At 37.4% G+C, this 72089-nt stretch overlaps 3 protein-coding genes across 3 annotated transcripts; 2 read left to right on the top strand and 1 right to left on the bottom strand.

The window, feature by feature from the left end:
- The first annotated feature begins 48146 nt into the window (after window positions 1–48146).
- On the top strand, window positions 48147–56748 carry guf1 (GTP binding elongation factor GUF1). Its single transcript, XM_066720609.1, has 17 exons — window positions 48147–48593; window positions 49793–49904; window positions 50317–50465; window positions 51032–51112; window positions 51580–51657; window positions 52041–52124; window positions 52225–52289; window positions 52521–52724; window positions 52916–53055; window positions 53162–53285; window positions 53428–53560; window positions 53719–53862; window positions 54286–54419; window positions 55385–55486; window positions 55864–55983; window positions 56165–56201; window positions 56307–56748. The coding sequence occupies exons 1-17, from the start codon at window positions 48417–48419 to the stop codon at window positions 56439–56441; spliced, it is 2019 nt and encodes a 672-aa protein (XP_066576706.1). The 5' UTR covers window positions 48147–48416; the 3' UTR covers window positions 56442–56748.
- Window positions 56749–58375: 1627 nt separating this feature from the next.
- On the bottom strand, window positions 58376–62764 carry gnpda2 (glucosamine-6-phosphate deaminase 2). Its single transcript, XM_066720610.1, has 7 exons — window positions 62682–62764; window positions 61842–61995; window positions 61405–61506; window positions 60855–61037; window positions 60185–60369; window positions 59815–59989; window positions 58376–59575 (listed from the first exon to the last, which is right to left on the bottom strand). Exons 2-7 carry the CDS (start codon window positions 61963–61965, stop codon window positions 59511–59513), a joined length of 834 nt encoding a protein of 277 aa, XP_066576707.1. The 5' UTR covers window positions 61966–61995; window positions 62682–62764; the 3' UTR covers window positions 58376–59510.
- A 945-nt stretch (window positions 62765–63709) lies between these two features.
- Window positions 63710–69091, top strand: LOC136766791 (protein YIPF5). Its single transcript, XM_066720608.1, has 6 exons — window positions 63710–63793; window positions 64832–64945; window positions 65445–65602; window positions 65953–66098; window positions 66953–67134; window positions 68513–69091. The coding sequence occupies exons 2-6, from the start codon at window positions 64833–64835 to the stop codon at window positions 68673–68675; spliced, it is 762 nt and encodes a 253-aa protein (XP_066576705.1). The 5' UTR covers window positions 63710–63793; window position 64832; the 3' UTR covers window positions 68676–69091.
- Window positions 69092–72089: the final 2998 nt, after the last annotated feature.

Below are 72089 nucleotides of genomic sequence, written 5' to 3'. Positions count from 1 at the left end.
ACACAATTGTTTCTTGTATGTTGGTTTGCAGCTCAATATACAGCACAACTACTTGAAAAACACTTGATAGTTCATCCTGTTGCAATGAGTGTTGTCTCCTAACCTTAAAACATGCAGTTTCATTAAGGATCTCTATTTGGACAAATTGTATTTTACTGCGGTCAGCCATGCAAAGGTCTGTTACAGCTACATTATTACTATTCAAAGCACAGATGTGTGCCTTTTAACAAATACAACAGAAAAACAATAATATTGGCTCCTCTATTGATTACAGAACACATGAATAATGTACAATGTTGCTTTAAAACAGGAGAAAAAGCAAAGAAAATAAATCCTGATCTTCTAAGTAGATTGAACACCAAAACCTCAAAACAATACATTAGTAAGTCTTAGAAACTGAAAGGCGAATAGAATATATTTTCAGAAAAGGTTTATTTCTTTCATCTTTATGGACTATATATGAAAAAGTAAAGGTGGATATGACAGGTCACCCACTTCTTTGGTATGTAAATGTTGGCCTTTTCTGGATGATTATGAAATTCAGAAAGAAATCATGAGCAAATAATAACACTATGAGTATATTTTATTAAGAAAAACCCTGAATTGTATAAAAGAGCAATACAACAAATACAATATGATTCTGCACTTATGCATATCTATTTTTTTCATTATTATTATTACATTTTGTCATTTGAATATCAGAGGCACTGTACTGCTAACAAATTACACTATGTTCTGTATACACCTTAATGGCCTGTCTGTATTTCATAATAAAACCCTGTTGTACAATTTACCAACAAAGCATCCTCTCGGCGAAGGTTTGTTAGTGTGGCACATAATCAACACAGTAGACAAAATAAAGAGTGCAAAGTTCTGCTGCCAAGTAAAATTAATAGTATAGGATGGTAAAATATTCAGATCCATTTTAATATATTTATACATATTCTGAAACCATTTGGAAATAAAATCCCTGACCTTTATTGAGAGAAACTTTCTTTACCTTTAGGTTTAACACAGACCGTCATAGTGAAAATAAAGTTATTTCACTCAGTAAATTCACAGAAACATCTGTTACGTTAAAAATACAGTTTTTATTTTGATTTGATTTGTTTTCTGCTCAGCACTAACTGAATGTTTGTGGCATGGTACATATGATAGAACGGAAAACTCAATTGATATCTCTGTAATCAATTATTTAGTTTAGGCTTCAAGTGAATTACTTTCCCTCTGCATTGCTTACATTGATGTCATTAGTGACTAAAGTATTAAGACAATTCTAGTCCTTAGAGTCCTCCTAATCTAATTCGTATACCTTTTCACTGAAACAAAGCCAATAACACAGCACCAAATTAAGAGAACCAGCACAAATTCACCAATAAAAGAAGTCACTAACTATAATGCAATTATAGATTTTCTGAACTCTGTCTGGTAATAGAGGGATAAACGTCTAAAAATCTCCAGACGTTTTTTATTATGTATAATTGATTATTTGTACCTGATCATGATTGCACTATTTGCACTGCTTCAGTTAAAGTTGGAAAGACTGTCACGTTTTTCACCTATCGATTTTCCAATGTAACTAAATTAATAAATTCCAGCTTGTAGTTGATGAATCTCTAAACTCTCTCAGCCAGACAAACATCAATTTAAACAGAGTTAAAAATTGAAAGGAGGCAATATTTTTGTTATGGAGAAAAACATTTATGTCTACCTTTATCTACGGGTATTTTTCTATCTTTAGTCCTTACATACGTATATGCAGCCTTTTTGTTTGGTCCAAGACAGTTTTAAAGGTTACACAATTTGTTCACATTAAAAAGCTTATGCTCAGCTACAATGTACATTATGTGACCCAAATGATTAGAATATCAAACAGATCCCAAAGTGCAGCTGTTGATAATGTATTAACAGTATTTATGTATGCCTACCCTTAGCAGTAATAGTGCTACAGTTTTGATAGAAGTCTGCAGGAACACTGTGCCATTCCTATCAGACAATAATCTAACGTTGGTATCTTCAGTCTATTTCGCATTTGCTTTGCCAGTTTGCCCCAGACTCATTCTGGTCTCTGAATAGGCAATACAATCTCTTTTTATGATCCATTGTGAGCTTTGTCACATTCCATCATTGTGTTGGTAAATGTATGGGCCCTCACCATTAAATCACATCAGTGTTGGCAGTACACTCCAAAATATCTTGATATGTATGGACAGTCATAGCGCCCTTGGAGAAACAAACAAACAAAAACATACTATATATACACATGACCACTGGTATAATGTGTCACTGGCAGAAAGAGGCTTGTTCTATTACTAATTGATATTGTTACTTATTTATTCTATTGCTTTACAGATGTCACTGATTGTATTAACATAAAATAATGCACCAATAAAATATACATGTTCTAATTACAGAAAAGTACTATTGTTATACTAGGTTTAAGTCAAGTTAGTTCCTAGGATTTCACAAAGAATGTGGCTTGAGGGATGTAGTTATACTTACAGAAGGTAAAAGGTAGCTACACTTAAGCCTAGTATAAATAACCGAAAAGCAGTCCTTTGAACACAAACGGTAACTGCACAGCGAACATGTGGAGAAAGGTCAAGTCACAACACATTTGCCCGATTTCAGCAGGTATGTACAAGGCTCCACACATCTTCTTTTGTATCATTACAGAAGGCCCACTTTTAATTCGTTTTCACCTCAAACCAAAGTATTGGATGAAAAGTGACTTATTGGACAGCATCTGCATTTTTAGTGTGATCAATCTTCAGGTCAATTTGAGTCTGACTATATATAAGTCTAAAATCAATACTCTAAGTCTGGTTAGATAGTTGTACAGAGGACGTGTCAGCCTAAATCCTAGGACAATTAAAAAGGAAAGGAAAGGCAGAAATGTAACAATTGTCCAGACATTTTTTTTTAAGTTGCTAGTAGACATGAAAGTTCTGCTTTTAATACAATCCTCAAACATGTCATTTTAAGTCTTTTGAAGAAAAAAGGCTTAGATTTACACATCTTTCCTGAAAGATTAACTGGTAAAGGTAAAGCCAACAGATACTGTATATAATATTAATTACTTTGACAATCCATCACTCAAAAGTAGAGCTGACAATTGATTATTATAATTATGATTATTAATAATTAATTTTGTATTAGATTATGCAATAGCATCAGGTAAATGTCAATGCTCCTATAACCACGGTTTAAATATGGTGACAAAAAAAATAAAATCCTAGTGGAAACGGGGTGCATTATGAATGAAAAACACTATAATATCTGATATAATATTAGATTGTTTGTTGAATATTATAGGAATTTTTCCCCCTCTGTAAACATTACACCAAGACAACAAATGTACCGCTGCTTTGCCACATATTTTACAAAATTAGATAATGCATCTATTGATAATACATTCTTACTGAATTTACTAACTGAACTCAGATTTCTGATTACAATACAAAATGCATAGTTATATATATTTTTTTTTCAGTTTGTATTGCATTAATGCAATTGTTTCTGTGTATTGGCATATATTAAAGGGACACTACTTCACTGAATTAGATTTATTTTAAGCACATATAGCTTGTTGGTACATTATAAAAGCAGAGTCTCGCAGTATTATTGGGGGAGCAGACGGCTATGTTTTCTCTCAGCCTGCTTGGATTGATAGCGAGTGCGCTGAATAAATGATGACCTGCTGGTGAAAATAAATTGCAGATCTTGTAAATTATAAGTACTTTAGATAAGTGAATATCGTTAACACTCGGTGAGGTGGAGTTGCCAGGGTTGATTAAAATAATAGGTCATTTCGAGAGGGTTACAGAAGTCTTTTTAGATTCTTGTTTTTTATATTGATGGATTTGTTAACGTCCTCACAGGGACGTCCAAGTGTAAAGAGAAAGTTGGAAAATGTAGAGCTATTAATCTGCATTAAAAAAATAATACAAACTATATACACTCACCTAAAGGAATATTAGGAACACCTGTTCAATGTCTCATTAATGCAACCAACCAATCACATGGCAGTTGCTTCAATGCATTTAGGGGTGTGGTCCTGGTCAAGACAATCTCCTGAACTCCAAACTGAATGTCTGAATGGGAAAGAAAGGTGATTTAAGCAATTTTGAGCGTGGCATGGTTGTTGGTGCCAGACGGGCCGGTCTGAGTATTTCACAATCTGCTCAGTTACTGGGATTTTCACGCACAACCGGGTACTACTCATCTCCACTACAAATAGGAAAAAGAGGCTACAATTTGCACAAGCTCACCAAAATTGGACAGTTGAAGACTGGAAAAATGTTGCCTGGTCTGATGAGTCTCGATTTCTGTTGAGACATTCAGATGGTAGAGTCAGAATTTGGCGTAAACAGAATGAGAACATGGATCCATCATGCCTTGTTACCACTGTGCAGGCTGGTGGTGGTGGTGTAATGGTGTGGGGGATGTTTTCTTGGCACACTTTAGGCCCCTTAGTGCCAATTGGGCATCGTTTAAATGCCACGGCCTACCTGAGCATTGTTTCTGACCATGTCCATCCCTTGTCCCATGTCCATGACCACCATGTACCCATCCTCTAATGGCTACTTCCAGCAGGATAATGCACCATGTCACAAAGGTTGAATCATTTCAAATTGGTTTCTTGAACATGACAATGAGTTCACTGTACTGAACTGGCCCCCACAGTCACCAGATCTCAACCCAATAGAGCATCTTTGGGATGTGGTGGAACGGGAGCTTCGTGCGCTGGATGTGCATCCCACAAATCTCCATCAACTGCAAGATGCTATCCTATCAATATGGGCCAACATTTATAAAGAATGCTTTCAGCACCTTGTTGAATCAATGCCACGTAGAATTAAGGCAGTTCTGAAGGTGAAAGGGGGTCAAACACAGTATTAGTATGGTGTTCCTAATAATCCTTTAGGTGAGTGTATATATATAGTAACAAACAGTGCTGTAGTGTATACTCTAATTCCAACCCCCCCACTGCCTGGGGGTGGGTACTGGTGTTTTTTTGATCAAAGTTATGTGGGCATATGCAATGTTCCCTTCAAATGACATGGGCATTATGGTGTATGCCTGCGTATGTCCTCGACTACAACACTGGTGACAAAGTAGTAGATATTACAAGTTTACTAACAATTATATTTATATACATTCTACTGTGATTGTTGGGACGTTTTGTTACCAAAAGGGGGTTACCAACTCAGAACCAGAACCCCCGAGCCAGACACTCCTCTCTGGCCTGGTGCTACTACTAATAAAAATAACTTAAACTTTAATATTTTGTCAATAATCAATAATCAACAAAATAATATATTAAAAAGTCAAATGCCAATAAACCCATAAAGCCATGTAGGTACACCCACATCATGTATGAGTAGGATACTTTACTATTTGTTCAATGTATGTGAGGATTTAAAAAATCTCTTTTAATATTTTGGAAGTCTTCACAGGATGCTAAGATAGATACTAAAGCAGTGAGAGAAGAGGATATAGAAATATGTCACTGTGTGGTGCCATATTTTGTTGTGGGAATCCCAGTACATATTCACTCTTTAGTAGTGCTTTTTTTGAAAATCACTGTTTCCATAGTGTAATCGGAGTAACCCTTGAATCGCACTCGAGTGATCTTCTGAGCAGGTCATTTGTAAAAGTGGGTTTCCAGGATGCATTATGAGGCCTCTAATCTGACTCCGGGTTGAAGTGCAGGCCGCACTACTCACTGATTGTGCCAGAACACAGCCAGTGAAATCATCAGCACTATTAGCATTGGCTCTGCAGCCGTAACTTGTCCTGCCACTCTTTAGCAGTTTCTTCTGGCTCGGTGCCTGACACAAAGGGTCTGTGTGAGCAAAACTAACACTTATATAGGTGCCTTGTCATGGCTGTCTATGTGAAGCTTGACTCTCAGTCAATTTGTAAAAAAATATTTACTTGACAATTATATTAATTTACTACAACATTTGGAGTTCATTCAAAATCCAAAGCACTTATGCAATGAATGTAGTTCTTGTTGCTTATGAGACATTTGTTTACTGATCTATGAACATACCTCATTGCATTTGTTATTTAATAATAGTTCTCCTAGCAGTGACCAGTACACTATGTTTTGTGTGACCAGCACACGATTGAAATCTACAATTTTGATCTGGAAGCTGTCAATCACCTCCGTATCTCACCATCAAAGAGAACATGAGGTAATAAATCCTGTGACAGCTTCCTCCTGAGAAGCCAAAAAAGCAGGCGATGTATTTATCCCATGTAGGATCCACCAGTGAGAAACGTACCAAGAAGGCCCTAGACCGTGGCTCACAGCTGGAAGTAAGCCAATCAGTGTTTGTATTATTTTTCCTTAAATGTTTTTATTTTTTATTTTGCGGCCCAACATGATTGTATTGCTCTGTGTGATCTCCAGGCTCTCTGAATCCCCAAAAACTGAGCAAAGTACTGAACTCCCTTCAAGACGCAAGGTCTGTGTTTCTTGCTGCTTGAATCTCAGAATGAACTCTGAGCCCAGACAGCAGCCCACCCTCAGCCATATAGACCGTATCATGAATTCCTCAAGTTGGCATTCTGGCTTAGTTTGAACATTTTTGAATATCAATTTGAATAATTAATTCCAATAGCTACTCACTCCATGCTAAAGACTGTTTGTCCTCCCTACACCAACAAAACATTCATCTTGCTCAGAGAACTGTCTCTGGACTCCCCCCGGAGACCGTGTACACTCTGAGGAAGTGTGGTTGCTTTACTGGAACATGCAAGTGACTCATTTTTTTGTGTAATCATCTTTCGAATTACCGTTCAAAAGATGGTGATTGAAAACATCCCCTTTGAAATTCAAAAATCTTGAAGATTTTGTAAACTAAAATAATTAAAAGCATGGTTCTTGGACTGTTTTATCCCTGTGTTTGGGAGCCCTTTCAACTTTTCCAAGCAATTTGGCTATTTTTGAACTCTAGGCTTTATACTTGGGTGAGATGAACTGGATATCTCGGTGTACCTTAACAGGTTACACATTTGGTTTAATCAAAGCATGTCTTAAATATACCATCAATAAAATTGCATTGACAAATCCAATGGAAAATGACAAATTAAAACTACATAGAGGGTAAAACTATTTCAATATAATCACATGATAACAAAATCTAAACCTGAGTATATCATGAGAAACTGCATTTACTGTGGTTGATTAACTACAAGATAGAGGACATCTACTGACCTGCCTAAAGCAAACATCAACTAGTGTTTCACCCTAAATAGCCACTCTCTCAAATTGATTTAGCAGGTATTTCTAATGATATTAAATGGGTTTTGGTGAACAGTTGAATCAATGAAATGTTACATTGAAATGATAGTTTATCAATTTTAGTTTCTTTATCTTTACCTGGGTTTCTATGGTTGTGAATACAATTTATATTAAGTTGTGTTTTTCTTAGACATAAAACAAATATTTCTTCCCAGGTTCAAACAATCACCTATGCTCCCACACATAGCAAAGTGGAACTGACAAAAGGAATGGTATCATCTGTGTAACACTGCATCTGCAAAAATGTATTGACACACTCACACATTCACAACTGTCCACATGGTAAGAAACTGTAAAATGTGTGCGAGATTAACTTCACAATTATAGTTTCAATAAACATGCTGTGAAGGTATCAGTGAAATAAACAAAAAAGATGTCCTTGGCCAGAAAGAGATATCGGCAAAGACTTCAAACACAAAGTCCTTGATCTCTAGGTTTATTTTTAAAGTTTTAGCAGTAAATACATTCATGTAAATTAATTTTAGAAGCAGGTATGAATGATAATTCTGAAATTATTTACATGTATTTTCAGTTTCTATAATGCAACTTCAATGCCTTAATGTAATAGTCATGTAGAATAAATGCATGTATTGTGAATAACAACTTATAAAAACATTAATGACATAGTTATTAACCACTGTATGTGTAACTGAACTATAAATGTATGTTGTAATATGTAAATACGCATTGAGAAAGCTGGGATTTAACATCAAAACCTCAGGTTTGTGGTCTGCAGACTATAATTTATTGGATCTCATGGTCAGGAATTCCATATATTTTTAACAGGTTGCATTTTGAATGCTCCTACTTTTGCATATATATATCCGTATATCAATACATTTTTTAAAGGTGGCTTATTAACTGCTATAGATGTAGCCTCATAATAAAATGTATCCCGGTATCTATTCACTACTCAATTATATGCAAAATGCACTAAGATATTGAGCACATATTAAAGGCAGCAGATTGATTGACACGTACAAAGCTTATATACAAGTTCTAATGTTTAATTCCACTTTCCATACTTTCCCACTTTATTCAGTCATAAATGTAATTGGCAGACATGTCATAAAGTATTGATGGCTAATAAAATTGTATTGTATTTTTATGTTAATTGTATAGAAATGTGAAAAATATGATTGCCACACTGATAATGAATGTAATTTGCTGCATTAACCTAATCAACCATAAAATAAAAGATTATTCCCAAATAGATACTGAATCCATGCACTGATGTCTGACATCTTTATTTTGCACCAGATATTACATTGTACACATAAATATTATAGTCACTGTGAATAACAAATGAATTGTGCACTGAAGCCCAAACAAAATCAAATGTAATCCTGTGTATTCACAATCCGTTATAAATGTTACAAGAGGGAAAAACAATGAATAATGCACAATGTCCAAACAATAATGCAAAGTGTCACATCTGTGCATAAAATAATAATAATAATAATCTTGCTGGAGAAGGCAGTGGTGTAGTCACTTGCAAAACAACTTTTAAAATGCACAGCCCAAGCATAAACATCTTGGCACAACTAGATTTTTATAGTTTGGGGATTGTCATACATGCTTTGCTTACAAATCTAAGGGTTTTTTTGTTTGGGGGGTGGGGTGTTATACATCAATAACATCGCTGCCACTGTTCACCCTAAATTCAATGTTACAAATGGTTTCTCTTTAGCTAAGACACTCTTGTACAATGGAAATTAGTCAAAGTACTAATATATAGTCCAAGATGTGTAATTCTGTCACCAGTGTGTGCAAAATTGAAAGTGTGAGTCTGTATAGTGGAATCTAAATGTTTCATTGAAATAACCCCAAATAGAATGCATTTGACTATAATAAGTCCATTACATTTCATAACATTCTCAAGCCTACAGATATACATCATCCTTTTTAATATGCTTTTTAACCTGCTGCTATAAATGATACAAAGACAGACCTTCAAGCCTTAAACCTATAGAGTTACTTTACAGTTCAAACTTGCACAAGATCTACTAGAAATAAATTAGGAACTTTTAGGCAGGCAGCCAGACAATTTCTAAATCTAAAAAGGGTTACTGAAGTGCTAATTCTCAGCTAAAGCACATGGAGGAGTTGTGATGTAGGTGGTAGAGAAAATGTTTTTGCTGCCTGAGGAATTAGTTTTGAAAATAATTTAGTTGCAGGCACCAATTTAGAAAGACGTGGGCTGGAGTTGAAAACATTTGTCATAGCTGAGGGGGTTCAGTGTGAAACACGTAACCACTACGCCACCTCAATTGAGGAGTGAGAGGGGAACTCGCAACCCCCTTCAAATTTTCTCCCCGGGCAGCTCGATCGGACCCCAAGACACAACAGCACGTGGCAAGTAATTTTAAACAGGTTTGGTTTGACACACACAGAGCAGGAAGGCTGTGCAAGACAAATGGCAAATAAACACAATCAGGGAAGATAAAGGCAATGAAGACACTACATAAAACTTAACTAAAATTCACCTTAAATAATGGGGGTGCAAAAAAAAAAAAAACCTTAACCTAAACAAAGAAATAATGGATCTAATAAAACACTAATCATTAGAAAACTAATCTTCCCATAATGTCTGCATTCAGAGTAAGCAGCAACAGATTCAGAGGCGCCTCACTCCGAGATGCTCAAATATAGCGAGATACTCGCAACCAGGGGTACTGTTAATTCACTTCCATCTGGTCAGGTAGCAGCCACCCCATGAACCACCTACAGATAAGCGAGATGCCTGCTCCAGGATGCAGTTTCTCTTCAGTGCCTCTAGGGCCGGTAGCAGTTTTGGGCCAGGCAGATGCTCGGACTGGCTCGGCACCGATTCCCCGGATTCTAGGAGATACAGGTCAGTTGTGGTCGTACAAAAACAGTCTGTGCAAAATAAGCAAATGAGTCTTCCCTTTTCCATTTCAGATTGTAAATCCTGGGACAGCCACCATAGAGGTGAAATAGTGCTATGTTTTACATCTATTATGGTCTTAATCACTTCTCCATACACAGAGAAACAAGGTACTTATCCATGCAGGGCAGGTCCGTCTTTCCCCCACAGCCTCTGAACATCACATCTCTGGTTCACTAACACTGTTATTCAACTCTCACGGTCTTCCTCCAATCCAGGTCCCCTGCGTCTGTTTACTTCACTGTCAGATTCGCTGCTCCTTCCTCCAGTGCATGCTTGTGGTTAAGGTGCTACATTGCATCTCTCCTCTCTGCTGCTTTTCTGTCTCTCCTCTCAAAGGAGCAGAACTCCCTGTTTTTATAGGCAGGACAATAGAGTCAGGGGTGCGGGTGATGGTAATTAAGGAGGAGATGCGGGGATGCGACCAGGCGGTGTATAATTGGCTAATAACTTAAATAAGCAATTAAGCATTTCAAAACAATAAAATACATAAACAATGTTATTAATAAGTTAAAATAACAAAGATAAGCAGTAAAATAAGGTAATTTAGTGCACAGAATAATGAATAGTAAAAAATAACCCAACAAATGATAATTTAATAAGTGATTAAGGCCAGTCACACCCTGCTTGTGACACTCTATGGAAGTGACAGCTAATACATCTCAAGTTAAATTCCGATTCCTCCATGCATTTTGTACAGCATATTCTGACAACAGCTTTATTCTTCAGATAAAATAGCATGTATTTTTGTGCTTAATGTTATGACCATTTTTATCCAGCATGTTTAACAAACAATTTAAGACAGATGATTAGACAGATAATAGAGGAGCATCTTAGTGAAAACGATATTCTTGGAGATAGTCAACATGGGTTTAGACGAGGCAGATCATGTCTTACTAATTTATTAGAATTTTTTGAACATGTAACTGCAGCTGTAGATCATGTGAAAGCATATGATATAATATACTTCGATTTTCAAAAAGCTTGATAAGGTTCCACACCAAAGACTGATCCTCAAATTGGAAGCTGCAGGCATTCAGGGTAATGTAAGTAGATGGATTATGAACTGGTTGATGTCTAGGAAACACAGGGTGTCGATTTGAGGTGTCACTTCTAACTGGAGTGAGGTTGTTAGTGGAGTTCCACAGGGATCAGTACTAGGGCCTGTGCTTTTTCTAATCTATATTAATGATCTGGACTCTGGGATAGTTAGCAAACTTGTCAAAATTGCAGATGATACTAAAATAGGTGGCTCAGCAGATACAATCTTGGCAGCACAGGCTATTCAAAGGGACTTAGATAATATTCAGTTGTGGGCCGACACCTGGCAGATGAAATTCAATGTGGACAAGTGCAAGGTATTACATGCAGGTAACACAAATGTCCACTATAATTACACTATGGGAGGAATAGAACTAGATGAAGTAACTAGATGAAGTAAAGGCAAACAGAATGTTAGGGTATATTGTCAAAAGTGTAGAATTTAAAACAAGGGCAGTGATGTTCAGACTGTACAATGCGCTAGTTAGAGCTCATCTGGATACTGTGTACAGTTCTGGGCTCCACACTTCAAGAAAGACATCGCTGCTCTAGCAACCAGACTTATTCCAGGTCATACTAGGGAATGTCCTACTGAGAGACTGAGGGAACTGAACCTTTTCACCCCGGAACAGAGGAGACTACGTGGGGACTTGATTCAAGTCTTCAAAATCATGAAGGGCATCAACCACATCAAACCAGAGGAGCTTTTCCAGATCAGCAGGGACACACGCACAAGGGGACACAAATGGAAACTGGGCTTCAAGGCATTCAAGACAGAAAACAGGAGACACTTCTTCACACAGAGAGGCGTCACAATCTGAACAAACTCCCCAGCGATGTGGCTGAAGAGACAATTTGGGAACATTTATAATGAGACTGGATAGGATCCTTGGATCACTTAGTTATTAATGGACACCAAACGAGGAGGATGGGTCGAATGGCCTCCTCTCACTTGTAAACTTTCATATGTTCTTAAGAAAATCCTAAGGGCAGGCCCAATTACTGACTCTACCATTTTATATTTTTTTCTGTTTGTTAAGGTTTCATTCATTATCTGCAGTAAATAAAGTGATTAATTCAATTGACTTTCACACATCATATTTTCAATTCGCCAGTCAATGACGTGACATTGAACGCACAAGAAATAAGAGAATTGAAATGACAGATCAAGAAATATTCTTATCAACCTAAAAATTCTACTTTCAGTATCATCATGCATATTTAACATTTATATTACTTTAGTTGTTTCATTATTAATAATATATAGGAAAGAAGTGTGTTCGAATTTATTTAAAGATCAATCCTTTCAGAAAATCAGTTCTGCATCATTCTCTTCCAGTGAATTCACCTGTCCAGTGGCAGTTGGAGATGTTACAATCTACTGAGTGTCATCAGATCTGTACTAGTGCTCTTCCATTTTCCACCAAATTTAAGATAGAGCTTGTGTGACAAGAGGAGATTACGCTCTAATGAGGGACAGTGCCCTGTCTAAATGCCAAATACAGTTAGGTCCATAAATATTTGGACAATGACACAATTGTCATAATTTTGGCTCTGTACGCCACCACAATGGATTTGAAAAGAAACAATCAAGATGTGCTTTAAGTGTAGACTTTCATCTTTAATTTGAGGGTAGTTACATTCAAATTGGGTGAACAGTGTAGGAATTACACCCATTTTTATATGTGGTCACCAGATGTTGGGTTTCTTCCCTGGTGATGCTCTGCCAGGCCTGCACTGCAGCTGTCTTTAGTTCCTGCTTGTTCTTGGGGCGTTTTGCCTTCAGTTTTGCCTTAGAAATCAAAACAAACCAATCAGAGAGATAGCAAAACATTAGCAGTTTATCTTTGGGGTACAGCCTTGCATAAATACTGTTTATTATTGGTGTTATGAAGATATATTTACTCATTAAAAATAATATATATTTATATATATATATATATATATATATATATATATATATAGAGAGAGAGAGAGAGTATCACAGATAACATTACATTTCTAGAAAATTAAAATATTAATCAGATATCTAGATAAGAAGAAGAAAAATTATAACATTACATGGATACTTTCAGGCTCAGTATATTGTGAGAAGCTGTCAGATGACAAAAGATACCTAAAACATGAAACAAAATAAAAATTGATAAACAAAACAAACCTTCCATTCTTGGTATCCTCGAACGTTAGATGACGTTATATAACATTTAAACAAACATTTACAAATAAATAATAATAATAAAAAAGCAGCTTTTCTGAGCATTTGTCCTGTATCTGAAATATATTTTTATGACCTGTAATAATACCCACAGTCCTCCCAGAGCGTATTTTAGCAGTCTGAGAAACCACTGAAGCATGAAGTGGAATAGCAATAAGCAGTGTGAAGTAACGCTGAAGAGGAGCAGCAGCCGCTGATGCAACAGTTTAATGACTCCTGGGTTGTGATGTCATGTGATGTCACAGCCCACTCCCCAGAGCCTGAAAAGGTCAGTTTATTTTGACCAATGCACATTTAATGACCCATGGACTATAAACCATCATACTATCCCCTTTGAAAGTGTATAGGTATAACAACATCAGTTCCACACATTCAATGTTGATTATCTGGGAATATCTCTAGATATGTAAAGCCCATGGAACTGTTTGTTAGACATTATTTTCTGACAGCATGTATTTGCTTTGAAAATAAGGCATTCTGTATTCTGTGCTTTGGCTGTCTGTCAACATTGTAATTAATAAGGAGGGGAACTCTCCCTAAAGCTGTTTGTTTCAAAGAAGGCTACCCTAACTTATTCCAGCACATCAAGTTACAAGGATTGCAATTACCGCAGGGTCATGCCTTGTTTGTCAATCATTTGTCATGATTTCTATTATGAAAAAATGTTATAAATTCAGGGAGACCTTTCTAAAGGTTACAGCAGTATGGTCTGGCATTGTCTCAGGTAGAGTCCAGGGGATGCAGATTTTTAATTTGCATGCACAGACAATAATGATAAATTATACTGATAACCATCACATCTGCTCAAAGGCATCCAAAGAAAATGTATTTATTATCATGTTGTTAATTTAAAGACATCTATTCTCTCACACAGACAAAGGCAATGGGGCCCATCTGTGAGAAAATGCAAATGCATCATAAGAATAGCATACAAAAAAATGAATGGAGTACATCATGCAAGACGTTTTGTTCAAGCCATGAGTGTGTGGTTTATTCAACTGGTTCAGTGTTGATTATCCAGGAAAAGTGGATCTTGTCTGTGATTATTGCTTTATAATCTAGCAACAGGCACAATGAATGACAGGAAAAAAAACCTGCAGATGGTCAGAGAGCAGTAGAGTATGGAGAAACGGGAAAAGCTTCTATACAAGGGTTTCCAGTCAATGTTAATAGAACACCGACAAGGACGAACAGAAAGCAAATAAACTAGATTTAGACTTAGGCTTAGATTTAGAACAACAGGAAACAGAACAGTATCTTGCAGCTAGTCATTAGGCAACACAGCTCCAAAAAGGTTTGGACCACTTCAAGACATCAAAGCAGTGAATCAGAGTCATCAAAACAAAGAAGAGGAACTGGTTGTCAGGATGCCTATTTTGAAAGCATAGCAACTACAGAGTCCATCCGAGCCTTGATTTTGAATGCTGCTTTCCAGTAACTAAGGTAGTTGTGGTGACCCTAGTACAACCCACAATTAACCATCCCCCTTTGGGTGTTTTCCTCGGCTATGAAGATAACTCCAAATTCAGATTTTATTTAAAAACCATGTGAGAATGCATGTTACAATGCAGACACTAATGTGAGAGTTCAATTTCCTATCATGAAGTTTGGGGAAGCTAGACTGGGAACAGAGGTGGTGAAATGAAGTAGAAATTGGTTGTGACTGGTTTCTAAGTCATGAATAAACTGAACCCATTAAAAACAAAATAATCTTGCTTTTATACAGTTGAAACCTGGCATTTAGCTGTTATTGAGGAAGGATAGACGTCATTGTCACTTCCCATTGTCATGCAGCTTTAATGAAATATTTCCACATTGTTTAAACATATTCATGCTGTGTAATATGCTACCACCTGCCTGTTTTGATTATTTCAGTTACAATGGCTTTCTTCTGCAATGCAGTTAGAGCCCCTTCAGCATAGATCTCTCATTGAGTAAATAAATGCCTGTAGAAACATTTCTTGGCCCAACAATCATGTTTTGTCACATGTTTGTCCAAGTATCTTTTATTCCTGGCTTTACTGAACAAAAGGACTGTTTCACTACAAGGTATAACGTTTTTCAGAGCTGCACCAGTGTTTTCAGACAGACAAAATGTCATTATATACTCTGAGCTGCTGTGTTAAACAGAAACAGATTGGATTGTGTAAAGGAACCATAGTACACATAAACATGTCAATGGAGAATGCTATAAAGGGCCCACAAATATAAGGTGGATGTGGTGTTTTAAATATTGTACCTAAAGCACCTAAAGCAGAAGCAGATTCTAAATATCATTTTTAATAGATAACAATGCAAACATTTTCAGAAAAAGCTTTTGTCACGAGCTGGGTATGATATTGGAATTACAATTTTTTTATATTTAAATAAAATTAACCACAAAACAGGTTAGTGAAATTCTGAAATTCAAGTTTTTTTTCCCTCTCTATGACATTCTTTTAAGAGAGTTTTTAACTCTTATACGTGACCATAAAGTGTTGCTTTGTACTACACACTTTTTAAGGGATAGCTGTGACTATTCTTTGTTTAGTCCCTCAAAACGTTCATTATGCTTCCCACGCCCTGCACCTTCAACTCCCGCACACACACACATCAATACAGGCTGCAACACATCTATTATGAATTAAAGCTCATAAAACTTGAAGAAGATTACTGTGGGTTTACCTTAATGGAAGATTTTCAAATAATCATTATATTCAGTGTGCACCATCTTCTGCCTATCAAATAGAATTATAAAATGAACACCCACGCAGCCATTATAGCGTTAACGAAGCATAAAAATAGCCAGCGTTTAACAGCCCACATGTACAGTGATATATGTAATATATTTCAGGTCACAAACATATCTGACATACTTGAATCACTTTATATTTGGATGTTTGTGCATGTAAATCCAGTTGTTCTTTTATACCTGTTTTACAGATTTAGAATTGTAATCTCTGAATACTCAATAAACCTTTCGTCTAGCCTTGATTTGGTAAAGCATGGTTAAAAATAAGAGACACAAACAATCCTTTTAAAATCCTGTTGAAGTTCTGTGAAAAAGTCCAATAGCTTCTGCATCTCTTATACAACTGCAGTGTCTTCTGAGGACAGCTATGGACTACAGAATGAGAAAACGAAAGCGATTTTCCTTTCGCATGAGGGGCTTTTGCTATAGTTAAAGAGTTACAAAGTAAACACACACTTTTCCAATTGTAAATCCTACTAAGTATGCGAGACTTCTGGAACCTATTCCATACAAATTATGCATGGCACTGTTCTTTGTAGACGGCTCCATGATGGGTTAGACGCTTTGTTGATCCATTATAGGCTAGGGTTCTGCATATGAAAGGCAGGTTAATGCAAAGTGCAAGCAAGCCCCTTTAGCATGGTTCAGCTGTCCTGGCAGCACTGTGTATAATGCAACATTATGTACAGATACGGTTTCAACATGGCCGGAACACGTTTTGAATGGTTCTCTGAGGAATGTCTGCTTAAAGAGAGACTTGACAAGCCCTACATACTCTGTGTTCATTAGTGGCGATGGTGTGAGCTTAACCTCGGCTCTCACCTCGATATATGTGCACAGCCAAGCTGACCTGACTCAGATTTCTGGATAAGCCTCAGATGTATTGATTTGCCTTTGATACTCTTACAGTGCTGAGGTAGGTTTTATGACTTGATCCCACCAGTGTACCCTATGAATTTCAAGTAAATTGACTTCATAAGAACAAGACTTTATAACAACAATATATATATTGTGATGCTGTGCTGGGCGATGCGGTGAGGCACTTTTCAAACACTTTTCAAGTTTGGGGTGCCATGTTCTGGGAATAATTTAAACTAAGAGCTCCTCTGGTGAAGGTGAAAGCAATAAGACGGCAACTCCCGATTCAATGAAGGTTCATAAACACAGAGTTTGAAATTAATGTAATAAAACCATTTTATTACATTAATTTGAAATTCGTTGTACTTATGAACCTTCATTGAATTGGGAGTTGCCGTCTTATTGCTTTCACCTTCACCAGAGGAGCTCTTATTCTGTATACACACACACACACAAACATGCATATAAATTAAAGATGAGACATGGACAGCACCATGACACATTCCACAAGAGTCAGGACCATGGGCAGCTGTCTTCAGATGCAATCAATCTAATCCTGCAAACAGATGGCCCTCATCTGCCTAGCCTCTATTTATCCACACCCTGTGATATCTTTCTTTGTCTTGGATTGTAGCAGAAGAGCAAGAGCAAGAGCGAACACCCAACACCCAACAAGGAACTAGGACTGGAACTGAGGATCCCAAATGGCAACTAGACTACACTTCTGAGTGAGAACCCGACCTGGAACGAACCCCTGCCTGAACTGACTACGAGACGGAAGATTCCCTTTTGTTGTATTGAGTATTGAACCAATAAAGACACTTGGGACTGTTTGAACATTATTCCTTTATGGTGTTTGTCTTGTGTACAACTCCCACCCTTTCCCAGGAGCCTGCCCTAAAGTGTTACTATATACACTCACCTAAAGGATTATTAGGAACACCTGTTCAATTTCTCATTAATGCAATTTTCTAATCAACCAATCACATGGCAGTTGCTTCAATGCATTTAGGGGTGTGGTCCTGGTCAAGACAATCTCCTGAACTCCAAACTGAATGTCTGAATGGGAAAGAAAGGTGATTTAAGCAATTTTGAGCGTGGCATGGTTGTTGGTGCCAGACGGGCCGGTCTGAGTATTTCACAATCTGCTCAGTTACTGGGATTTTCACGCACAACCATTTCTAGGGTTTACAAAGAATGGTGTGAAAAGGGAAAAACATCCAGTATGCGACAGTCCTGTGGGTGAAAATGCCTTGTTGATGCTAGAGGTCAGAGGAGAATGGGCCAACTGATTCAAGCTGATAGAAGAGCAACTTTGACTGAAATAACCACTCGTTACAACCGAGGTATGCAGCAAAGCATTTGTGAAGGCACAACATGTACAACCTTGAGGCGGATGGGCTACAACAGCAGAAGACCCCACCGGGTACCACTCATCTCCACTACAAATAGGAAAAAGAGGCTACAATTTGCACAAGCTCACCAAAATTGGACAGTTGAAGACTGGAAAAATGTTGCCTGGTCTGATGAGTCTCGATTTCTGTTGAGACATTCAGATGGTAGGGTCAGAATTTGGCGTAAACAGAATGAGAACATGGATCCATCATGCCTTGTTACCACTGTGCAGGCTGGTGGTGGTGGTGTAATGGTGTGGGGGATGTTTTCTTGGCACACTTTAGGCCCCTTAGTGCCAATTGGGCATCGTTTAAATGCCACGGCCTACCTGAGCATTGTTTCTGACCATGTCCATCCCTTTATGACCACCATGTACCCATCCTCTGATGGCTACTTCCAGCAGGATAATGCACCATGTCACAAAGGTCGAATCATTTCAAATTGGTTTCTTGAACATGACAATGCGTTCACTGTACTAAACTGGCCCCCACAGTCACCAGATCTCAACCCAATAGAGCATCTTTGGGATGTGGTGGAACGGGAGCTTCGTGCCCTGCATGTGCATCCCACAAATCTCCATCAACTGCAAGATGCTATCCTATCAATATGGGCCAACATTTCTATAGAATGCTTACAGCACCTTGTTGAATCAATGCCACATAGAATTAAGGCAGTTCTGAAGGCGAAAGGGGGTCAAACACAGTATTAGTATGGTGTTCCTAATAATCCTTTAGGTGAGTGTATATATATATATATATATATATATATATATAGATAGATAGATAGATAGATAGATAGATAGGTTTAGGTTTTAATAAGCACTTTATTTACAAGTTGAAATAAACAAAAACACTGTACAGCAATCCACTAAATCATTAACACAGCAACAACCCCAAACCCTCCCATCCCCCACCCCACCCACATTCCACCAACTACTACAAGCAAAAGTATAAAACCCGCAATCTTATACATAAAAGCACATATCACAGCAACCAACACAACATTTTCAAGAATAAAAATGCCCCCCCCCCCTCAGGTTGATAGAGATATAGGTTTTAGTTAAATTAGAACTTAATTCATAATTTCAGCATAACAATAACATTGTAGACCTATCCACTAAATCATTAGCACTGCAACAACCCCAAACCCTCCCATCCCCCACCCCACCCCACCCACATTCCACCAACTACTACAAGCAAACGTATAAAAACAGCAGTCTTATACATTAAAAGCACATAAAACAGCAAAACAACCATGAAATCATCATATAAACAACACTAAAACACCCCCCTCCACTTCACACAACACTTTGTTTACACACCACAGTAGCTCAAAGCTGTCCAAATCCTGCATAGCGCTGTAGAACTGAAAATCTACCCTGATTTTAGACACCACTAGATGTTTGAAAATATGCACAGGATCCTGAGCAATAAAACCATTGACTTTGTTCTTCCTGCTTTTTAAAATGGCAAACTTGGCCTGTCCAAAAATAAAATTGCTCAGCTGAAAAATGCTTTGCCTCGTCTTTCGGTATTTAAAACCAAAAATAAAACTTGCTTCAGTAAACGGCAAACCCAGACCCTCAATCAGCGTCTTCATTAGCATAAACAATGGCCTCAGTCTGGCACAGAAAAAAAAGCAGTGAAAAACAGTCTCCCTCTGAGAACAGAAAGGACAATTGTCCGTAACTCCAGGCTTAATGATGGTCAGAAAAGAGTTAATGGCAATGATGGAATGCAGGATCCTCCACTGCAGATCCCCCGACCTATTTTGCAGTGGAGGTTTGTACAAAGTACGCCAAGCCGGTTCAAACTCCTCCCCCACCCCTAACTGCTCTCGCCAGTGCGTATCAGGTAACTGCTGGAGCTGCTGCTGGTGACGAACCTTCACGCAGGCCTTGTACACCTGCTTCCCATCCACAGTAAATAGAGAAAGCTCAATAACATTCTCAACCTTCAGTAAATGACCCGGCTGACTGAATGCTGGGGACACTGTTAACAAGGGGAACTCAGAGTCAGGCTGTGGGGCCCTCCTTTGCCTAAGCATTCTCTCCACCAAAACCAGCCCCTCTGTTGGCAGAGCATTACGGACCTGATTTAGAAACCGCTCCACTACACGCACAGAGTTAACGCCCAGCTCTGCAGCCAAAAGCTCAGGCTCCTTCCACCTAAAATGACTCAAGTCCAACAAGTGCCCAACTTTCACCACTCCAGTCCTGACTAACACACTAGTGAAATGCAACCTCTCAACTAGCTGTGTTTGGAAAAAGGGATTCAGAATCAGGGGCTCCTCCAGTACACCATAGAAACTGAACCTCTCAGTATCTCTGCCGACAATTCTGAACAAGCTCCAGGCCTTCAGGAGACTGCAGTAGTACAGGGGCAACTGGGTCACCTTAAGGCAATGCATTTCTATGAGAAAAATACTCTTTCCAAAACCTAACTCCCCCACCTGTCGCAGGAAACCCAGAGCAAGCTGTGCCCAGGGCAGGTCCTCTGAAGAGTACAGCAGCCTCTGAAGTACCTTCAGACGAAAGGCCGCAGTCCTACTGGCAATGTCGATCAGACCCTGCCCCCCCTCTGCCAAAGGCAGATACAGCACACATTGTCTGATCCAGTGCAGCCCGTCCCAAAAAAAATGCAACAAAATGGACTGAAGCTGCTTATTCAAAACCTCAGGAGGTTCTAAAACAATAAACCTGTGCCATACACTTGAGGCAACCAGGTTATTAACTACAAGTGCCCTGCCCCTATAAGACAGTTGAGGAAGTAACCACCGCCATTGCTGCAACCTGGCTTTAAATTTCTCCACCAGCCCTTCCCAATTCTTCTGAGTGGTGGCGTCATCACCCAAAAACACTCCCAAGTACTGGAAACCTCCCCTGTCCCACCGCAGTCCTGCTGGCAGGTATGGCGTAGCACAGCCATTCCAGTCACCCACTAGCACTGCATTGCTTTTCGCCCAGTTGATTTTTGCATTGGAGAGCCTCTCATACTTTCTCTGGCATGCCTCAAGCTGCTCCACATCCCCGTCTCCAACCACAAGCACTGCTATGTCATCAGCATATGCAGTGACTTTGAAGGACATATCTGGACACTGAGGAAAAGTCACCCCTGTCAGTACTCTCCGTAACTCATTCACCAGGGGCTCTATAGCCAAGGAGTACAGCATGCCAGAGAGAGGGCAGCCTTGCCGAATGCCCCGCCGTACCGAAAATGGGGCACTTAAAATGCCATTTACCTGCAGTACACCAAATATATCACCATAAAGCAGCTGGATTTTCTCAATAAAGCCGACACTAAACCCAAAGGCATCCAGGACCTTCCACAAATACAAGTGATCTACTCTATCAAAAGCTTTCTCTTGATCCAACGACACGATACCAGCTTTAAAACCAAAAAGTTTAGAGGCTGCCATAATGTCCCGAATCAAAAAAACATTGTCAAAAATGGACCTGTTAGGTATACAGTACGTCTGATCTGGATGCACCACCTCGCTCATGACAGTCTTTAAGCGATTGGCTAGGGCTTTCGAGATGATCTTATAATCGGTACAGAGTAGCGACACAGGTCTCCAGTTCCTTATGCTGCAGAGGTTCCCTTTCTTGGGAAGCAGCGAGATCACAGCCCTTCGGCAACTCAGAGGCAGTTCTTTCCTTTGCAGACTCTCCTCCAACACCTCACACAGATCTGCCTTCAACAAGGACCAGAACAGTTTGTAGAACTCCACTGACAAGCCATCAATCCCAGGATCCTTGCCAGTGTTCAGGCCCTGCAAAGTGTCAGTGAGCTCCTCCTCACTCAGATGCAGATCGCCTGGCTCCCTCCTCTGAAACCTGCGGGAGGTCCTCAAGGAAGCGCTGGGAATCCGACGTCTCCTCCATGGCCTCTGCCATGAACAAGTCCCTGTAGAACTCCACAGCCAGCCTGCGAATGTCCCCAGGCTCGCGCAGCTCCTGTTCTGCTGAGGTCATCAAGCAGTGTATCAGCTTACTTTGTGCCCTCTTTTTCTCTAGCCCAAAAAAATAATGAGTGGGAGCATCCATCTCCGCACAACTCTGAAAAAGTGCCCTCACCAGGGCTCCCTGTACTTTCATTCCCAACAGATCCTACAATCCCCTCCTTTTCTTCTGCAGACTCTCAATCAGTCCAGCCGTTGGGCAGGAGTCTACGGCTCTCTGGAGCTCCAGAATCTCCACCTCTAAAACTTTCATGGCTTCAGTTAAGCCTTTGGTGACATTCATGGTGTACTGCTGACAAAAAGCCCGAATCTGTACTTTCCCCACATCCCACCATTGCCGTACAGAAGAGAAACCGGATTTCTGCACCCTCCACCTCTCCCAAAAGAAGGTAAATACTCTCCTAAAGTGCATGTCAGCACCCAGAACTGCATTGAAATGCCAATGGGAGCTACGTGGCTTTACTGATGGAAACATCACAGTTACTGTTACCAAACTGTGATCTGAAAAACCACTAGGGGTGATAAAACCAGCTTTTAAAATATTTACATTGTGCTGAAAGGTATAAAAGCGATCCAATCTAGCCAGAGAGACATCCTTCTCTGTGATCTTCATCCAAGAATACTGTCTGGTGTTGTTAAAAACTTTCCAAACATCAGCCAATTGAAAACGTTTAATAATCCTTAAAAGCTCTTTGCTGGACTGAGGATGAAGTTCTAAATGATTCCTATCCTTCAGAGGATCAACTGTACAATTAAAATCCCCCCCTATAACCACCGTCTCCTCAGGTGTGCACTCCAAAAGCAGTGTTTCCAACACTTGGAGGAAACACACTCTCTCTCTTCCCTCAGTGGGTGCATAAACGTTTATAAAATGAAAAGCGTGTTTTTCCACCACTGCCCGAACGCTCATCAAACGTCCTTTGACCACCTCGTTCAGAATGACAGTAGAGGGCAAAAACCCTCTACTAAACAAAACCGCCACCCCTGCACTGACATTAGTCCCATTACTAAAGATGAAGTCTCCTGCCCACTCCTTCTCCCAATCTACTTGATTCACACTGTCTATGTGGGTCTCCTGTAAGAAAGTAACACCCAGGCCTTTCTGAATGATATAAGAGAGAACCGTGACTCTCTTTACAGCATTCCTACCACCATTAATATTTAAGCTCCCAATATGTAAATTATTATACATTGATAAGAAAGAGGAAGAAGAAAACAAAAACAGAGATGCAAAAAAACAGGTGACTGCAATAAGAAAGCAAACACCAGTGTTACTATACATTGGAGTCTTTTTTCGTTTTCAACCCTTTACGGAGTTGGCTGGTGATATTCTTTAAACAAACAAACTCTTGCATACAGAACAGCTCTTGTCCAACAGCAGTGCTTTTCAGAGACCGCACCGAGCTCAGAAACAGACTTACATCAGGGAAATAGCCTTCAACACTAATCCGTCTCCTACCCTTTGTTTCATCAAGAAATTCCTTAATAAGCTGTGCGCTGTAACCGCCTCGGACTCTCTGTATGTCAGAGGCTTACGAGGCGATGGAGGAGTCGGTGAGACTGCCCTCCTCCTCACTGTCAGACACCGAGCCGTCACCCACTGCCGTCACAGCCTGCACACTCCACGGCGTACGGGGATCTGAGCCCGGCTGGGAACACACTGCCTCATCCGGCTCAGGAGCTTGACTCCGTTTTTTAGCAGAAGCACCGTCCACAGATTTGCGAGTGCGTTTCTTCCCAGGCACTTTAAAAACCCTGCCGTCCTGACCAGGATCCGTCCCCACTTCCATTCCCGTGTCCCACACACTGCTCAGTGTTGTCTTCACAGTCTCCATCTTTTCAGTCTGGTCACCAGCCCTCTCGCTGCTCACCCCCACTCCACTACCTGATGCCCCGTCCTGCTGCTGTATACTGCCATCCAGTCCAGTTAAACGGCTGTCATCCGTACTGTCTGATGCTCCACAAACATTAGCTGACACACCGCTAATACCTGGGACCACCACAGTCGGCACGGTACCGCCGCGGTCAGAAGTACTCTCACCGCCCACACTCTCCTGTACCTGGACCTCCAGACCCTCACTCTCTTCAACAGCCTCCCCCGCAGCCCCTCTTCTCGCCTCCTTTGCCTCCTCGGCTGTTCTGCTAGTAGGGCGGTCGGGCTGCTCACCACTCCCCAACCTGGCCTGCTTGGGCTGACCTCCCCGGTTCCCTGCCCCCGAGTTTCCCCGTCGACTGGGACCAGCACCCTCATCCTGATCCTTCTCAGGGCAATGCCTAACAGTGTGGCCTTCATTACTGCAGTTGAAGCACTTCATAGAATCAGATGTGACAAAGACAACATAATCATTGCCATCAACCTTGAACTTAAGCACAATGTTCAGATCCCCATTTATGTCATTCAAAATCATAAATACCTGCCTTCTGAATGAAACAACATGTTTCAACTGCTGTGACTTACACCCAAGCAGTATACGTTTCAAGCCCGACATTATCTGCACATGTCTCGACAGTTCCCTCTCTAATAGGTCGTTTGACAGAAAAGGAGGAACATTAGACAAAGTAACTCTTCTGGCCGGAGCTGCTAGGGGGGTAACATTGATCAAAACACCACCGATCACTATACCGGTCTCAACGATACGCGAGACTAACTCAATGCTGCTCAGAAACAGCACAACAGACCCGCTCATACGAGCTGCCGACTTTATATTTTCACAACCGACAACTTGCCCGATCGCCAGAACACACTCCTCCAGCGGCAAAAACTCATCAGAGGTCACTTTAACGCCATGCCGACGTGTTAAAGTCTCGAATGAAAAACTCAGATTCTCCCACCTCCCCGACCCAGCCCCAGACATCCCGATCGCTTCGCTGACTGCAGGAGTCAGCTCAGCATGGGGAAACTCTTCAGAAAAACCTTTTACAAAACTGTCAAAAACACATTCAGAAAGAAAGAAAGAAAGAAAGGAAAAAGTAAAGGAGAAAAACAACAAACAAACCTGGCAGCAGCAAACATGCACACCTGCACCTCCACACTCACTCCCAACAATCACAGCGGCAGACAGCAACAGTCGATAGTCGATAGATAGATAGATAGACAGATAGATATATCTCAAAAAGGAGAATATATACAAAGGTGCATTAGTAAATCTTAAACCATTCTTTGGCCTTCACTCAAAAATGGTCCAAGTGAAAAGCAAGACTAAAAGTCAAGGCTAGCACGCCTGTAAAAGTAAAATTGTGTTACCTCACCAAGGTAATGCACTTGGTCCTTCAGAGCAGTATTGTGACGTCTCACTTAGGGGTGTTACAAAACTACATAGCTACATTCAGTTTAGGATTGAGACACGTTTCTGATGGAAAGCAAGTTAATTCCCTTGATGATAAACTTATTCCGTTGAGCAGCTGTATCTTACCCAATTAAATGTAGTGTGATTACACAGCTCTCGGGACAGAAACACATTTGTAGACCTGCGACCAGTGATGACTGGTGAAGAACAGGAAGGTATTATATTTAGATCATTTGAATTCTATTCAGTGTTACTTTCCATATTTGTGTGCTTTGTTAGCCAGATAGCATTTTACTGTTTTCATTACCATTAAATCATTTTTCTGACTCCAGTCCTGTTATTATCAGCTAAATGTGTCTTTTTAATTCTTGAAGGGGCATTTTCATCTACTTTTGCAGAAATATAAGTTGGTGAACTGGAATGCCAAAACGGCATTCAGGATTTCTGCAGCCCTCTCTGGTCAAGTCTTATTGTACAGTGTATCTCTAGATTATTTTTTAAATCTCAATTTAGTCAGAAATCAAATCACCTCTCCTCAGGGGGAACTAGATACATCTTTAGCCCTGAAACAAAGAACAAGTTAAACTAAAAGCAGTAATCCACAATTAATGTGTCAAGGATGGATCCAAGGAATATAAATCTCCCAGCATACTAATTGCAAGAAAACCATCTCTCTCAGCTTCGGGGTTTCCCTTTTCCTTAGAGAAGCCTCTGCAGTCCTGCCTCATTTAAACCCAATGATTGGAGGAGCCCCTGGCAAGTACTGCAACTACTGTTTTATGACACTCTCTTCCAGGGTTGTGGAGAAACTGTTGATGCACTATTGCCACACCACTACAATGACTTCACTGCACAGAAAATGTGTGTGTATATATTGTTCCTCTCACTATAAATATTATGAAAGATTAATGTTGAAAATAATTGGACTCTTATGAGTTTGGATTGCACAGTTTGACACAAAAAACTGTGTTAGGACCAATGTGACAAATTACATTTTTATGTTCTTGCTGCAAATCCCCAACCCAAGGCCAAAATGCAAAAAGGTGTATTTCAATGTCATTATTCCTATTGTGTTCTGAGGCACATTGTTTTTCTTTTAGTTTGTGTGTTGTGTTTTATATACATATGTCCACATATCATGTTGTGTGATATCCATAGGTCTGTGAATGCAACCCAGCCATATTGCCGCCGTAAATCACATTTAGCAGCAGTAAACTGGTATTTTAGTGGCATCTGTAAAGAAAGGTTTTTAGTTGGCATTCTGCAAAGGCTATTACTTTTGCACTTTTGCACTAACTCCCATTTACCTAATTGTAAGTATAACATCATTTAAGAAATTCTGTTAATGTGTATTTAATCAATTATTAATTCAGATCTAAAATGACTTATTGAGTTGAAAAGTTATAATCTTATATTTAGAGAATGAATGAAGTTGGAACACTTTTGATATTGTGTAACATATAATTATTGTTTGTTCAGTAGATCAGAAACCTAAAATGAACCCAAGTAAATAAAGTGCAGTTGTATGTAGCAGGCCAGGATAGTATGGAAGAAATATCAGCTCTTTGTGTAAAGAAGTCTCTTCTATGTCCCAGATTTGAATGAACATATATCCCAAAGGTCAGTTCGTGGTCTGAAATAAAGCAGATTTTGTTTATCCTACAGCTGAGCTGAAAATGACAGATATGTGCCCAAGAGCTTAAAGAAAGTGATAAGACATTTTTAAAATCTGATTAAGTCTTTTATCCATTTACAAGTAAACTAATTTCACAGGATTCAATAAAATCTGTTGTTGTTGTTGTTGTTGTTGTTGTTGTTGTTGTTTTCAGCTGCTAGGAAATATACCTCATGCAGTTCTGAATATTAGTCATACAGTGTCATGCAGAGCTTTGAGACCTCTTGGTACTGTTAGTTTTAATGAAAAATAGAGTTGTTAATTTTCAGATGTAACGATGCCAGAAATTCAGGATCAGGTGTTAGTAGTGACATACCTGTACACCATTATAAGAGCAAGTAATAGGATAGACCCTTGGGCACACCTGACTGATGCTCTCAGGGGGAAACCTTAAGCAGATACTGTTTGATTGTGGTTCATATATATTAACCAGGTCAAGGCTCAACCTAGCCTAGTAACCTAGTAACCTAACCTAGTAATTTAGGATTACACATTCTCACGTCTGTTGTCATTTTATCATGGCTATAATATGAGGCTATTTGCTATTCTGTGAGAATTAGAGTTTTTTTGTCTTTATCACTATTAGTAAAGTTTAAAATCAATTACTGACCTCATTCAGACCAGAACACTACTAAATGGACACAGAGAGGGAAGTAAATTGTTGACATAGAAAAAGAAACATAGTGCCACTAATTATATCCGGCTAATAATAACCCTTATACTAATTATATGTCTCTTTTAATCAAATGTCTTGTGATACTCATTTAGTCAAGTGACAAGCAGCAGCACACAGGTTAATGTAGCCTGGCAACAATACATTTCAGCAGTGTAAACAAGAATAATCTGTGGCATTGCTAAAAATAAAGGATGATAAAGAGAAGGGAATGGAAACTTAAATGAATTCATAACAAACCCTATGTTTAAATATGAAAAATATACTCAAAAGTGATTTATTCTAAAACAGGAATAGTACTACAAGTATGAAATGTCAGAAAATACGGAAATAGAAAGTAGCACCCACTCTACACACATTTACTGCATTTAGATCGGGACTGGTGTTTATTTCTTGCCAGTCTACACGTTATGAAGCTGTAATTAACCATTATTAATCCATCTACACGTAACATAGTGGTATCTACAAATAGCATGGTGAGGTTTTTTTTTTCACACTGCTTAAACATAACCTGTTAAACACTTGGCATGATGCCTTTATTGCTAAAATATTCCCTTGTGTCAACCCACTTAAAACAATAAGAATTGGATGCTTTATTTCAAAAAGACAAAATCACTTTATTGATACCCGGAATGGAAATCTTTTTTCTTTTTCTTTTCCTGTGCAGTCATAAAAGGCTTATTCAAGCATCCAATATACAAGGATTATTCTGTCTCGGAGCTGCACTTAACTGTAGCCATCAGTTTTGGACTTGGTTATGAATGAAATAAATTGTTTGCCTCCTCTGACATGTCACTTGACTGAAAAAAACATACAGTTGAACCAGATAACATCCCCGACTTTAAAATAATTTTGTGCAGCTCACTCTATTTAATAGAAGACAAAAACGGAAAAGCAATTTTTATGTAAATCTGAAATACGCCAATTTTGTTTAGGAGCAGAACTGACTTGACACTGCAAGCCATAAAGGGCAATAACAAAACTAACTATTCATTGATTATTTTTAATGATGTTTTCCTCTTGGTTTTGTAGAAATATGACTGTGCCAGTAATATAGGTGTTAAGTCACAGGGCTTTGTCTTGGACACTGCGGCTCTGTATTACCAGGTTCCTACAGTGACACCAGATACACCAATAAAGGAGACAGTGATTTATATTCATGAATTTTTATACTGTGCCTGTGGATCTGTGTCAATCACATGCTCATCAGTGCAAATTACATTTCAAGGAGCAGCTAAGCATAGTAATACAATTTTTAGCTGGCTGTGGCATTATGGTTGGCAAGTCCCGGTATAAGCGTAAGCAGTTTCCAAGGCAAAAGCTTGCATTTTCACAATTTAAGCAATTTTCTGGTACTGCTGACAGAATACAAACCTCTGCCAAAGCCACAAACAAAATAGAGTAACTGGAATATTTAATATTTCTTTTCTGCTGAAAGAGGGGACATGAAACTAATATAACATATGTAATTGAAAATGTTTAGCCTACAAACTGGAAAGGCTTATATCGTTATCAAGCACCAAAGTTACAGAGGGACTGTGCTAGATCGATTATTCATATTTTAATGTTTAACATTTCAAGTAACAGTTCATATAATGTCTCTGAACAGACAGCCTTTTAAAAGCATAAAACAGAGTGAAGAGAAGTCTGACAGAGAAAGGATGAACCAGAAGGCTCAGCCCGGGGTGAGGAAATTCCCTGGAAAATGGAGCTAAAGCGGGACACCGGGACCCTGGATTAACCTTTTCTCTGGTTTTGCAGGAGGCTCTAGAAGCAGAGGGGTGAAGCAGAGAAGAGGCAGTCACTGCTCGGGAGTGACCTCGAAGGCCCAGTGACCTAGAAGGTGCCCAGGGATAAAGGTGATGGTTGAGGGGTTAGAGTTTCCATGTGTTTTAGACACCAACTCCCAAGTCACCCTTTTTAGCACAGATAAGCAGGGGGAGATGACAACGAGATCCCCTGGTTAAAACTTTGAGATGCCAATGGATTACAGATTCCCTATGTTGCCTTCGCAATTTTAGATTTCAAAATAGGAGGGATTCAGATTCCCCAAAAATGTGTAGTGGTGGTGACTGAAACGTGCAGAAGAAGGATGTATGTAAACAATTGTTTACTGAAGGGTCTGGCTCTGTCAGTTCAAAATTGTCAATTCACATTTTTATAATAATAATAATAATAATAGCCTTCTTCATTATTTGTGGTAGGATGTTCATTTGGCCCAAATAAAAACTGTGTTTGGAAAGCTGTCCCTCTGAGTGATGGATTGTGAAAATCACATTGTTTTGGACAATCCGTCAGTGCTTCTAAAATTGGTTTGAAATGAACTGGCTTTTTCTAAAGCTTATTCCTGTGAAGTTAAGAAGCTTGTAGTAGTTCCTGTGTGATTGGGAAGAATATATTTCAGCTGTGTGGCTTGACTGCCAACAAATAGATTATTAAACCTGACACAGGTGAAAAGGGATCATCTGTAAATATCAGAAAGGGAAAATGTAGAAATAATATTTAGCCTTTGTATTTTGCAATATAAAGTCTCCTGACCTACACTCTTAAGGCAATATTAGAAACACTAATTTTTCTTCATAGAACTGTAAGAGGTAAACAATAATGTCTAGTGTGCCAAAGCCACTATTATGTATAATGATAGACAAAATGATGGAACTACCTGGAATTTCTACACAAACCCTTACTAAAGTGTGTATATATGTTTTATTTGCATTATACCTTAGTTACTTTCAAGGAACTTTTATGCTTCATGGCTCTAAGAATGTATATCAGATATAACTACTATATATATATATTGTGATGGAGTGTACATTCCCAGAGGTGGAGTGGGAGGCTTGGGGACCCTGCTGGTGGAGGAAGGGCCACTCCATCTTGGGGAAGGAGGCTGAAGACGGGGCGGCCATCTTGGTAGGGCCTCTTCGGGCTATAATTGGTTATAATCTGATTGGACTAATGTGATAATTGAATACACTTGGGGAGAAGTATTTAAGCACGTGCGGGAAACAAAGAGGGGGTTGTGAAGAGAGGACATGGGGATAGACTAAGAATCAAAGACAAACACAGTGGAGTAAATCAAAGTTTTGTATTCTTTTACAGGGTAAACAGATCTATCTGTCCCTGGCCAGTTGTTTCTCATTTTGAAGTGTATTTAAGGGCCCAGAGATGGGCTAGGTTTTTGTTTGTTTATTGTTTTGTTTCTCAATAAAGACACGCCCCGGTATCCACAACTCTATCTGGTGGTGTAAATGTGCAGATTATTGACCCAACAGGGAACCTAGTCCTTCACAATATAGTTACCCATGTAAGGGTATTATTGCAGGAAAACTGTAATAAACATTTTACTTAATGTAGTACAGATATACTACTGGTAAATAACAAGAACATTACTATGGTAGTATTAATACATTGATTTGTTTGAAATTCCAAGGTTAAAGTGTAACTGTCATATCTTCACCCACACTTCCCTAGTTCGAAACCAGAGGTCGTCATCTCATGAATTCTGACCTTGTCTCAAACATTCCTCAACCCCATGTGCATTTGTTCAATCAACCCTCTTCTCCCATTCATTCTGCACTCCCCACAATTGTAGCCTGCCCCCCTCTGCTCAGCATATATACCCCTTTGTTACTTCCCTCCAGTGCTAAGTCTTGTTTACCTCCCTGTAGCATTTCTAAGCTTTCTATCCCAGTGATTGTGTTTCCAGTTTGACCTTCACTTTTCTTCTTTTGACCACTGCCTTTTGCATTACCTTCTTTGTGTTCTGCGCCCGATCATCGACCCCCAAGCCCGTCTTATCAACCTCGCCTTTCGGATCTCCTTGGACACTTTACCGGCTCTGACCCCTGCCCGTTTCCAGGTATTGATCACGCTCCGCTCTTGGGTTCCTCTTCCCTGGCACCTCACCATGACAGTAGCACACACAAATGCAGAAGTGAATTAATATTTGAATACCACAGGATTAAAACATCAATACCTCATGAACATCATCTGAACCCCAAACTTAAAACCTAACCCTAACCCTGTTATACATGAGATTAACATAAGAACTCGAATGAAGCGCACGACATATTCATGTGTTTATCCTGTGGTAATCTTATAATTAAATGAGGAATAACAGTATCAGTATATGTGTCAGATGATGTATACTCTTTCAGATAGAGTCTATCATATAAGCAACTTTATAATTTAAAACTTACCAAATAATGGCAGATGTCAAAAGCCAGCATGTATGCTTCAGGGTTTCAGGAAGGAAGCTTCCTGGATAGCTGAAAAACTACTAATTCACTGCAATTGTCTTCCCTGTGGCAACTCGAGTCATTATTGTCAAGTCATCTGAGTGTTAGTGTTTCTTACACCATATTCTCACTCCTAAATAGTAATTAGTCTCCACAGACAACATTAAGTGTTGCCGTTTCCACCACTGCCAGGAAAACAGTGAAGAGAGAGTTATTCTTTTCTCCTTTCCAACAACAGAGGAGACTGTGCAAGTAAACAAGCCATCATTCAAAAAAGGGGATACAATCAGTAATCTGCAGCGATCAATTTGATGCCAGTGTAATCCAACATTTGCATTACAAGAATCATGCCACTCGCCCACGCTGGTTTGTATGAATAGGCTAATGCACAGTAATGTATTTTACAGTGTGTGATTTCTGGGATCGAATGCCCTCCTTAAGTAAATAGTTGCTGTACCAAAAATCCAGTCTGAGGTTACTGTGCCACCTACAAAAAAAGCATAATGTATGATCTGCTGTGTTGGGCTCATACCAGAACTAATGCTTAGGATTTGTCTTGTCTGCAGTATCATCTACATGCTTTGTCACAAACCCCAAATGAGATGTTGATGTATGAACAGACCACCATTTCAGACATAGAACTTTGCAGATCTTTCAAAGTCCCTGTTGCCTTCACAGTGGCATCTCTAACCAGTTTCCTGCTTGCCTGACTGAGACCTGATCTAGACCTAGTGGTCTTCACAGTATTCAGTCACTTTGAATTTTTGTGTAACTTTCTCTTTATCTGCGCTTCTCTACCACTGTTTCCCTGCCTTGTTTAGGAAACGTATTGGTCTTCATGGTTAGTTTGTCACATCACTATGTGAGTTATGGCTTGAAATGTAATATTGAATTGAGGAAACTTACAGAAACAGATTAATTTACTCTGAAGTGGAGTTAAACCAAATTGATTACACAGAGACAGAGACCATAACACCAATTGTGTAACCTTTCAAACTAATAATTTGCACCTGAACTGATGTAGAGCTGCCATAGCAAAGGGGTTGAATACTTATGCAATTGTGAATCTTAAAATTTTCTTTGAAAATCAAACTTGTGTAGATTGTGTAGATTCTAAATATAAAATCCTATTTCAAATATTCAAACTTTGCAAACAGAGATGGCAATAAAATGTGGAAACTTCGCAGGGGGGTGAATACTTTTGCGAGGCGCGTAATTTAGGTTAAAGCACATGGCGAATTCAGGATGATGTTTACAGGTCAAGATGCTTACATCTGTATATGCCATATTCTTCCTTCTAAACATCTTGTTTTTATTTTCTGTTTGGTTATTATTATTATTATTATTATTATTATTATTATTATTATTATTATTATTATTATTATTATTATTGTGTGTAAGGGGTTGGGCAGATAATTTGGGGATCTGAGTGTTAATGAGTGTTAGCTCTGTTGGACCCAGTAGTGGGGAGCAGTGATTGAGGAGAGGGGATAACGGGGCCTAGGGGATAAATTGGGGTGCCCCGGTCCCCGCTGGCAGATTAGATTCAGATGCAGTTCATGTGCTTCAACAAGAGATTGACCCTTATATAAAAAGAAAAGTATTTTTATTTCTATTACCTTGGGTTTCCTTCCATGATACCCTTCCTCAGAAAATATGCTTAAAGCATGATTCTAGTGCACAAATGCATCAATACCAGACTGTCAATCTGCAATCTTTGAGGTCTGGTGAGTGTCCAGGGTTTTGTTCCAATTCAAGATCTCAATTATTTCCATTGATCTGATTATTGACTGAACTAAAAATACAATAAATTCCAGATTCTTGGAAAAAGTAAATTACCAAAAATAAATCACGGGTTTGTTATTCTTTGTTTAACCAACTATGAAATGTAAATTTTGAAAAATAAATAAATCCATACAAACTGCATATATATATCAAGAAATATAAATCGAAATAAGATTTGAAGAACAAACAACTTTAAACTGAAGTTCAGAACTGCATCAAAACGTCATATGAACCACGGCGAGCGCATACCAAATATATAACACTTAGCGGTGGTTTTCTATTACCCAGAGGCTTCTTTCTTTACCCAATAGGCAGCTGCCATCAAGTGGCAGGTCTGGAATTTGCAGTTGGCTGTTGGCTGTCGGGTTCGAGATTGAATCTCTGCCCGATTGCAAGATGTTGTCTCCATGGCAACCAACCATAATGTTTGTTTTGGTGCTGATAGAAAGGACACATTATATCTATAATTCATCAGGACTGCGTTTCTGAAACTAGCTTATCATTTTGTACTGATTATTTTGTTTTGAGGTATTCATTTCTGTTTTCAAATTATATATATATATATATATATATATATATTTAAAATAATCTGATTCAATAAATGTATTTATTGAATTACACTGTTAAGACCTTAGAATAAAGCACAACTCAGCTCTGTTTAATGTATTACAAGAGATGATGTTGGATGGAATTGCCAGCATGGTTTGACTTTCAGAGACCTGGCCTAAGGACTTTCATACAGTTTGAGGTTTTAAACCAATAAGTGTTTATCTACTGTGACAGATTCATTGGAAAAGGGGGAGAGTTTAAAAAGGATTGATTGCCACAGACTGGTATTGGTGTTCAGTCTTTATATATATATGTATATATTGTTTGGTATCGCTCAACACTTCTAAAATATAAGCACGGTGCATTTATGATGAAACTGATTAATGCATGCTCACAAATGTAAATGGTGTGTAACATACATACATAAAAAATATAAATGTAAAATATTACTTGAATTACTTTTATATGATCTTAAATCATCTGTCATTTTTTGTGATATATCATCCATGGACAATTAAACTGCATCTTTGTTTCAACTCAAGAAATCTTTAAATAGAAAAACCTACTCCTATCACCATAGAAACAGTTTCTCTTTATAACCTTTCTATTTATAACAATTATAAACAACAATATTATTATTATTATTATTATTATTATTATTATTATTATTATTATTATTATAAATAATAATATAAACAAATACACATTTGTATACACATATCTTATTTATATGATATATATTGTATATATATATATTTAAAAATATGTGTGTGTATGTGTTTATTTATATAATGTTGATATCGATAGCCACATGTGCAACTGACAAGTCAACTGCAGTGCACTTTTCCATCTCATTAATAGTTGTTTCTTCAATTTACTGGGCAGGCACAGGTTTGGAACACAAATGGAAATACAAAATTGCACAAAGTGTTTCAAATTTCCCCATTAGGGGAAATGCATCCAATTCCATTTGGCAGTAGACCGAGGCTTGTGGTTAGAAGGGCGGAGATCGAATGTTGGTTGTTCTCTATTGCTTAATCCCATGTCAGCCACCTCTATTGTGACACAGTAGGTTATTTATTCTGATCTTAAACCGATACAGAGAAATAAAAACATATATAAATACAGGAACATGTTCTTCATACTAGTCATTTCACTGCTAGCTCCTTTTTATTATGATTTTTATTATTAAAAAAATCACATAGGTGGTTGTGCCAAAATCCTGCAGTGGATTGGACTGGCACGTCTGACAATTGAATATCCCTGGCATACATCGCAAGGCACTTCCCATCCTCACCTCTCACTTTCAGGCTTTTAAAAGGGAATGCTGTGTTTTGATTCATGGTAACACGTGTATGGATATGACTGAATAATGACTTGATTTTAATTCCCACATATATAATTGTAAAGGCTCTCTGTCCAAGCATGATCAAGGATTGCCCTCAATGCAAAGCAATTGCACTCAGACCCACTGGGAATGCAGTCGTCACATATATAACATTACCAATACAGCAATGTCTGAACTGTGGATTTTACCCTGCAGTCCAGAAAGCAGAGACTTATCACTACAGCTGAATATTGTGGCTGTCTGAGATATATAGGATCGAGGCCTATGTAAAGACCGACATAGGATACTGGTTTTCTTTCAATGTGCTTTGTAAAAAAAAGGTTTGGAAATTACAAACTGAAAGTGTGTGATAAAGATCAAAAACACAGTAGGAATAATTTTGCAGACAGTAGTGACTAAAATGCAAATTAAAGATGCTGTCAAAAGATACTGTACAAGCTTAAAAAGTTATTCTGATTCTCAAATCTTGTTTAAAAGAATCTGTTCTGGGTCTGAATACAAAAGACACTTAGAATAAGGATATATTGATTTTAGATTACTCATTCTGAATCTTTTAAATAAACAATACAATCCCCAAATCTTCCTTTAAATTACTATATACAAAAAGTACATTTTACAACTGCCAAACAATTTATATAATAACAATAATCAAGTTTCTGTAACAATAAACAGTACTTTTCAAATGTTATTAGTATAGTATTTTGAAATGGACTATACATATGTAAAATGTAAAAATATATTTGTGTAACTTTTTTTAAGAAAGCATGTTACATTTGTAATTCAAAAGGGTTCATAAAAAAATAAAATAAACGTAAGATATACTAAGTAGCTTGCTTACCATAACATAGCAACTGTTATGAAAATTACAATGGTAATTTATGATTTAATGGTATGGGTTTTGTGACAGTGTGAGGTTAGCCAGTATTTGATGGAATTGCAGATGGACATAAATAAGGAATAAAAGTGATTTAATGAAGACAAGGGAGAGAAATATTTATAGTGGGAGCTACAATATGGTCAGAGACACTTTGCCAGACATAAAATGGCACGAGCTTTCCTTTAGGACTGATTGCTTCCCCAAGACTTTTACCCATGAGCTATAGTTTGTTAAAGTGTGATCTTTTTTCATAAATCTCTAATGGCTTGCCATATATACCTTCTCAAGGCACATTTGATTCATGAAATGATGAGAAAGACCAGCCTGTGAAATCCTAGCTCAGCAAAGACTTTATTTTGATTTAAAAAGCTGAGTTTGTAAATTTTTCCCAGGGACAAACACTTATTATTTAAGCAATAAGGACACATTGTTCTGGATTTTTTTGTCTGTAAATTCTTTACCTGGAAGAGATGAAGGCCAAAGCCATAACTGATAGCTTTTAACTTTACAGGAGCAATTATAAATCTGACCGTGGTGTGATTTTCACTTTTGGTATGAAAACAATAAGAATACTTTCTTCTACTCATAAATGTAACCACTCTGCTGTACAGGTTTGTAGTTGTCTATTAGCAGGTGTGTCAACATTTTGATTTAACCCGGCCTCAGATCTGTAATGTAAATATTTGCCTTCCAGTCCGATAATAAAGTATCAATATTGTTAATACTGTGTTATTATTGGCAGGTAAATTATTAATGTGGAGAGGGATATTGCATGTAAAGCAAATCCTACTATTTTGTTGTACTGCTGCACTCAACTGGCCCATTTTATACAGACCTTTAAAGGCTAGTGATGGAGATGACCCCCCGTGTTTAATATCTGGTGTTAACTCCAAGGTTAGACACCCGAAGGCGATCCTAAGTGTATTAACGTTTCTTAATGGATTATATGAACCATGAACATTTGCCAAACCCTTCCTCTGGAATGTATTGTAACTGAGTGAAATATGATGTGTCAGTAAATGTACTAGTTTATTAAGAATGCTATAATATTTTATATTGTCAAGAGAACTGAAAGCAACCTTAGAACACATCTGTAAATTGCAGTGCATGTTTTCTTTGTTCTTGTTTTTTTACTAAAACCTCCCATTAAGATGTATGGAACTATGAAATAATAAAATAATGTGTTCCACTAAAAGCAAGGTAGTATCCAACACACTTTCTTTCTTTTATTATATGTACAATTTTATTTCAAAGCAATCTTGGAAAACTTAACTGAACCAATTTTAATACCTATTACTGGCATAATATTTATGAAAATATATACTTAAATGTTATTATTTATTTATTTATTGATTTCATAGCAGATGCTCTTATCCAGGGGAGTAAATTGTGGAAATATTGTGAAACACTGTGTGTATATATATATATATATATATATATATACACTCACCTAAAGGATTATTAGGAACACCATACTAATACTGTGTTTGACCCCCTTTCGCCTTCAGAACTGCCTTAATTCTACGTGGCATTGATTCAACAAGGTGCTGAAAGCATTCTTTAGAAATGTTGGTCCATATTGATAGGATAGCATCTTGCAGTTGATGGAGATTTGTGGGATGCACATCCAGGGCACGAAGCTCCCATTCCACCACATCCCAAAGATGCTCTATTGGGTTGAGATCTGGTGACTGTGGGGGCCAGTTTAGTACAGTGAACTCATTGTCATGTTCAAGAAACCAATTTGAAATGATTCGACCTTTGTGACATGGTGCATTATCCTGCTGGAAGTAGCCATCAGAGGATGGGTACATGGTGGTCATAAAGGGATGGACATGGTCAGAAACAATGCTCAGGTAGGCCGTGGCATTTAAACGATGCCCGATTGGCACTAAGGGGCCTAAAGTGTGCCAAGAAAACATCCCCCACACCATTACACCACCACCACCAGCCTGCACAGTGGTAACAAGGCATGATGGATCCATGTTCTCATTCTGTTTACGCCAAATTCTGACTACGCCATCTGAATGTCTCAAGAGAAATCGAGACTCATCAGACCAGGCAACATTTTTCCAGTCTTCAACTGTCCAATTTTGGTGAGCTTGTGCAAATTGTAGCCTCTTTTTCCTATTTGTAGTGGAGATGAGTGGTACCCGGTGGGGTCTTCTGCTGTTGTAGCCCATCCGCCTCAAGGTTGTACGTGTTGTGGCTTCACAAATGCTTTGCTGCATACCTCGGTTGTAACGAGTGGTTATTTCAGTCAAAGTTGCTCTTCTATCAGCTTGAATCAGTCGGCCCATTCTCCTCTGACCTCTAGCATCAACAAGGCATTTTCGCCCACAGGACTGCCGCATACTGGATGTTTTTCCCTTTTCACACCATTCTTTGTAAACCCTAGAAATGGTTGTGCGTGAAAATCCCAGTAACTGAGCAGATTGTGAAATACTCAGACCGGCCCGTCTGGCACCAACAACCATGCCACGCTCAAAATTGCTTAAATCACCTTTCTTTCCCATTCAGACATTCAGTTTGGAGTTCAGGAGATTGTCTTGACCAGGACCACACCCCTAAATGCATTGAAGCAACTGGTTGGTTAGATAATTGCATTAATGAGAAATTGAACAGGTGTTCCTAATAATCCTTTAGGTGAGTGTATATATATATGTATATATATATATATATATAGGTCACCAGAAGTAGGGCATATTTAACATAGAATGTGAGTATGAGACAAGAATAGAAAGTGGATGTAACTGTAGGATTTAAAATAGACATGCACTGAGTGCTGTGTGAGTTAGGTGACAAACTTTCCAGATGACAAAACATGCTCAGGGTAGCACTTAGATTGTTACACAACACGCTCTGCAGTGGCAAGGGATGCAAGTAACGACAGACAGAAGTGTATGAAAGAATAGGAACAGGGCTTTTCGGTAACATTGGCTGTAGTGACCACACAGCGTCAAAGCAAAGGTGAAAGATGGCAGATGCCTTTACCCAGGGTGACTTACAGTTTTCTCAAGAAACACTTCCAAAGCATTTCAAAGTGCAGTAAATACACTAAGTGCAAAATACAATAATCACATATCCTAGTGCAAAACAGCTGCAGAGTTTTATACCTGGTGTATGCCAAGGGGTAGGGTAATCATACGTACAAACTTATAAAAAGTGCTAAAATACATTTGCAATCAGGAGCAAAAGGGAGCATATCATTTAAATCAGATGATACATAAAGGTGCTGAAATGTCCAGATCATGGCTGCGGTATTAGAGGTACAGTTGAAACTGGTATGCCTTGAGTAGATATCTCAGTGGGTTGGTCATTACACCACTTAGGGCTGAGGTGGAGAAGCTTCAGTGAGTCTTCTGAAGACAGGAAGACCAGAGTGGTCAGGAGGGAGCGTAAGGAGAGATGAGAGTTTAGAGGTAACCAGGTGCAGTCTGGTCCAGACAATGGGAGGTGAAAACCAGAGTCCTGAACTGGATGTGAGCTGAGATGGGATCCAGTGGAGGGAGCAGAGTAGTCAAGTAGCATGTGTGAATTGAGGCAGAGAGAACACCAGATGAGCAGCCAAGTTCTGGATGAGCTGGAGCAGAAAAGAAGAGAAGATCAGATTTGATTAAGTTTAAGATGATCCAAGAGGAGAGAGCATACAGATAGGTAAAGACATGAGAGAGGATCAGAAGAATGAAAATTAAGGAAGCTATGGGCATCATCTGCATACAAATGGTACGAGAACCCATTGGGTGCGATGAGGGGCCCAGAGAGCGGGTGTAGAGAACTGGTGTCAGAAATGCTCCAAATATAATTATTTACTCTCCACTAGTTAGTTACATATTTGTAAGGTTTATTACTAGGATTACAGAGAGCTTATTTAGTGCTTTGTTGTTGTTATTGTTTATAGTATATAGAAATGTAGACTTTGAAGTTATTGCATAAAAATCCAATTAAATAATTATACATTTGGTGTAATAACAACTTGTAATACAATGGTAATAACACATCACTCATGAATGTTATTGTTTGCAGTTAATTTCAGTCCATTTAAAGTAATGAGACTATAAATATCAACAAGAGTGACTCATCTAAAAATACAGGGGATTTGTTATAGATAGACATATCATATCAGATGTCTATGTGCAGCAATACAATGCTGTACTAACTTTATTCTAAACAAAGGAATGTATTCCATTACAGCTGTGGGAAAGAAGTTCCTCCATTTGCTGAAGATTGTAAATAATAATAATAAAATGCATTTGTAATACATACATAATACAATGCTAGCAAATATCCAAGTACTTAAGTTGTTGATGTCTCCAGTGAGTTTTTAAATGTTCATTCCTTTCCATTAACAAATTCGCTTAATGCAGTCATGGCATTTTGAAGAGACTTGTCAAGTATACAGCCAGCGGAGCTTTCGTATTGATATATTTTAGTTCATCCCAACGATCAGGGTTATCACATGATCTACTCAAAGAGGAATCGCACTGCTTCTGTCCAAAATGCTGATTTCTTTTGGAATTGGTACTGTTTCGCCAGCATTTTGTACTTCTGTAACATCTAAACCTTCACATTCATCTGTCGGTGTGGGTGATGTTTCTTGCTCATCTTTAGAAATTTGAGATTGCTTTGGAAGGCTATAAAATGAACTTATGATGGTTTGTAGTTTTCATCATTTCATTATACTAAGTAGCAACTGTAGGTATATTCAGTTAATTTTGTGCAGGCAGTGGAGTGACCTGAAAACTGTTTCTGGGGGACGGTAATGATTAAATATAGGTCACTTGCACAAACTTTCAAGATGTAAACAGCGTAAAAATATTTCCAGCAAGGGAGTTTTTTCCCTCCCTTTGTCATTAAACAACAAAAAGGGTAAATTAATGATTACTTCATGGGCTATGGTGATGGCAAATACAAGATGGGTGCAACAATAAAAACATATTATGCATTGTGTTTATGTGTTATTGTTTTATTATCAGTATGCTATACCATCCTTTTCTTTTAACAGTATGCACACCAGCACATACCACCCCATTTCAACTGCTGTCAGGTACTACTTTTGAAAATAAAGTAATGGCAAGTCATAAATTAGTTATAGAATGAATTTGAACTGATTAGAAGACTCATATAACAACTGAAATACCAGAGAAAATCTTGTGATTGTCTTCATCAATTACCCTCTTTTTAATAATCAAATCTTCAAAATTAACCGTCAATAAAGGTTTCTCTCCAACAAATTGATTAAGAATTACATTTTTAAATATGAACAACGGTAACCATTTTCTTTTACTGTTATGCCAGGACTGAATAAAAGCTTAGCAAAACTGAAGAAAAGCCCCAGGCGAAGTCTTATTTAGAAGTAAAATACTCACCAAAGCAAGATGTTTATGTATGTGTAACTGTTCTTTCCTGTATCTAAGATTCCAGTCAGGTGTCTGAGCTTTTCAAAATGCGGGTAAAAAAAAGTTCACTTTAAAGCAAACAGTTGTAGGAAAAATAAATATTCAAGCAAGGAAGGAGCCAAAAGACCATTCTTTCAAAGCACTGCCAAATCCAGCCTGCCATGTAAGTGGATTGAGATACAGGAGCCAGATAAAGTCAAAGTAATTACAATACCTTCAGTGTTTAGTTCATGTAAAAACGTTTTCTTTCCTTGCTTCAGGTATGAAAAAAGAGATGTGATCAGATCGCATTTGTCTAGTTCTCAGAAAGCTGTGAAAGAAATAGTGCTGGACTAACACTTGTCAGCCACTGAAAGCAAAACACTGCAGATTTCTCCCTGAGGTCCACAAAACAGAAAAAAAGCACACCAAACCACTGTACTCTGTTTTGACATGGATTTGCATTAAGCTATTCCTTTATGTGCCCTGGGCTGATTTGTGTTATTTTTGTACCTATGTGACAAAATAATTTGTTAAATGATTTTGAAAACATTTTAATCTGTACTGTTTGCACCTTTAAGCTGAAATCCAGGTTGTTTCTTCTTCTGAGTAACGAATATGCCGGAGTACATTGGGCAATTGATGTATGTTTGGGACAGTGAGTGTAGTAGGACAGAACACTGCTGATTTGATCAATTTAATGTATAATAGATGTGTATTAATTAAAGAAGAGGTACAGTGTTTTTAATTGTTTGCTAAAGGATAACATTTTGCAATAAATAATATTTCCATTCACTATGATCAATTATATGGGGGACTTAGTGCCCTCTAATTTCTGCCTTACACTACATTTAGACAAAGCCAGTTTGGCCTAATTAAATATAAGGGCAAGATCTCCAATGCATTTTGTCCTGGGTTGATCCAGCACAGAATATTATTATGACCTGTGTAGCCAGAGGCAAGTGGATACAAGTGTCCACAGTATATCTGGGATCATGAATAAAAAGAACAACAACCAGCAAGCATAGTATGTTATTTAGATGTTTATCCTACAGTACAAACGGCAACTTGGAAATACCAAAATCAATGGATAGTTTTCTCCAAAAGTGAATATTAGTTAAACTATTACTGGAATAATCTTCTATGTCTTTGGAGACAGTTTGCAACATGGGTGACCAGGTGAAATATAGGGATTTTAAGAGTGTACATATGTAGTAGTCCATCATCCAAAACTTCACATGTAGGTGGTCTTAAAGTATTTTTTATAAGATTGTCAGGATGTTTCTCAAGGCATGTTTGCTCACTTACTTAATTCAGACATCTACATTTTGTTGATTAAACACATTAGGCAAATGTTAGGTGTTGACTATCTTGTCCTTAATAACCCAAAATCAATATTTCACATAACAGTGCCAGATCACTACAATATACTTATGTGCATCCATTAAATATTGTATTTTGCTGTCTAATGTTTCCAAGGCATTTTGAATTATGGTTTACTGCTTTCCTATTGAATAATGGGCCACAAAGTAAAACCATGAACATTTATGGTATGACATTCACTTTATTGCATCAAAATAGATCACTGGCCAAAGCAATTAGGCACTTTGTGATTTTTATATGAATGTTCACCATTGCATGGAATCTCCATAAAGATAAACATGAATCTAACTTGGCAGATAACTAACAGCAAATATGTTTTTGGACATTATTGTTTCCATTGAGAAAAGTAGACGTTCAAGGTATACACATCATGTGGCCGATGTATGATGAAACCGTAATTCACATAAAGTGACAATTCACAAAGTAAACATTTTGTCATGCTATGTACTAAGAGAAAATATGCTAATGAAGAGAACCACAGATATAATGATTTGTGGTTCGTGAGCTTTGTAACAGTTTGATGGTAGGTGATTTATGGTGAGTCTCTGGAGTGTGTAACCTACTGCACTACTCTGGGCTGTGTGCTTATGAGCTGAAACAAAAACAGTAATCCAGTCTGACTCATCAGGGCCACTACCTACCACTAGCAGTGAAGGGGAAGGCAGGAAAATAAAACTGTTATTTTGATTATGTTGGGAAATCTTGTTTAGGGGGTTTAACAGCGTAAACAGCTGTAGACAGACAACAAAGACAGAAAGCACCGTTTACAGTCTCTAATATTGCATCTCTCCATATAAGTACTGCACTTTTTTATATATCCTCTTGTATCTGTCCATAATGCTGGTCTTAAGGCACTTAAAAACACTGGCTTTGCAACTCTTTTATTATTATTATTATTATTATTATTATTATTATTATTATTATTATTATTATTATTATTATTTCTTGGCAGACGCCCTTATCCAAGGCGACTTAATATAAGCTTTAACAATTGTTTTAAAGACAATGCAGGTAAAACACAGTTAACAATTATGTCATATTAAACATATATAATGCTGGCATATAACTATAGAAATACAATATTTCATGAGAGGTAAGTTTAGTATTGTCCAGGGTTCTTCCAATTAAAATTTAATGGAAATGTATCTGTTCACAAAGCTTAGTCAAGAGAGACACCATGTGGATTTTAAAAGAACTACAGTCTTGAGGTAATTTGATTTACATTCTGCTATAATTGATTAATCTTCAGCAAGAAAACAATTTCCCCCTTTTGCAGCAGGGTTATATTTTTACAGGTTATCAAAACACATACTGTGCATATTTACCTTTATGGAAATGCTACCTTACATGTTGAATGTGTTAAATCCAATAATTCACCAACATTGTACCACAAAATGAATAGCAATAGAAAACATAAACATTGAAGGAAGGGGAATGAAATGAGAGCATCATCCTTGTATCTAGAATTACTGAGATTTTTTTAAACACTGTTTGACATTTGACATATAGTATGCTGTAATAATGTGATTGATGTTTTCCTTTCAGACATGATATTGAGGAGAAAAATAACCAAATCTTTGTACAATCATGAACCCACTGAAGGATTTCAACAATGTAAAAGCCCAGCTTCATCAATTGAGTTTTGAAATGAGTACCAATAAAGAATGCATTTTGTCACTGCTAAAGTTACTGAGATCACTGTAATGTGAAAATAAATGTATTCTACAGTATATTTATACAAAATAACTCACACATTTATGCTCTTGGCAATTGTAAGCAAATTTCCAATTTATTTCCCATTTCCATGTATTAAATTGACTATGGAGAGAGAAGTATCCCTACAGTTTGTCCACAGGGACAATAAGGACATAATTCATATATCCAGTGATTAATCATTAGGGATCATAGAGAAAGAAAAAAGTATGGCCAAATCATAAGCATAGGTGACTGAATTATTGTTAATGTTTACACTTCAACAGATTAATTAGTTTCACTACTCTTATTGATAACTGCATTACTTCATAATGTTCTTAATAATGGGTGTCATACCATTTTTCAAAATCTTAATTTAAACATTTGTTAGTTAACACCAAATACAAGAGTATTGCTCAGTATCTTTATTCAAACTGATGGAATGAGCCCTTGAACATGTTTAATCCTTTATCATTATTGTGTTCCTTGGTAAAAGAAATGACCCATTATATAATGCAGTGTCAGCTTATTGATACAAAGAGAAATAATGTGTGGCAGCACAGGATATCATCTTGAAAGGCATCATTTATCTTCATTTAAATAATTTTAAACAAGTTCAACTTGAAGAACAACTAAATCTTTGTACAATGAATGCCCTTTCACTGTAGAATAAAAAGGGCAATCTCCAAGCAGTGGAATGGAAGTGGAAATGTAATTACGGTATAGACACACACACACACACACACACACACACACACGCACACACACACACACACACACACACACACAATGCTAAAAATAAATTGAGTTTAAGCTTGGCTCCTTAATGTATTAAAAAAACAATGCATCATCAGAGTGACAAAGCCACTTTTTAATTACTGTGCAGCATCAGAGGACAATAATAGAATCAGCAACGTTATATAAAATACTTACTCTACTTCAAATTGTATATGCTAAAATGTATCAAGGAATGTCACCCATTTATAAAACCAGATACATCAAGAAAATTCAAGCTACAATGAATCTGTAACTGTGGCATGTACTGTATATTACTTAAAAACAGAAGAAAATAGCTGGGGTACAAAGTGTAGCCTAAATATATTGTAATATATTAAGAAATGTACCAAAAATAATTAAATATAGACTGCAGAATATATTCTTACACTTCAAATCTACTTGATGCACATCTAAAAATGTTAAACTGAATAGAAACTCCCCAGCATATTAAATCCCCCCAGTTTCTGTGCTATCAATGACATTGCCCTGGCTGTCCATCTGAATTAATTGAGGTTTTGAGCTCTATGCTGGTCATTCTTTTTTAATATTCATATTAATGATGTTTCTCTAGATAAAAAAGAAAGTGAGTGTCTGTCTGTCTGTGAGTGTGTGTGCGTGTGTGATGAGCCATCTCATTTAATTATTTATCACACATCTAGGATGTTATATCATTATATGTTATACTGAGACTAACCACAAGAGTACACTCTTTCACCTCTTAGAATTTATGACAGGTCTGTTCTGGGTCAACAACAACACAAACATCTTTCTAAAGAATTTATACTTGTTGTCCTTAATTGATTTCCACACTACATTTGTTTTGGAGGACTATATAATTCCTTATGTTCCAACTGGACTGAATAAACTTGAAATGGGACCAAGCATACAATTAATCATATCAGAACAGAGAAAAAAAAGTATGAAGACTGTGTGGTCAGTTTTTGAAATGTGTCAAATTGTTATGTAAATAAAAGGTTATGTATCAGGACAATGGTAATGTAAAGTTGTTATTTACAGTTCTTAGATTGTTTTTTCACCCCTATTGCAGGTAGAATTGACTTTTGTTTCATACTTTGCTTCTACTAATAATTGTGTTGTTACAATAGCAGTCATTTTCAATCCTAATGTCACAGCATCTATGTAAAGAAAATACTCTCAAAGTTGAAGTGCAAACCAGACAGATTAATGCAAATGGGAGGGGTATTGCAAGGTCAATAAAAAAACACCAGCTTTTCATTTTTTCATACTTAACTTGATAAGGTTGCATGATGCCGCAGGGCATGCATAAACTCTTTGCCTGTATTGAAGGTTTGCAAACATGGCAGGACTTGTATAAAACAGATGCATTCTGGTGGATCACCTACTGTGCTTTCCCTAAGGGCAGTGACACAGCAAATCAGCTCACACTGCAAACAAAATGTTCAGAAAAAACACTCAAGGTAGAAGAACAATCAGCTGTTTAACCAGTTAAGGACCAAGGTCTCTTTTGAACTGCTGCTAGAGCAGTGACATGCTAATACGATTTTTTATTTTAGTGTTGTTAAACTTAAAGCATGTGGATATAGCCTATGCATTTAAATGTTTTACCATGTGATATTTTTCTTAAACTGGATAGTTATGTATACAACATTTTGTATGTATCTAATAAAATATGTATATAGCTATTATTATTATTATTATTATTATTATTATTATTATTATTAAATAAACCAGCATGCCTAGTACTTGTATAGAAGTAATGTCAGAACCAGCATTTCTCAGTATTTAGATTGTTTCCTATATTTTACAATGTCTTTGCAGATTCGAAAATGAAGGTGTTGGATCTCGTAGCCACGTAGAAACACGCAAAATGTTTCGAGGTATTAATTATTCAATATATTGGTAAAACTACATTTCCCATGATGCCCGGCGCCAGCATATAACCATATTCAAAACATATTTAAATTGACAGAATTGTTTCATCAGCTGTAAAGTATATTACAATCCACTGTGTAGTATTGTATTCATTTCTTAAATTAGTAAACGATCTTTTATTTTGATTCCGTGTTACAAACTATGACCTATAACCTAAAATGGCGGCGCCCATGAACTGGTATTGCTCCACTTGTCTGTGAAGAACAGAGGCTTAAAATAATACTTTTACACAGACAGTTTTATTTATATTGATATATTGACATGAAACCGTCTTACCCTTTCGAAATACCCGGCATTATGACATTGTATTGCATTGTATTGTCTCCATTATCCGATTGCCATACAGTACAGCTAATACTGAACACAGCAGCTACAGTGACTGCAGTGCTCAGGTCCCAGACTCAGTAGTCGACCACAATGCAGCTCTGCGTAGTGAACTCTGCTGTCAGACGCCTTCTGGATGTCAGGATATTAAAAGTAATACGAAGAAAACAAGGCTACAGCGCCTGCACTGTGGTGCGACACCGCTGGATGAGACATGTGCCCTCTGTCAGCCTGTACTGCTGCAAGCGGATCAGTTCCCAAAGCCAAAAGGTACCTGAACATTTTGTACAAATGTAGACGTGTTGTGAAACGTAAAGTGAGAAACAGGGGAAGTAATACAAGTACGACGCTGGAGCCAAGGGTCGTGGGTGCAGTCCCAGGTGGGGGGCACTGTTGTTGTACCCTTGAGCAAAGGTACTGTACCTGGATGGCTCCAGTATAGACTCAGCAGTAGGAAATAATGTAAAAATGATGCAAAATATTGTAACAATTGTAAGTTACACCGATCAGCCATAACATTATGACCACTGACAGGTGAAGTGAGTAACACTGATAATCTCGTTATCATGGCACCTGTCAGTGGGTGGGATATATTAGGCAGCAAGTGAACATTTTGTCCTCAAAGTTGATGTGTTAGAAGCAGGAAAAATGGGCAGCGTAAGGATCTGAGCGACTTTGACAAGGGCCAAATTGTGATGGCTAGACGACTGGGTCAGAGCATCTCCAAAACTGCAGCTCTTGTGGGGTGATCCCGGTCTGCAGTGGTCAGTACCTATCAAAAGTGGTACAAAGAAGGAAAAGCGCTGAACCGGCGACAGGGTCATGGGCAGCCAAGGCTCATTGATGCACGTGGGGAGCGAAGGCTGGCCCTTGTGGTCCGATCCAACAGACGAGCTACTGTAGCTCAAATTGCTGAAAAAGTGAATGCTGGTTCTGATAGAAAGGTGTCAGAACACACAGTGCATCGCAGTTTGTTGCGTATGGGGCTGCGTAGCCGCAGACCAGTCAGGGTGCCCATGCTGACCCCTGTCCACTGCCGAAAGCGCCTACAATGGGCACATGAGCATCAGAACTGGACCACGGAGCAATGGAAGAAGGTGGCCTGGTCTGTTCACAAGTTCATAGTGTTGACTTGGCCTCCAAATTCTCCAGATCTCAATCCAGTCGAGCATCTGTGGGATGTGCTGGACAAACAAGTCCGATCCATGGAGGCCCCACCTCGCAACTTACAGGACTTAAAGGATCTGCTGCTAACGTCTTGGTGCCAGATACCACAGCACACCTTCAGAGGTCTAGTGGAGTCCATGCCTCGACGGGTCAGGGCTGTTTTGGCGGCAAAAGGGGGACCTACACAATATTAGGCAGGTGGTCATAATGTTATGGCTGATCGGTGTAAGGTTAAGGGTATGTGCTAATAAATATAATAATAATACATTTTGTGACATGTGTCTATTGTGTTTGTTTTACAGGATGCTATTGACATGTCTAAATTTCCTGTGGAAAACATAAGAAATTTCAGTATTATTGCCCATATTGATCATGGGAAAAGTACCCTCGCAGATAGACTTCTGGAATTAACAGGTACTGTATCTGTATTAGCTTTACTATATTACAAATCTCAGACTCTGTGCAGATATGATGTTGAGTCACAGTTTTACTGTAATTGTGGTGTAAAATGTAATTTACAAGTCTTTGGAACAGAAGCAATCATTTGTAAAACCTACAAAGTTTGCGTGTTCCTGTGTTTATCTCAGGGAATAAAGAAATGACTGTCTTTGTAAGAGAAAAACAGTACTTCTCTGACATATCCAATGGCACAAGTTTTTAAGACAATTCTCAAATAGGAGGGTAGTGGTGTATATTCTCAAATGTTCTGAATATTAAGACAGACTGTTATTCGGTAGTTACTTGATTCCCTGAATGTGTTGTGATTATTGTTGCTTGTTTCACACATTTGATTAATCCCATAATTGTTGAATCTGTTATTTCATAGGAGCAATTGCTAAATCAGGAGGCAATAAGCAAGTGCTGGACAAGCTGCAGGTGGAGCGAGAGAGAGGGATCACAGTGAAAGCACAGACCGCCTCCCTGTTCTACTCTCATGAAGGACAAACCTATCTGCTCAATCTTATAGATACACCTGTGAGTTTTAAAGCTTCAGCGTGTTATTACAATACATTACATGCATTACTACACATTTGTAATGTCTTAACACTTAATTTATTTGGTTTACCCCGTTACAATAACTGATATCTAACATTATACTTGACAGAAGCCTATTAATCAACAGTCTTGGTTTAATAGTGTTATAAATTATTCCTTATTTAATAAGTTATATCAATGGAAATCATACCATGTCTGTGTATTAATCTCCTGATACACTATTGCAGTGTTAATCAGGAAATCTTAAGACAATGGGGAAAAAAGATTGTAACCATTTGGTTAAGCCAAAATTGTTTGTTACCCAGGACTAGTTTAATTCTTTATGGCATGCACAGTGTTGGCATTCATACAAAATGTGAGAAAACTTCCCTTTTTATATTATTTTTCATTTTTTCCCCCCAATAGAGTACAATAAGGTTTCGTGGCATATGTCTGCTGTAATTCATAAGCATTTTAGCTTTTGCAAATTAAATTGTCAGGTCATAATGAGTTGTTCAATCCCTTTTGAGAGCTATTGTAATTGTATTTTGTTCTTGTTTGTTTAGGGCCACGTTGATTTTAGCTATGAGGTTTCCAGGTCAATTTCGGCTTGTCAAGGTGTTCTCCTAGTAGTGGATGCGAATCAGGTATTTCCCTTGTGTGTCTGCTTTTAATAACATCACTTAAAGGTCTTATGAGGAATTGAAAGAAATTTAGAAACTGATTACTGGGATTTCCTCATATGTCAATATCCCTATTTTTGTTCTTTCCTTTTTATATTCTGGAGTTTAGCATTCATGTTTTTCCAATCCTTGTGCCAATCGTGAAGCTGACATATATTCTGCAAGGGGGAGCATTTTACACATTTATAAATACTGTAATCAGTGTTGAGCACAGACTCTTCATACATGTGATGAAGCTGAGATCATAAAATCATAATGTCCTCATGTCAACTCTGCAGTGTTAATATTCCATGAAACGTGCATTGACATATAATTGTGTGCTGTATGTGTCTGTGTGTGCATGTAGCTCATGAAGGATGTAGTAAACATGATTCTTCTATATGCCCGGCGTAGAAGATCAAGTGATGAAATCTGTTGGTCCTGTTTTCAAGGGGATTCAGGCACAGACGGTGGCTAACTTTTTTCTGGCCTTTGAAGCCCAGCTGACCATCATTCCAGTGATAAACAAGGTAACAGTGATTACTGATCATTACAAAGGACCAGTGACTACAAAATCAGTAAACCGTACCACTCGGTTATAATATGAACAGTTTAAAATGGTCAGTCATTTGCCAGATCTGATGAACAAGTGTGAAAAACAAATGAATAAGGACATCAGATGTCATCCACCCTACCCACAAAAACATTCAGTTGTTTTATAGTGTTTGGGGGTCCGTCTTTTCCTCACAATACGGCAGGAATAGACTTTCCATCTTTCAGTTTGACATGGTTCATCCTCGTTCTTTCCCGGGGTGCTCTGGTATATTTCGATCAGGTGGCATGGTTTTAAAAAGTGATATTATGGGTATGATTGTAATGTGAGTCTCATTTTTTCCTTCTTGGCTTGTTTTAGATTGATTTGAAAAATGCAGACCCCGAGAGAGTCGAGAGGCAGATTGAAAAAGTATTTGATATTCCGAAAGAAGACTGTATAAAGGTATAAAAAACCTTATTTTATATTTAATTATGTTTAATTCTAGTCTGAATTGAATCCTCCCTGTCCTCAAATTCATTTTGTCATTCTTTCTTGATTTCAGATATCTGCCAAACTGGGGACAAATGTTGATCAAGTTCTCAAGGAGGTGGTGAAGAGAATCCCACCGTAAGTCGACTCTTTCCAGGATTTTCCTACACTTTTGTAGAAGCATGGTGAAAGGATATGTCTTGTACTAATTCTGGCGATACATTTTGAGATGAATTAATCAATTGTGATCATCTTTTCTATGTGTGCTAAATAGTAGGTCAATATGTGAACGCTGTACTTGTTCCAGCATGTGAATTATGAATGTTTATGTTTAATGTCTGCTTTTCTTTTGTGTTTGTGTGTGTTTAGGCCAACATTTAGTGTGAAGGACCCATTTAGGGCTCTGGTGTTTGACTCCAATTTTGACCACTATAGAGGCGTCATCGCCAATATCGCCCTGTTCGGAGGGCAGGTGCGTAAAGGAGACCGCATTGTTTCAGCACACTTGGGGAAAGCATATGAAGTCAACGAGCTTGGACTCCTCCGGCCTGAAGAACACCCGACAGAGAAGCTGTAAGACATTCAGAGTCCTCACTGTTGGAAGTGATGATAATTCAACAATCGTTTATTTATATTTTGGGATTTTTACGTGATGTTGAATCTCCGTATGTTAATGAAGTCAACAATTGGTTGTTTCAATAAAGTCAGTGTTTGAAAGACGACACTTTTTCACATCCTACCTGACCGATATCATTGCTCTTCAGGTATGCGGGGCAGGTGGGCTATGTAATCGCCGGCATGAAGGAAGTGAAGGAGGCTCAGATCGGAGACACTCTGTTCTTGCACAAACATCCCGTTGAACCCCTACCAGGATTTAAACCGGCCAAGCCAATGGTTTTTGCTGGTACCTCTAAAGACTATCACTATTTGAGTCAATAGTTTGTTTTCTAATTGAGTAAGAGTGTTTCGCAAGCACCGCTCTCATGTTGGGGCTCGGTTGGTGTCTGTAGGGATGTACCCGGTGGACCAGTCGGACTACAGCAGCCTGCGCAGTGCCGTGGAGAAGCTGACCCTGAACGACTCCAGTGTGACGGTGCACCGGGACAGCAGCCCCGCCCTGGGCGCCGGCTGGAGGTGAGCCCGGCCGAGGAAGTCCGCATCCCCCACTCGTTTTATACCATCTCTGTCCCTGTATACAAGGACATTTTCAAAGGAGAGGACCTTTAAATACACTCCTAATGGAATGGAAATTGTGTCCTGCGTGTTGTCTGTCCAGGCTGGGATTCCTGGGTCTTCTCCACATGGAAGTGTTTAACCAGCGGTTGGAGCAGGAGTACAATGCCAGTGTCATCGTAACGGCCCCAACGGTTCCGTACAAGGCGGTGCTGTCATCGGCTAAACTCATAAAGGTTTGTGCGGTGATGTTTTCGATTCAATCTAACAAACCATTTATCGACTTCACGATTGAATGTATATATTTTAAGCAGTATTTGTATAAACTATGAAGAATCCCCTTTAAAACACCAGACACAGTTTGGGTAGCTCATGATGATTGTTGTATTTGCAGGAATATGGTGCAGAAGAGATTACCATTGTCAACCCAGCTCAGTTTCCTGACAAGTCCCAAGTTTCTGAGTATTTGGAGCCCATGGTTTGTGGGACTATAATTACCCCTGATGACTACGTCGGCAAGATTATGACTTTGTGTCTGGTATGCTTGTATATGTTTCATCTTGCCTTGATCTAATAACACTGAAAACCTCAAATGTCTTCGTTCAGAGAGAAGAATGTGTTGTGCAGTGCGTACGCTCTTATAAGTGAAGGTGCAATTGCAGTATAAATGATACATTAAGTTACGTGTTGGTTTGCATGCAGTGGGAAATGGTGACTGATGAGTGACAGAACAGAATCTCATGCAGGAATACAACCTGAGTACAAACAGTATAGCAGGTGTAGGTATTATTAGAAATTAATCTTACCAAAACAGTTTGTGTATGATTTCCAAAACACTATATGTTATTCTTTGGGTTAAATACTGTGTGAATTCATATGTATCAGCTTGGAACACCTTTGGAATGAACTTAATAGAATCACAGACTGATTCATGTTTATAATTATTTATTTGATCTTACAGAATCGTAGAGCTGTGCAGAAAAACACAATTTACATTGACGAGCACCGAGTTATGCTGAAATATCTCTTTCCTCTCAATGAAATCGTGATTGACTTCTATGACAACCTAAAGTCCCTCTCTTCTGGATATGCCAGGTAGGACCGCAGACGTTTGCTTCTAGAGACCTGCTGACCAACATAATGAACTTCTATTTAATTGAATTGTTCTCCATGTAAAAATATGTATTTCCCACTTAATTATTTAATAGTTGTAACTATTTAAGTAGCAAATACAATTATATATCAACTTTTATACTGTTTAGAACAGGAACATCCAAACAAATTCATATACTTGCATGTGAATCTCTGTTTATGTGCAAATTAAACTAAAAGAATAAATAATACAAGATCTACATATGTATAACTACACCCCCCCCACACACACTATCTCACGTACACTTAGTCCTACCTGTTCATCATGATAATTCTTCGATTACATAATTTTAGATCGATTTTTGAGAGACACTTGCATGAAAGCAAAAGTCATCCTCCGATAACTGAATTGAATTTCCTCTGGGAAAAATATAAATATTAAACATCTAATATCTTGAAGCAGGTCTCAAGAGGACAGTCCTAGACAGTTGTTTTTCTGTAATTGGTCAAAACGTCCTCCGCTTTGTGAAACGGGACTGAGCAGCCCATTTGGTTTGCTATCCGTCACAGGATAGCAGGGTCTCGGAGACGGTCCCAAAATAAATCGTAATCAATGGTGTCAAAAGAGTCAAGAACAAAGGCGATCACATTTGTCTAGGATCTGGTGACAAGAAATCACTGAGCAAATCTATTTTAGAGCTATAAAAAAAATTGGCCAAATTGACAAGTAATGGAGAAGCTTTTAATTTCTTGTGGGATATTTAGGAAAGTCAGATTTCAGTGGAGAACACGCCTATCAAAATAGCTTTTATTCTTCACAGTTTCGGATGACAGTATACACTAATGAAGGTTGTTTTATATCCGCTATCTTAAATAGAAATGGAAGCATATTTTTAGCTTTACTATACCTGTTCCTCGTTATTCTTTCAGCTGAGGTGTTTATCTGTTTTGTTTTGTCTTCTGTTTAGCTTTGACTATGAAGATGCCGGGTACCAATCAGCAGCCTTAATAAAGCTGGACTTCTTGTTAAATGGGAAGCCTGTGGAGGAACTTACCACTATTGCTCACAAGTGCGTATTTTCCGCCATACGGCCCTGGCTGCTGTTAACTCTCTGTGATTTGCTTTAGGCATGGATATATATATGTTATTTGTCAGGATTGGATACATGTTTTATTTATGTCATTAGCTGTATGAGCAGCTGGTAAGAGTGCACTACTGTTTTTAAATATATCGATCTGCAGTACAGACCATTGTTTTGACTGTTTTGTGTAACTTAATCAACACTAAGAACATACAGCATATAAAACAAAGATGATCGCAGGACATGATTCTGCATAGTAGGCCCCCATGTCAAATATTTCATTTGTATTTGATGTAACATGTCATTGCATGTATGAAACATGTTAAATGGATAATGTAAAAGCTCTGGATTTATTGTGTCTTCAGAGACAAAGCATACGCGGTGGGCAAAGCCATGTGTGAACGACTCCAAGACTCGATACCCAGGCAGCTTTTTGAAATCGCTATCCAGGCAGCGATTGGCAGCAAAGTGATTGCCAGGGAGACGTAAGTACATTCATTATTGAGGGTGAAGTGTTCATGGATTTACTTTTAGATGTAATGCTCGGCTGTATGTTGTTGTGTACCTCGTTTTAAAAGTCATCTTGTCATCTTCTGTCCTTACATTGTTGCTCACATTTTGATCTTTCGTGTTTAAATTGTAATTAACTTCACCTATTTTTTTCAGGATAAAAGCCTACCGGAAGAATGTGCTGGCAAAATGTGTATGTATTCAATTTAATATATGTTTTCAGTTACGATGGACTGTTCTTTTGAAAATGAAAGTGATTTTGTACCTTGGCCTAATTTTTCTCCCCCTCCCTTTTCAGTATGGAGGTGATATAACCCGTAAAATGAAACTCTTGAAAAAGCAAGCAGAAGGCAAAAAGAAGATGAGAAGAATCGGGAACATTGAAGTACCAAAGGATGCATTCATTAATGTTTTAAAGCGAAATGACAGATAGAAACTATATGTAACAAGTTTATTTTTCTCAGCGAGACGTTTCATATAATTGAAGTGCGAGAGATGAAAAAATACCATAAAAGAAATCATTTGATGTGAATAATTTGAAAAAGGTTTTATGTAGTTTAAAAAAATTAAACCTCCCAAGGAATGTTATCCCAGTTTCATATTGAATAACGTTGTGTGGCAAAAAGATGTGTATGCATTCTGTGGGGAGAAAATGCAAACATCAAACTATTCTCATAATTTAATTCTCTTGTGTTTGTAAATATACAGCTGTAGATGTATAAATTGTTACTTGTACGGACCAGGGCGCATATCTTTTTCTTTTACATTATGATAATAGTTTATTCACTGTGGTTCCTCATGCATGGCAGATTTGATTTGCAAGGGCAAACACTACCGAATGAAAAACACATCAAGATCTATGCTTCCTGCCGATAGGAAGGTCAGCCCAATTTCTCCTCTATAAATACCCATTCTTGTTGTTATGCAATCTCTTTAGAACTCATTTGGGAGTCTCACCTTCTTGTTTCCATTTCCCCTCAGATCTAATTTATTGTGTTACAAAATACTCCTGGCTTTACGAAACTTACCTTGACATATGTCACAACATACTTTTGTGTTACTGACATTTGTTTGTTGAAGGCTTTATAATGATGCCACTAAGCAATCCATTCTATGCTTAAGATACTGGGGTATTGAAGTAAACATGTCTACGGTTGTTTACTTTGTATTAATCACAATCAGAGAGTGATAATTATGTAGTCAAACTTATTTGCCACACCTTTTATTTTACACAACGGGCTGGATTGAATATTATCCAGAACTGAAATCATTGTAATGCCACACAAAGAAGACTAACACTACATTGGGCAGAGTCTGTTACAGCCAAGTGCACCTTAGAGACCATGTTAAACATATAAATAGTAGGATGTTTATGTTCTAGAATCTAGAACAAGGACAAAATAATAAGGCAGGATCTGGAATGACAAGTCATGAGAGAATCATTGAATGCAGACCAGCTGTTGCGTCAGTTGGAGGATTAGATGCAGCTGCAACTTCTAACAACCTGAACCTAAAGGTGCCTAAAAAACAACAGGACCTTATTTAGTGCAGGACATTTTTAAACATCATCCATTAAGAACATGTCACTCCCGGGCTCAACTTAATTGGTTGGCCTCATATAAGCTGCAAGGCAGACTTGGCAGCAGCGTTGTTTCAACTAAACCGAAGAATCTCATGCTATTACTTTCAGACAACCAAAAGCATCTCCTGGGTTCTGCATTGCTGTAGGTTGTTGCAATACTAGTGTAATAGACTTGAGAACAGAATATTCAGCGATACAAGTGATAAATTAGTCTTTTAATGAAAATTAAAAGATTCTTTCAAGAATAGAATCAATTTGTCCTTTACTATTAGAACTCCATACTTTTATTAAGACCCCCCCCCCCCTGTTGTAAGAAAATATATTCTTTATTGGATTCAGTAGCTTCTATTATTCATGAAGCCTTACTGATGAAAATCAATTCCATCTCTAAGCAGCTCAGTTCACTAGACCAAGCTTACATTCAGTATGTAAAGATAAAACCTGTGCACACGGCAAACAATCATCTAAATAGGAAACATGAAAAAGAACCTGGTGTGCATTTGATATTTAAAAGTAAAATGAGGTATGCAAAATTAAGTATAAACTACTGATTGATTTATATGAAAAAAATATTTCTCAAAAGGAAATTAAAGTAACCTTGTTGACATTTGCCCTTTGTAATTTAGTAAAGTCCTGTCAAGTTCATCCCATCACATTTCAATGCAGTTAAAGACGACTCCACTTGTTTTTGCTAATATGACAACCTAATTTAAACACTCACTCCAGTGGGAATTAAAGAAACTTCTCAATTATCAAAATAAACTAAACACTTCACAATTTCATCATTTGATTTAACTTTTTATTATGAGAGTGGATAAATAAATTGAAATACAACATATGACATGGTTCCAGAGAACATTGGTTATAGATATATATTAAAGAAAACATAAAAGCAACATTGACAAGATAGTTCTTTATTAACTAAGTGCATACAATTTCAAGAAAAGTATTTTAGTGTGAGGGTTTTTCAAAACATCATCAGCCTTTGTAGGTTCAATAAAAAATGCATACTTTTGAAATAGAATTGCATTACTATTCAATATCCCAACAATACTCACTATAAACATTGCTTTTGGCAAGAGAGAATCTGTTTTAAAGTACAGACAAGTGCGCTTATAAAAGGTAAAAAAAAAAAAGATGCATGCTCAGAAAATAAAAATCAGATGTGATTTGTGTAGTAAAAAAATAATAAAAAATAACATCGTGTGGCTCATAGTTTATAAGTAAACCAGCCAAGGAGTGAATCTTAAGAGTACAGTACAAGGGCAAGACCCGCTTGAAGAACTGCATCCCGCTGCATCGGGTTCATATTTAACAGCAGAGACCATATTTAAAGGAGTGATTATCGGAGACAACAAATAGTCTTACTCGACTCCTGTAACCAGTTTCCAGCTCAGTATGTAACAGTTTTCACTGTGAAGGTACCTGTTGAATATCTACATTGAGGCTGACAAACATGAGGTGCAATACCTCACCTGTGAATGGTTTACGATCATTTTAGCATTTCAGAATACAAATAAGGGTATATGTACAAAATAAGGAACTGCAGTAAGGTATGTAACAGTTGACGTCTGTGATGTTTCACCAAAGACACATTTCAAAATACTTATTTGACAAAGAAAAAAACAAGGCCAGCTGTCAGATTTCTGTGCTTTGTGCGATGAACACAATAAGTAGTGGACATCGCACATTGGTGCAAAGAGCTAATAAATGAAGACCTCCAGAGGCTCTGCAATCCAGCAGTCCTTATTAATGCATTTTCCACCTCATAAAAACCAAAAGGACCCCTTTAAACAGTTAATTTACAGTACAAGTAGTTGGTGTAGCCCACACAAATGATGTCCCATTACGTTTCTGCACAGGTTGTTCAACGCATTTCTCGTTTTTCTCGTCCTTGCTCATCAGGTGCAACATCCATCTTCAGTTTTTGTAGTTCTTCATACTGTGCACGGGATCCACAAGTCTATTGTGTACATGCATTAACCCTTTAAAAGGAATATGTTCTGACATGAATCACTCATGTTAATCGAGACATCGTGTTTCATGCATGAGAAACTTTTCACTCTATATACACAAAAAAAAAAATCACTATATTTGGACTGTTCACTAAAACCATTCTAATGTGTAACGAGTTAGAAGAATAACTTGGATATCAAGAATGAACTGAAATAGAAGAATGGGAGAAGAATGAGGGAATCCTACCCTATGCAAATATCCGACTCACCTTTAAAGTACTTCACCGTTTTCACTCTCAGCTCTAGAGTGGCATCTTCATCACAGACAAAGATAGTCCGGGGGTGCTGCTGGAAGGCTGACACGGTCCACATGTGATTGACGCCTTCTTCAATCGCCTTGTATAAAGCAAAAGCCTTGTGGGCCCCTGTGATTAAAATCAAGACCTATTTCATAAAGAAAAAGAATAAAAACATGAGTTTATTAAATCAAATGTTGTCATTCTCTCTCTTCAAGCTACAAAGTGGACAAACAATGCATTAAATGTGACGTGTTGCACTGGTGGACAGTTTAATAATCTGTAATGAAAACTGAACCCACAATGAAAGAGAGAGAATTAAGAATACAAATAAAATGGCTACCTCTTTAGCGTCCATCACCGTCCCAACTCCAACTGTTAAAGCCATGGTAGGGACTTTAGACAGGTCATTCCCGAAGAACCTCGCATTGGCTACGATCGTGTCCTTAGCTAAAGTCTTCACCCTGGTCCTCGAGACCAGACTGGACCCCGGCTCATTGAAAGCAATGTGTCCATCAGGACCGATGCCTTGAAAAAGGAAAGGAGAGAAGGTTACTTTATTGCAGGATCAGAGAAATAAATTAAACTCTATCCATCTCTTCCCTGATAATGAATTCACTTTGATTGTAGCCACTGTCTTTCATTCAATCCGCCATGATTAATCTAGATTCCATAATTGAATACATCCCTTAATTAATTTTGTTTGTTTGTCCCTTAGGTTTTAAGCATTCAGAAATCGATTCCACATGACTTGTGGTAAGGAATATTTTTACCTTGATTTTAGTGACACAGACTAAACTGAAGAGTCGCATCCACTCTCTAATTAACACCCAACAAGGGGCTGAATTAATAATACTAATTGAACTGCAGAAGAAGATAAAGTGTGCAATCAAATTTGATATATAAAATATAGAGGTGACCATTATTTAAGTGGACAAATTAATTTAGGATTAAAGTTACATACTTTATAGATAATTTTCACACGGTCATACTATAAAGTAATACAATCTAACCTCCAACAAACAGCTCAATTCCACCTGCTTCAGCAATGCTTTTTTCAAACGCCTCACATTCAGCTTGCAAGTTGACCGCATTGCCATTGAGTATGTGAGCGTTGGCAGGATCGATATCGATGTGTTTGAAGAAATTGTTCCACATGTAAGAGTGGTAACTTTCCGGGTGGTCTCTCGGAAGTCCTGTCGCAAGAGATGGATTCAGTCACCCTCACTAAAGCAAGATATTTCACATTCAAATAAAAACTATTTGAAGAAAGAGAAAAAAGTAACTTAATTATTTAACCACAAGCTGATTTTATGATGCAGTGGTAAAAGGATTTCCACAGTCCTGGTGTATATCCTGAGGAAAGCCTTCCAGCTCATTCTATGCTTACAAAAAGCTGCCACGTAAGCAAAACTAAACTGTTTTTCACAACTTTAACCTGTAGTGACTCAGATGCCCTTCCTGTAAAACTGCTGACAAGGAAACGTTTTTTTTTTCCCTTTCTTTCTTTCTTTCTTCTTGGAAAACAAACAGATGTCTCTCGTGTGAAAGAAAGCAGCTCACCAACATATTCGTCCATATTGAAGGTTTTCACATATTTAAAAGAGATATCCCCACTCTTGTGGTATTCAATTAACTTTTTGTAGCAGCCCAATGGCGTACTTCCTATAAAGAAAGAAAACAGAAATAAGACAGTTACGCTTGATCATATTATACTGATATGCACATAAACAAGAGATCACCAGGTATATTAGAATATGATTTACAATAATCTAAATTTAAATAAATTATATAAAGAAAAATAAATACTTAGCATACAACATGTAGCCGACAAATAATGGAGTGTAAACTATTCCTATAGATCATCATCATTCAGGGATCACAACTTGAACCCTTAAAGGAGAATTTACTATTTTAAAATGTCACATTTTAAAATGTTATCATTTCTTCATTCGTGGTTACAAACTGTTTATCGTGTTAATAGGTGTGCAATGGCTTACCTGTGGGCAATCCCAATGTGAAGTATTTCTGTGGACCAGGTCTAAACTGGATAATGCAGTTGCGAATGTATTTGGCAGCCCATTCACTGGCCAAATCATAGTCCTCCAGGATTACTAGTCTCATTGCGTTCCTTCTGACAGTAGGCTTAAATAACTGCAAAAGAAAATGTCATATATGTTAAAGAAGATGCATATAAGCAATGGCAAATTAAAGCCAATTAAAGGGATATTTTGGATGGGTTTATTAGGCTGATATGCACTTTAATCTGCAGAGAGCTGCTTCAGTTGGGCTTAAGTCCAAGCAATGCACCAGGATCTATCACGACTTCACCCAGCTACACTGCTCTGGCCTTGTTATAGATGTTATAGATACAACACACGTTACTCTTGCATACGTGTTTAATGTTGGTCAAGTATTTCAACGTCACTTCAAATGGTGTCAGTAAGTTTAAACTGGGAAAGCTTTGCAAAGAATGGCCTCCCAGTGCTAAACCAGACTTCAACAAAGCAAGAGGGCAAAAACCCAAAACGAAAGGATACACTAGCCTAAAAAGACGTATTTTCATAAAAAGCTGAATCTAATATTAATATATGTTTATATGTTTTAGATCGAGAATCATCCTAATGCATAAGCTTATTGAAATGAAATCCTAACGAGAATCAATGAAACATTATGCTGGATGTGGTGACATGTTGCATAAGACAGCATTACATATATATATATATATATATATATATATATATATATATATATATATATATATATATATATATATATTATAATAAATAACACACACTGCATATTTATTATATACAACACTGAAGGGTGCCTTTACTCACGTCTCGCTGTTGTTGCTGCTGCTGCTGCCTCCTCTGCGGCCTCAGTGAACCCTGGTCATGTGACTCAGATCACATGCGCGCTCCCTCACGTGAACTGATACTTCAACCTCATTGGCTGAGGAAGGAGGTCTTAAAATTGAATTGCGCCTATGAGAAAGTAGTTTAATAACACATTATAGTATTTTATTAATGAATGCATATCGTATATGTATATTAGCCAATAGTCCTACTTCTTCTCTCATATCATTTTTATGTGTATTTATTTGCAGTAACCCACATTTATAATTGTATTTATGTTGTTGAAAATTAATGCACTACCCCCATGTTTTATGGGCTATTCCTGACCAAATAAGTAATACTGTTCAGCTGTTGGTTAATTTAATTTGCTTGTTAAATGAGGATTGTCTGTTCAGAAGTGGGGTTGTATATCATTTGTTAATGTAATGTAAACAGCACATGTAAGATATTGGCCACTTAAAATATAGGGATTAAAAATGCATGTGTTTTTTGTTGTTGTTGTTGTTGTTGTTTAAGTTCCATAATTCAATTTAATTACATAAAAACAGCTACAATATGCCTTTGGAGCCTGGGCCTGTAGCTGGGGGACTAAGCTGTGATACACTGGTGTTGTATCCAGGGGAAAGACATTTTCTTCTGCTTGTGTCATGGCACCCTGGAGAAGTGCCTGCACTGATGAGCCTTTGTCTTGAAAGAGGCTTAGCTTTATATATGGTGAGCATGCTTTGCACTTGTTTAAACAAGAAAAGTATGTCTTAATTTTGTCTTAATCTATTCTGGGTTGGTTTTAAAAATCTGATTCTAAAGAAAGCAAGCAAATGGAATACAATATCTACACTGCCTTGTGTGCAATCCATTATTTGAGTATATTGAAATAATTATATATTTTTTTAACAGGACACACAACAAGCTTCCTTGGACACTAGATCTGTTGACATCTAATGTAGAGTTAAAATGGCTATTGACGTTCTCAGTACAAATATAGAACTCTATTAATAGACCATCTTCTCGCTGCCTAAACAGAGCCCTGTAGCTGAACACTCTTCACTTGAACTGAACAAAATACAATACTGTGCCCCAACATTCCTATCAAGGTATGAATCCAATTGATATTCTTATTGTTACTTCCATTCAGTGATTACTTTGAGCAGTCTTTGCTGTATTTATGGAAAATATAAACATTAGAAAGCCTATTTTTACGCAAGGGATTTGCTGTCTGAAAGTAATTGCTTAGATCTGAATGTTAAAAATGGCTTTGCTTAAAGTTATTGAAGTGCAAAGAAAGGTCATTAGGACACGCTGGGCAAGAAATAGCTGTAATATAATTGCATACAATGTAAAATGCTTTCATTCTGCATTGTTTTATATAATTGGTATTCATGAGTATGTGAATAGAAATAGGGGACTTACATTTGCTTTATGTGAGTGATTCATTACTTGTGAAAAATAAAACAAAAACACAACTATGACAATAATTAATTTCAGATTCACAGTAACCAGAAGAGTTGCCCAAGCATAACATTTTAATATAGCAGTATTAGGTTTGTATCTTCTTGTTTTGTACAATGATCCCACTAACCAAGAACGTAAACATTTTACTTGGATGTTTTTATTTCTAACCTCTGCGAGCCCAAACATGAATTTAAAGTTTTCTGATATTCATCTTGGCTTAAACAAGCCTATATTGCCTAAGTTTTGTGAATGCATGTTTGAATTGCATATTTGGGTAGCTCCAGAAGATCACCAAAATAACAGTTTCACTTTTAAAAATGTAAATATCTGAAGCTCTCCCAGTGCTGTCCTAACTGTTGCTGTCAGCATTTTTGCTGCAATGGTCCTTGCTAATAATCTGAACTTTAAACCAAAACATGTAATAGGTCACGCACATATGCAAAATATATAAATAACTTTCAAAATAAAACTGTTTTTTTTTAAGTGTTCCAAATAAATATAGTCACAAAGTCAATTGAGAGAATGAGCCTTTAATCAATTTTTAAATTGGAATTCTTGGACATTTTTTGATACAGAAGGTGGGTTCTTATGAAGACAATTTTGGTTTAATCATACTGGAATTAATCCCCAAGGAATCCCATGTTGAATTTATATAATCCTGTTAATTACTCTTCCTCCAGAATGGGTGACTTCCAACAGTTTGATCAAGACTTTTACCAATCAGGTTTTAACATTGACGAACAGGGACAAGATAACTACCGCTATGATGCCTCAAGCCAACAATTTCAACACGTGTAAGAAATCAAAATCACTTTAGGTCATCAGTTTAGTTGTATAATTTTAACGTAATTCTTTTTCAGATTAGTGCATAACAGTGACAGTCTTGTCCTGTTTATTCAAGAGCTATGACTCCTGTGTAATGTATTATTCCCAAATTGATAATACAATTTTAGTTAAGCATTGTTGTTTGTTTTTGTGATTGGGATTCTCAACAGACATTAGGTCCAGCCATACCACATTTAAGTAAAAGTAACGATTGTTTTTCATAGAATTATTAGAATTTCAGAACTGGGTGGCATATGAATACACCCTTGCAATGACAGCAATCTGAACAAATAGTGATGATTGTATTGGCAAATGTAGGAAAGAAGTCACAGCAGATGGAAAGAAGGTGTATAAGATATTGATTGTTTACTGTAACCTGAGAAAATGCAGTGTGTAATGAAGAACTGTTCAAGTGAATTTTCTGTGTGTGTGTGTGTGTCTGGTTTGGTTTCTGATACATCCATGCAGCGATTGCGGTACTCCCACACCAAGAATATTTACTCCTCCTGGGGGGTTTATGCACTCTGAACAATCTTATACTGGCCAAGTATTACACCCCACAAGGCCAGTGGGTTCAGCGTACACGGGAACTGACACTTATGAAGAAGAACCTCCATTACTAGAAGGTAAAAGATCTTACGGTAGTTCCTTCTGTGAAATAGCAGCGGTTTCTTTTTAACTGTACCACTCCTTGTGCTTACAAAGAGCATCCTCAATGTGATTGCAACACTTTGAACCCTTGGGAGCCCTTTAGCCATATTATATATATATACTTGAAACAGCTGAAATACACTGTATTCAATTATTCAAAGTAAAAGTCCAGATGATGTGCTAATTAAAGCAATCTTAAATGTAGTGCAGCTTGTAACATTTGGAAGATCTCTGAAAGATTGTTGTTGCAGGTCCTGCTGCTGTTCATCAGACAGGTCATGGCATTTGCACCGTGTTTCTAAACTTAATTTTGCTTTCCCTTTAGAACTAGGTATAAACTTTGACCACATCTGGCAGAAGACATTAACAGTTTTGAACCCATTCAAGCCAGCAGATGGCAGCATCATGAATGAGACCGATCTCACTGGACCAATGGTTTTTTGCGTAGCACTTGGAGCGACTTTGTTACTGGTGGGTTTACTCTGACTTTTTGACGTTGACATGTTGGTATATTCAGATTGGTGGTTTGAATGATGTTAAATGATGGTATGGTGATACAATTGGCATGACTCACAATTCACAATCAAAAAGTACATATGCATTTGATTTCTGTTCAAGTGACCTTACTGTAATGTAATATATGTTTAATCAAACAACAATCTAAATGGAAGGATGAGAGAAGCCTCCATGTCCCACAAATTATTATTCCATAGCCCTCCAAAACTGTAACTTAACTAATTGGTTGGTCAACTTGAAAACACTGACACATAAATACTTAATTGGACAGGAAATAAACTATTTGATGCTGTTACTTGACTTAGACCTTACAGACCTCCTTTCATTGTGCTGCAAAATCTAGTATGGATTGTGTTTCTACTGTATCAGGGAAGTACTGCATTGTTTTAATTATAATGCAAGGATGTATGATAGTGCAGTGGTGGGTTTCTTCTCATCAGCTGCCTTTTTACTGTGACAGCATATTTGATCATTACCTTGGAGGGCAATTTAAAAAACAAAGACAAATGTGCTATTACAATATCTGAATTATAGACAACCTTGTCTGTAAGCATCTATTTGTGTGTTTATTTATTTATTATTATTATTATTATAAATATTAGAATTATTATTATTATTATTATTATTATTATATACAGGTAGTGGTACATATGTGCATACATGGACAGGTACACACTTTGCATATATGTTGTATGGCCCGTGTGCCCTGGTGTTTCCATTTTTTTTGTGCACTACCGTGAGATTAAATGTATTTATGAAAATAGCAATTATTAATGCCTTGGATTCTCTTTGCCTCTGCACGTGTACAGGCGGGTAAAGCTCACTTTGGGTACGTGTATGGCATCAGTGCCATGGGATGCCTGGGGATGTACGCACTGTTGAACTTGATGAGTGTGACTGAAGTCTCCTATGGCTGTGTGGCCAGTGTCCTGGGTTACTGCCTTCTTCCGATGGTCAGCCTGTCCAGTTTGGCTGTGTTCTTCTCATTGCAGTGAGTATTATCAGCCTAAATTATATCATGCCATTTAATACTCTTACTCTCCTCTGGTGGTGTGTATTTTAATTTGGGAAATATTTTATGGAATTCTTGTTCATGTGGTATTATATATATATATATATATATATATATATATATATATATATATATTATTGCATTATTAGAGAGATGTGAATTCCAAAATAGATACCTTACTCATTGTGCATGTGTGTTCATACATTTCTGCCTGGTTAAAGACTTACACAAACTTAGTGACACTGTGCTGTAAGCTAGCCACAATTTGATATTAAATTGGTATGAGAATGTATAAATCAGCACTCAAATTCTCTTGACTGTGGCAGCAATTGCTTAAAAACAAACCAATAAAAGCAAACGTGTTTACTACTTTCTACGGTTGTTGCACTTTATGTGGAAGGCACACATTTGTGATTTGCAGAACTAGGCAAAACAATGTTTTTTAGACTACTAGAATAAATTACTTTCCATGTGTAAATATGTATAAACAGTAATGCTGAGATAGTTTATGATGCAAGTCTATTCAGGTATCAGTTGCAGAGATTGCACAATGCCTGAAATACTCAAGTGAGACTAATAACAAAGAAGTGGGAGGATTTATAATCATGTTATTTGGTCAGTCTTTCTCCCTTTCTCCTCAGTAGGTCAATATAAACGTAAAGGGCCTTCAATTTCATATGCAGTTTAATTTAATACAGCCCAAGCCTCTTACATTACAGAAATAATGGTGTCAGGTTTTTGTGGATCCTCTGTGGATTGCTGCAACAAAGAACTGCAGAAATGACAGTAATCTTTTTGGCAATAAAAGAGAGTTATGTATTAACTTGTAATTTCTTTGACACTTAGCTTTATGCTTACAGTATACTACCTGGAAATATCCCCCTAAAAAATAAAACTTTCACCATGGGGAAAAAATATTTTGTTGTAATAAAATCATATGTAATAAAGGGGCTCCACTTTTTTAAAGTTTGTATTTTATATATCTAGTCTGTTATATTACATCTAACTATTTACAATAAAGACCTAAGTGCACTAACATAAAAAAAATGAATTATTAATTGGATGAAAGGATTATGGGTTACTGTTACCCACAATAAAGCACAATGTGTAAAATGTTACTTTGGTTTAACTTGGTATCTCCTAGAGGACATAGTTCCTGTCGAGTAGCATACAAATCTGTAATCGTCTCTGCAGTGTCCCAGCCCTTAGCGTTACTGTCTCTGACTCATACAGACTATGTCAGTGTGGTGCAAAATGACTACAATCGCCCCCAATGATTTTCTCCCTATTGCTGTGTTTGTTCACAAGCATACTATGTCTAATTGTTTGCTTGACTCAATTTATTTATTTTTTTCAGAGGAATTCTTGGGATTATTTTGGCTCTTGTGATCATTGGTTGGTGCAGTTTGTCGGCTTCAAAAATATTCATCTCCACCCTGGCAATGAATGACCAACAGTTACTGATCGCTTATCCCTGTGCTTTACTCTATGGAGTCTTCGCTCTTCTGACTGTCTTCTGAACTCTCTCTCTGTTTGGGGGGACAACATTAACAAAATGGTAACAACAACCAAAAAAGAATCAGATTTCAAATGAAAATTTTAACTTGTAAATTACTAACATATTTTATAGTATAGTGATTGTGTAATCAGAATTGAATCCACATAGATTTACAATGATATGGATATGAATTAATGTATTGTTTTTACATTGCAAAAGATGATTGCATACTTGTATAGTATAAATTATATTTTTTTCATATGCTTTGCAATTAGAATGTTTTTGTTTTTTTTCACCTCGGACCTGTTTTGTAAAATGTAAGAAATATGTGGAGCAATAATTATAAATTATTAAAGGGCAAAAGTAAGCTTTAACATGAATAACTTTGTTTAATACAGACATGTTTGAAACTAAAATAAAAAAAATATTCACACATAATTTAATGTAAAGAGAAATACTTTTAAAATATTTGTATGGCTGATGAATATTGCAGCAGAGATTATAACACCCAGAAATGCAGTCACTTGAAGAAAAAATACATTCAGATTGTTTAATCGCTTATATGAAAGCTGCAGAGTCTTCAGTGAGGTTATCATAGCCCCTAATGGTCCACATTCATTCCCTGCCTATCTATATATGATTATAATCTGGAGCTGCTGCACACACAGCAAACTAGGAGGTGATAAGTCTTGTTTAGTCAGACAATTGACTCTGCAGAATGTGATTTCAGCATGATAGCATTGCAGCCCAAAAAACGAGAATCTTGCAAATTTCATTAACGTTCCCAAATATGCATCGGAATATAATGACGGAGGAAAAAATCTAATTAGTTGCTAATTACATTTTTTATTATTTAACTTAATGTTCTGCGGATCATTGTGCAGATAAGGCATAATGAGGCAGGAGAAATCATTTGCGGAGTCGCTGGCAGATAGTTATAGAAATGGGTTGTGACAACATGCATGTGGATGTCTTAAATGCTGTCTTTAAGGATTAGTTAGCATATCATCGCATACAAAATGATATTGACAGGATTTAAGGCATTCATGAATATTCCATTAAATGTTCAAGAACCCAGTTACTAAAGAAATCCATAATGAGATAACAGCAATTGAGTCCTTGGGCTATAATTCCTTTTGGGGTTGCACAGCGTAGGCAATGGTACTCTTTTGTGAAATAAGGTCATTAATGATTTCTAAGAACCTTTAAATGGGAAGCTTCAATATCTGATTTATGCTTAGGAAATTAAAAAAAAAGTAATTGTATCCTGATTTTATGAATGCCATTGATGTGGTCTTATCGAGAGACCTAAAGCATCGTGCAATTTCAATGACATTACGTCTGGTAACATGGAATTTCATCAGTTACAAGCACGTTCCATCCCTATGATATTATAAGGAGTTTGTTTGTAAACCATTATTCAATTTGCATTGTTTTTTAACATGTTACATATTTAATTTAATTACAGACTTATTCTCTCGCTGTTTGTCTAATGCTCCTTGTATTCTTGAAAAAGGCAACAAGAGAAAAAAATATTGTTTCATTATTTAAGTGGTTTATGAACTCAATAATTGGGCTTATTTATAGAACCCTCTCATATACATATAATATAATTGTATGTATTTGTAGAAAAAAAATTATTATCTGTGCTTATTGAGCCAAACACTATCTCACATTTCAATCTACAGACAATGGTTTACAGAGGACCTGATCAGAGAGTCACTATTATGCTAAATGATTCCTAAATCATAGTCTAATCATTTATTTTATTTTACATTATTAAACTCTTGCTAAGTTTAAATGCAAGTAATCAGGACAGCAGTGTCCCCCACCTGGGATTGAACCCACGCCCCCTCTGCTCCACCCTCCAGAGCCCTAACTGTTACTCCACAGTCATGTACTATATATCATGTGTTATATTCAATTGTAGTAGTCTACATCATATTCAATAAAGTGTTTTAGAGATACATAATCAGGAAACCCATTTGTTATGCATGTATTATGTCTAAACTGTTAACTTTATGATACTACTGGGATGCTCCTTACTATGGTTAACATACACAAATGAGGAGGACTTTCAAAATTATATACTCCTGACCATTAGAAGCATGTAGGACAACTGTTCATTGAGATTAGGAAATACGGCACTTTAAAGTGAGATTAAAATTGCTCATGCAACTTTATCATATGTTTCACACTGTCAATGCTGTTGGTGTTGATAGATATTACATTAACATTCTATTGAACTTTAATGATCAAATAGTTTAATCTTAATTGATTTTCAATTGAATCTCCTTTTGATATGAAATTGGGCCATATAATCTAAAGCATTTCCCAAATCCTCTATTTTCTAAGAAAACCTACTGGTGAGGTTTATTGCTACAGAGCTCCACAGATGCAAGCACAAATTGTCAATGCCATGTTTTGGAAGATACAGTGCTATTGTATCACTATTATGTATATGCTTACTCACTACCAATAGAGATATTAACTGAAAGATGCATGGGGTAACGTGCCAATGTCTTTCTGCAGAGGTAGCGTATTGGCAGGGTGCCAGTTTGCTAGAACTAAACACAGTCGGATAAGATTAATTGAATATATTTTGAAGTGGTAAGCAGATTTAGAGTGCAGTTAATTGCAAGAGATTGGAATAAATGCCACTAGGTCTGTTCTGCATATCAAGAGGGATTAGTGACCTTCACTTGCAGGTAATTATTTAAGGATAAGGAGCAAGATGTGAACAGTAATTTTTTGTTAAATAGTTTAAAATTGTAAAAAAAATGTGCTTAAAAGTAACCTTTGGCCAACTTTTAGACTAGCATTAATATGCCATTGATGAATTGCCTCCCAAAGGTAAATGGGAATAGTACACTTTTAAAATGTAAGAAAGGTATGTAATGTAGAAAGATAATCATACATTGCTATATTTGGTCTAGTTTCTAGTTATCTGTTGAATACAAAGGTTCCTGATTTTAATGGAATATTGTGTGCCTAGTCTTCTTACACATATACAGCAATTTGTTTAGATGCATTACTGCGGCTGTGATGGCATGTGTGAACATTTATCATATACAATATCTGGCATTACCTGGTTTCAAAAACACCCAATTCCTGAATTATATATTTTTTATTTTCATACAACTACTGCTTTTTTACCATTGGAAGGCCACTTTACATTCTAGCTATATTTAGTTGAGAATACTGCCCAAAGAGGGATGGGAGATTGATCTTACCATGGAAACTCATCAATGATTTTTCTAACAAAGCTGCCTATATGATGCTGTGAGCTGTCACCCAGGCAGACCCTCCCTCTGCCTGCTTTAACAAGTACAGCACACGGACATCCTGTCCCTTTTTGCCATTCATCAGGACTCTCGTCTGACTCGTGAGCAGTAAGCATTCCACTGTGTGTTTTAAATGTATTTAAGTCAGTGAC

This window comes from Amia ocellicauda, chromosome 13, assembly GCF_036373705.1.
Source record: "Amia ocellicauda isolate fAmiCal2 chromosome 13, fAmiCal2.hap1, whole genome shotgun sequence".
In the NCBI taxonomy this organism is placed as follows: Eukaryota; Metazoa; Chordata; class Actinopteri; order Amiiformes; family Amiidae; genus Amia; species Amia ocellicauda.
Note: the sequence above shows the minus strand (reverse complement) of the source record. Positions and strands in the feature narration are given on the sequence as shown.

Coding starts and splice junctions, on each gene's coding strand:
- guf1 (XM_066720609.1), top strand. CDS start 48,417: ATGCAGCTCTGCGTAGTGAACTCTGCTGTCAGACGCCTTCTGGATGTC. Junction 51,658..52,040: donor TCATTCCAGTGATAAACAAG/GTAACAGTGATT, acceptor GGCTTGTTTTAG/ATTGATTTGAAAAATGCAGA. Junction 53,056..53,161: donor CAAGCCAATGGTTTTTGCTG/GTACCTCTAAAG, acceptor TGGTGTCTGTAG/GGATGTACCCGGTGGACCAG.
- gnpda2 (XM_066720610.1), bottom strand. CDS start 61,965: ATGAGACTAGTAATCCTGGAGGACTATGATTTGGCCAGTGAATGGGCT. Junction 61,507..61,841: donor CACATTGGGATTGCCCACAG/GTAAGCCATTGC, acceptor CTTTCTTTATAG/GAAGTACGCCATTGGGCTGC. Junction 60,370..60,854: donor AATTGAGCTGTTTGTTGGAG/GTTAGATTGTAT, acceptor TCCTTTTTCAAG/GCATCGGTCCTGATGGACAC.
- LOC136766791 (XM_066720608.1), top strand. CDS start 64,833: ATGGGTGACTTCCAACAGTTTGATCAAGACTTTTACCAATCAGGTTTT. Junction 64,946..65,444: donor AGCCAACAATTTCAACACGT/GTAAGAAATCAA, acceptor ACATCCATGCAG/CGATTGCGGTACTCCCACAC. Junction 65,603..65,952: donor AGAACCTCCATTACTAGAAG/GTAAAAGATCTT, acceptor CTTTCCCTTTAG/AACTAGGTATAAACTTTGAC.